The sequence below is a fragment of the Ips typographus genome, linkage group LG9 (genome assembly GCF_016097725.1).
Source record: "Ips typographus isolate SLU linkage group LG9, UJ_Ityp_2.0, whole genome shotgun sequence".
Lineage (NCBI taxonomy): Eukaryota > Metazoa > Arthropoda > Insecta > Coleoptera > Curculionidae > Ips > Ips typographus.
In genome coordinates, this window is record NC_138430.1 from 687,412 (window position 1) to 759,500 (window position 72,089).

The 72,089-nt window shown below is 35.8% G+C and overlaps 2 long non-coding RNA genes across 2 annotated transcripts; both read right to left on the reverse strand.

Moving 5' to 3' along the window:
• Window positions 1–4,919: 4,919 nt before the first annotated feature.
• LOC145733598 (uncharacterized) lies at window positions 4,920–31,898 on the reverse strand. Its single transcript, XR_014179236.1, has 3 exons — window positions 31,606–31,898; window positions 31,285–31,472; window positions 4,920–14,288 (listed from the first exon to the last, which is right to left on the reverse strand). It is a non-coding gene; the product is annotated as an uncharacterized LOC145733598 (long non-coding RNA).
• A 32,207-nt stretch (window positions 31,899–64,105) lies between these two features.
• LOC145733523 (uncharacterized) lies at window positions 64,106–65,048 on the reverse strand. The gene is made up of 3 exons (XR_014179224.1): window positions 64,424–65,048; window positions 64,255–64,363; window positions 64,106–64,189 (listed from the first exon to the last, which is right to left on the reverse strand). It is a non-coding gene; the product is annotated as an uncharacterized LOC145733523 (long non-coding RNA).
• Window positions 65,049–72,089: the final 7,041 nt, after the last annotated feature.

Here is a 72,089-nt window from a genome sequence, read left to right on the forward strand (position 1 = left end):
TTTGATAATCAAAATTTTCTTACTATAATCGACACATTTTCGAAACTAGGTCAAGCATTGCCAGTTCAAGGTAAAACAGCCATATAAATCCATTATCAACTTTCACAAATAAATCCCTTAAGGATCAAAAGAGAAAAACGAGGACTAATTAATAGACTAGGCTCAATTGTCAAAGCTCTTACAGGTAACCTTGACCAACAAGATGCCGAGAGGTATGATAAGCAAATAAGTCAAGTATTAGAGAATGAAAACAATCTAAAAATAATAGTACAAGAACAGATAACTATTTTGCAAAGCTCTAATTACTTAATAAAAGAAGTAGCTGAAAATTGAACTCATAACCAGCTAATTTTAGAATCACGGCTTTTTCAAGTTGAAAGTGCTGTAAAACGTTTAGATGCAAAAGGTTTGGAAGATAGACACTACCTTTAATTCAGATGTGTTAACACAAATAATCACTTCATATCAAGAAATTATATGACATATTCGAAAAACTCCGTTGCAATAACCTTCTCAAAATTAAATACATTTCATAATTCGATCTTACATCCCGAAGATCTGTTAGAGGAAATTCAAACAATATCAGAGGAAATTGGAAATATTGGAAAATTGCCATTCTTACCAAATAAAGAAAACGTTCGTAAAGAATTTTGGAAATTAAAAGCTATTCAAAACAAGATCAAATTGTCTTTATAATTGAAGTTCCAATTGTTGAAAAGAATAATTACATCCTTTATCGGCTGTATCCTCTACCGACACCTAGTCAAAACTCCTATAAAGTAATTTTTCCGTTCTCAAAATACCTAATCCTTAATGAAGAAAAGCATGCTGTTTTCGACGACTCCTGCGAGAACGTGAAGGAACAAGAATACCTCTAAATCAGCTCCGTACCAAATGATGACCAGAGCCCTTGTGAAGTACAGATGCTGAAATTCAATGAAAACTTTTCAAGATGCCAACAGACGCCTGTTGACGTGGAATACATCAAGATGGAAAAATTGGAGCAACAGAAGTGGATGCTTATTATCCCAAATCAAGTAGTGGTACACCAACTCTGTGGATCAACAAAGGAAAATGTCCCTCTAAAAGAATCCTACCTTGTAGAAGTAAGCACCGATTGTGAAGTTATTGTTAACAACTTTCATCTAAAAACCTATAAGAACTCTAAAATCGATTTCAAGAGAATTGAACTTCCTGTGCTAAACACTTCAATTGAAAACTACGAGTACAAACCTCTCAAGTTCGGTGAAACGAAGTTAAGCGAGTTTATTGCTCTAAATTTTAATGAAGTGCAACAAATACAAGACATTCTCAATAGTGAAAGTGAAAAAACAAAATACATTACACCAAATCAAGATTTTAATATATGGACCATTCCATTATATATTATTGTAGTACTAACTTGCATCTATTTAAGTTACAAGAAGATCTACCCTCTGCTAAGAAGGATGCCTCCAGCCTCAATGTCCGAAACCTCACGTGATCCAGAAGTCTCAGATATTGTCACAAGTAGATTCTCGTTAATTAATTTAATACTAACTACTACCAATACGTTAATTACTTAGTCAGCAAATAATCGGCCACTGACCGAAACAAGTCGTTGACCACTCAAATTGAAGAGTAAGCAATTGAACCTTTTAGAACGGAAGCTAGCTAAGGTGTTGCAATCGCCAGTCAGCAATAAGTCATCAATTGTTCGGACAATGATCCAAGTGCTTAGACAAGCAATTAAGAAATTGAACTGACTAAGGGATCGCAATACCTTACAATAAATAGATGAGAAATTTGGAAAGAAGTTAGTTAGAAATTATCCGCGAAACTAGACGATTCGGTCGCGAAAGTTAAGGGAACTCTACCCTGACACGTACCCTGTACACGTTACCCTCGTCCAAAATGGTTTGTGAATTAATTATCATGTAAGTACAAACTCTATAATTTGAATTAAACCAACTTATGTCTGACAATGCTTTTTATAAATTCAGTTTTCATTTAATCTTTCTTTATTAGTTTCTCTACGAATAAACGTTGTTGTTTTTGTTATCCAATCTTTGAGTTTAACTTGACTACGACCCCACCCTACACGTCCCCGCGTTACGACTAAAAATTAGATCGTGACAACTTGGTGGAGGCGCCGGGTATATCATAATTAGTATGTACAACTTTAAAGAAGAAAGTTTGAACTATGAATGAATATACGAGGTTTGTAAACGATATCGTGGATGCTAAAAAAAAAGATTGGACACCCTGTACGATGACGTTTGTTCTAAAAAATTTTTCGAAAAGACTAGTGAAGCAAACGAAATAATTGACCTTTTGAAATACTTCTCAAAAATAAGAATTACTGTCAAGGTATTAGAAACTACGCTGATAGGGAAAACTGTAAACAAGTACAGAAAATTAGGGGGTGCAATAAGTTTCTGGGCCACCAAGATAGTACACAAATGGAAACTCCAGTTAATTATTGAGGAAGAGATGGAAGAGTTTTTCAGTGTAATTAAAACTCCCGAATATTGAAAAGGTGTCTAGTGATTAAATAAATTTTTACATATTTTTTCTTTTTCTTCTGTCAGACTAAGTTCGGCTGTGTGCAAATGTGTTTTTTATGTGGGAACTAATGATTGCCTAAGATACCAGGGTGAATATTTGTATGCGTATATTATTTCTAAATGAGCAGTGGGGATAAAAGAACGACACGTAGTGCGGCAAAAAATAAATTGGATTTAAGATTGCAAATCGGGACATCGCCCACCCCATCGCATTCGCTATTTGACCCTCCCCTAAGCAGCACCACCGTAGAAGACCTCTGTCGTAGTCCAAAAAGACAACGTTTTACATTCGAGATTCACCAACCACGAAACAGTCAAAAGCCTGCCGGCATAGCCCCAAGACCTAATAGTTTGTCCGACTCGGACGTCGATCAACCACCCAACCCACTAGACCAAACGGTCATACCAAATCCTACACAGTCTATACAGTCTTTCCCGCCAAATAATCGAGTAACTACAGTAGAAATGGCAAATGTTACTTTGTCTAACGCTTTATCAGAAACAAAAAATCCTGCCAAACCAAAGTTTGTCCCGCCCCCAACCTTTAACCCAAGTTTGGACTCGGCAATAACCTTCTTAAATAATTATGAAAAAATAGCGAATTGTAATGGTTGGGACGATAGTTTCAAGATAGCATATTTAGGGAGCTTCCTCGAGGGTCCAAGTGGTCGATGGTATCAAGGCTACACCGTGGACGACACAAATCGGAATAAGACCTGGTCAAACATAAAAGAGGATTTTATTAAAGAATTTCGAGGAGAAAGCCCTCTACGAAATATAAAATTTAGGTTCAATAAAAGAAAGCAAGGGGACAGCGAAGATATCAAACACTATTACTACGATCTATTGAATTTAGCAAATGAAATCGACCCGAATATGAACTTTGAAACATTCAAAGACCAATTTGAACAAGGATTGCATCCTTCGTTTGCCGAGACCTACTACCTGTTTGGCAACGAAGCGTCAAATTTAGACAAACTAAAAACTCTCGTCTTAAGATTGAGCGACGTTAGAGAAAGAGTACTGGTGGACAGAATGATCTCACAAACGGAAGTGCTTACGCTCTCTCAGACAACTAGTTTTGCAAACAGGCGTTACGAAGACGAACGTCAAATGGCGAATAACATAAGTCCAAATAGAAATTACCGGACAAATTATCAAGCTCAGTATAGAGGCTACCGTGGAAACAGAGGATACAATGGGTACAGAGGAAACGGTGGATACAGAGGAAACGCCAGACCGTCGAACCAGACCGTCGAATGGTAACTACAGGTCCCAGCCCAGGAGGAACGAAAACATAAGATACGACGAAAGAAGAGAACAGAACCCCAGGGGGAGAGGATTCACACACCGGGGACGCCCAACAGGACCGCAAAATCCACCTAACACTAGGTACAGCGACGGGAGACCGAGATGCAACACGTGTAATCGAGTAGGACACTATACATGCTACAATGAGAGAAGAAGCGGAAACGCGCACCCAAACGAAAGTGGGCGACTCCAATAAGTGGGCCAACAGAGTTCGCCCTCCAAACATCAGGCCCGAAAATACTGAAAATAAAAGGACTAGTGGACGACAAATACTGTGACAACTCTCCGTTCTACAAATAGAAGACGATGAAGAAGTAGTCACCTTGGAAGATCATAAAATCGGGCATATCAAAGACGAAAACAAAAAAAAACATCTTAAGGGAAACACTACTGGAATTTTCAGACGTGTTTTCTAAAACACCAAAGTACGGGAAAGTATGGGAAAAACGAATTTAGTCGAGCATAAAATAGTGTCACGAATGAAATAAATCTAATTTATTTCACTTGAACGGAAACATTAAAAAATGTGGAATTTATATTACTTGAGCGGAAACATTAAAATTGTGGAATGCGGTCAGAGTGCAACTGCACTTATGATGCAATTGCTGAGTTGCAAAATATGTGGAATATTTCCAAGTACCGAGGGTCGAAAGGTCGTCACGAGTTGTCGGCTAGAGGAGACCAGGTCTGGGAGTTTTGATTGGTGGAACCAGTGTCTGGAATGCTATAAAAAGGAAGTTGTACCCTAGAGAGGGGTTCAGTTCAGTTCATTCCAGTCAGTCCAGTTTTGCTGTGCACCACGTCGGAGAAGGCATACCTAGCCAGAAGACTCCGCTCACGCCACAGAATGTAGTCGTCCTGAATTCTGCAACCCGCACCGGGTTCATAAATTAATTAAATAGTAAACCATCTCTTAAACTATAATAAATCGCGAGTGCCAAACCCTCCAGAAAGCTGCCCTCGTAATTGTTTAACTAATGTAAGTATATATTTATTATTGTAATATTTTGTGCATGTAAAAGGTATTGTTTAAAGTGCTACTTTGGGAATTATGTTTGAAGGTTTTATTATAATAATAATAATATCGTTTATTTAGCTAGTCAAGCTATATACAAAAACGACAAAAGCAGTCACAACTATTACACCAACTGACTTCGCAAGCCAATAATAACAATATGTCCTTATACAATCAAGTCAATGTCAATACTAAAGTTAGTTGCTTTGCCACACAGGTAAGATGGTAATAATTTGTTTTTAATTTTATAAATAAACACAAATGTGTTAAATACGGTTTTTTGTTTTACCGTTAAGAAATCTAACACATTTAACATGATTTTAATCGGCGTGTACCGGTTGCTTTTAAGAATTATACGCATTGCTCTATTTTGTATGGTCTGTAAATCATTTAAAATATATGCCGGCAAATTGTAAAAAAGTGTACTACAGAACTCTAAGTGTGGCGCCGCTATGCTGTTATACAATAATAACTTAGTGCTTACAGATAAATTTATCCCAACCCTTGCTATAAAATTAACCTTTTTTGAAAATTTTCTTGTTATGTACAGTGCATGTTCGTAAAATGTCAAATTGGCGTCAAAGATCACTCCTAAATACTTAATTTGCTTATCATACGATATTTGTTGATTTCTTAAACTAATATTGTCACACCCGTGTTAGTAGTTACGGTGCACACCCAGTAACCACCATAGTCAGCAAGGTTAACGTAATGAGGTTAGCTGACGAGTATAAAAGATGCACCGTAGCTCGGCTAAGGCACCGAACTCTGGGGTCTTCCCCAGAGGGAGGTCACTGACTGGTCTCCGGGTCGGTCGGCGAGCAACAGTCTCTAACTTGAAGTGGTGGGACGGCTCGCTACCCTCTTAGGATCCCAGGCTGATAAGAGAAGGGTTCTCTCGCAACTTGAAGTGACCGTTAGAACCCTTAACCCTGTCAGTTGTTCACTTGGTCTTTTGGTCACATCGTACAAGAACACCTTTGCGTGCCCCTTTACGGTGTAGCTGAAGGGCTAAAACCAAACTCACCCTCCCCGAACTCTCATGCGCCCAACAACGATTACGGCCGTGTTGGCCCTTCTATTCTGGGGGTAAGAATAACCACTCTTAAGTGTTTGGTATATTTTTATAATAAACGAGGCTTGCCAGTGACCTAAGTTGTTTCTCTACCATCCCTCACTACGCACCCCTAAACGTGACAATATGTACATTACTTATGTCTAGTTTAGACAGTAAATGTTGTTTTCCAAAAACACAAAATTTAGTTTTATTTACATTTACACTTAGACTATTACTACAAAGCCATTTGCTTAAACTGTTAATGTCATAATTTATATAATCTTGCAACTGACTTATGTTTGGTCCACAGATGTAAATCATGGTATCATCTGCAAATAGTTCGATTTTCGTGTACTTTACTGTCTTAACAATATCATTTATATATAAAAGAAAGAGAAATGGACCGAGAACAGTACCTTGTGGTACACCATTATTTATTACAATGCAATCAGATGTGCTATTTTTAAATTTTACAGTTTGTGTTCTATTATGTAGGTAAGATTGAAACCATTTTAATACAGTGCCTTTGAAACCCATTTTATTCATTTTCTTAATCAAAGTATCTCTATTTATCGTTTCAAATGCCCTTTTGAAATCCAAAAACACTGCTAGTACATAATTATTTTTGTCAATGCTCTTACGGAATTCGTCACAAATATTTATAATTACTGTCTCACATGAATGTCCCTGGCGAAAGCCTGATTGATTACTTACAAGTATGTTATTTTCACTAAAAAAGTTTTGGACTTGTTCTTTTACTACCATTTCTAATAGTTTTTCGTACACTGGTACTTTATTTATAGGTCTAAAATCAGAGCATAAATTCGAGTTTGTCACTTTGGGAATCGGCACAATTGTTGAGCATTTCCATAACTCCGGAAACACCCCACTTGAAAGTGATGCATTTATCACATCTAAAATCCTATTTGCAGCTACGTCCATGACATCCTTAAATACTTTGGTTGATATTCCATTTTCATCTCCTCCGACTTGTTTCATAAGTTTAATATGCTTTTTTAGGTCTGCCATAGAAATTTGTTTAAACACATCAATAGATGATTTATTTCCAGAAACAATCTCGGTTACATCTTCTAAATGTGCATTTGGTGGGATTCCATTAATTATATCTGCAACACTGTTCACAAAGTATTTGTTAAATTGATTTGCTATACATGACTCATCTACAATTGCACCTCCCTCAAATTTTATTAAGTCTGGCAAAGACGGATTTTTTTCTGGAAGTAGAGTCTTCAAATGTTTCCAAAGTTCATACGCATTATGTTTATTGTTATCTATCTTGTTTATATAGAATTTGTTTTTTTCAATATTAATTTGTTTGATAATTTTATATCTGATGAATTTATATTCATTCCAAGTATTGTTGCTTTTGCTTAAGATTGCTCTTTTATACAAAACGTCTCTATCTCTCATCATACTTTTAATATCATTAGTAATCCACTTTTTTTCTTCGTACTGCCTTTTTGTAACAATTTTTTGTATTGGACACATTTCATTCATGACATATGATAAATTGTCAATAAAAGAGTTAGCCAGCACATTGACATCCGTTATGTCATTATTCCAGTTATTGCCTATAATGAAGTTTTGTAAGAAAGTTGGGTTGTATTTGTTCATGACTCTTTTGTATATTGTTACATAATTATCATCTTTTATTTTCTCTTTTAAAGATGTTGTAAGTATATTATGATCGCTGATTTTCGGTGTTAGATGCACCGAATGCGGTAGATATTTATTGTTTGTAATAATATAATCAATTAGTGTAGCGCTGTTTATAGTTATTCTGGTAGGTGAGCTGACCAACTGCGTGAAACCTTTTAAATACACCTTTTCCATAAGTTTGGTACCATAGAAATTAGGCTTGACTAAATCGAATTTAAAATCTCCCATTATTACAATTATTCCATCATATTCACTTACCCTTTCCAGGTAGTCTGAAAAATATTCCACAAACTGAGCGTTTTCCTTTTGTGGTGAATGGTACAACACACTGAGGAGATACTTTGATTCAGTCGCAATAACTTCAATGGACAACAGCCACACCGAATCTTGCACGCACTCATTATTGCGCATTTTGTATTTAATGCCATTACATTTATATACCACCATTACATACACCACCCGTTCTTTTGTTTGTTGATTTACATAGTTCGATTCGGTACCCTTCAATTTTCAGTTCTGATTCACTTATATCATCAGTTACGTGTGTTTCTGACATGAGAATAACTTTCGGTTTCCAATTCCTTATCAGCAATAGAATTTCGTCCTTATTATTTAAGAAACCTTGGCAATTTAGGTATACAATATCGGAATTTGCATAATTCTCCAAAGAATTTAATTGCTATTGTATAAACTTCCTACGTTGCAATTGTTCACTCTGTCTATAAACTTCGCACTTAGTCACATCCCACACAGTGTGATCCGTGCTTAAACTTAACCCATATATTTGATTTGAGTCTTCGCAGTTTTTACATTTTTTAAAGTTATTTACACACACATTTGAGTTATGATCACTACCGCATTTACCACAAGCTTGCTTATCTTTAGTCTTTGCTCAAGTGACCGTACTTACAACAATTTAGACAACGTATCACCCCGTAATCAATGAAAACTCTGCATCGATTCCATCCTAAGTTTACTTTCTCTTTAGAAATAATTTTGTCATATGTGGCTGAGTCAACCTCAAAAACTAAATTAAATCTTTTACTAAATACGTTGGTTCTTCTGAGTAAGTTCATTTTAAAGTCGCTTCTATCAGCGCTTAGGTCATTTTGTCTAATAATTTTTTCTATGATAAGCTCATCACCAACAGCATATTCATTTTCATTTACACCAACAACTTTCAATCGGTGATTCAATATTTTTGGTCGATCAACTTGATATTGATCACCGAGCTTATTTTGAATTTCAGTCTGCACATTAGAAATTTCCTTTTCATTTCCGCAATTTAATATGATTCCACCTCCTTTTGTACTCCGACCCATTGACACGCCAACTCCTATTTGTACTGGATTTACTTTTCGTCTTAAATCTTCCTTGATTTCTTTCGGTTCGCTTTGATCACTTTTTTTCTTTACAACCAATACTTATTCCGATTCACTAAGTTGATAAACCAATCATTTTGTCAATTAGTTTTAACTGTTATTTAGTTATTAAATTATATTTTTCTACCAAGTGGTTTGATTCTACCTCTGAAACAAGATCTCGGTAAAAGCGTTTATTAAAGTAATAAACGCACGTCTCGTTTAAGTTGTTGGGCCAAATAGGCTTTACAATTTAAACGTGACAATAGACGTGGGGGATGCGAAGCCAATAAAAAGCAGAGCTTACAGGGTGTCACAAAAAGAAAAGAATATAATCGACCAACAAATCGTCGAAATGGAAAAATACGACATCATAAGACCCAGTCAATCACCATGGGCCAGTCCGGTCGTCTTGGTAAAGAAAAAGTCGGGCGAATCTAGGTTTTGCGTGGATTATAGAAAACTTAACGACGTAACAAGAAAATCAGCATACAGTACCAAATATCGACGACATCTTAACATACCTAGGCAATTCAAAGTATTTTTCAACATTGGACATGTACTCTGGGTTTTGGCAAGTACCGATAAGCGAGGATTCTAAACAATACACTGCATTTCAAACACAAGGGCACGGACTACGGGAATTTAACTATATGAGTTTTGGACTCTGTAACGCGCCGGCGACATTTCAGGCACTAGCGGATAGGGTGTTTAGAGACATGAAATGGAAAGAAATACTTATATACATGGATGACATAATTATATTTTCAAAAACAACAGAAGAACATCTGTTTAAGCTAAGAAAAGTATTTCAACGCTTGAGGGACGCAGGACTAACCCTAAAACCCAATAGGACTGCTACAACCGATCCCTGTGGGAACCCCTTTTGAAAGAGTAGGAATCGAGTTGTTAGGACCATTTCGAAAAAGTAGGAACGGCAATACTATGATTTTAGTCGCAACAGATTACGCAACTAGATGGGCTGAAACAAAAGCATTACCAAACGGAAAAGCCGGGCCCGTAGCAAAATTTATACTCGAAAATATAGTAACAAGGCACGGGGCACCAAAATATTTACTTAGCGACAGGGGAAAGGTGTTTCAGTCGGAATTAGTCAACGAATTATTAAAGAAAATGGGTACAACTAAACAATTCACAACAGCATACCACCCGAGTACGAATGGTCTCACGGAGCGATAAAATAAGACACTGGCGGACATGTTATCAATCTACAGGGTAATTCAAATTCGACCCTCACCATTGGGATCTCGGAAACTATAAGAGATACGAGAAAGTTTAAATTGGGGCAAAGTTGCGCAATGTAAAGCTCAACCAAATGCAGTTTTAAAAATTTCGATTTTCCGAGTACTTCCGAAGATATCCGAAAAAAACTGAAAATTTGAGTTTTTGTTTTTATTTATTTCTAATCTTATTTGAAGAGATATTCCAAAACTAAAAGCACCTTTTCATTGCAACTTTTTCTCAGCTATTCGATGATGGATTCAAATTTGCTACACGACGTTTCGTTTTTTGGCAGCCATCATCAACTTTCTTTTTTCTTATGGGCGCCATATTGGATTTTTAGCCCACCAAATAGTACGTTTTATTCTGATTTTAGTGATGTATAATAACTTATGATTTGCTTCATAAATAACCAAATAATTCAATAAAAACTATTTTTATTTTAGTTATTGGCTTTGAGTTAATGGGCCTTTTTATAAAATGTCATTATTTGACAGTACTTGTCAAACACGATAATTCGGACGATCATTAAAGCTTTTAGAGATTTTACCTTAGTTAGCTTTGAGTTAATGAGACGTTTTATGAAGATTACTTGATAGTAATTATCACACGCAATTGGCCTGAACATACTTAGTCACAAAGGTGTACACGTGACTTAAACCGGTTTATTCACTCGAAAAGCTTAGGCCACTCGCTACGCTTGTGGACCTAGTTGTTCTTCGTGAATAAAAAATAGTTTAAGTCACTTGCTGTATAAATAACTATTAAATCACTCTGAATGACATTCGCCTATTTACAGATGTAAACAAACAAACATCAATGTTACATCTACACGGGGCGCGGTGCAAATTTAATAGAACTGTAATTTTAGTATTTTTTTTTAATATAAGAAGTCGAAATTTAATAAAATACTGTATAAGACACGTGACTTAAACCGGTTTATTCACTCGAATAAATATGAATGAATAAAAAATGGTTTGTCACTTACTGTATAAATAACTATAAACTTGCACTTAACATTATAAAAAATTGAAATTTGGCAAAAAATGAAGTTCCTAAAATGATGATCTTTCTCTTGGAAACGTAAATAAGCCTTTTAAGTTAGAGATAATGCTAACAAATCTTTTTTTCTGATTAACCTAAATAGTTCAGCAATGCTTGTATAATAATAACATTTTCTGCGGGGGTTTCTTTTCTAGATACATTTTTAACTATGATTGACGCTCTAATGATCGTCCGAATTATCGTGTTTGACAAGTACTGTCAAATAATGACATTTTTTAAAACGGCCCATTAACTCAAAGCCAATAACTAAAGTAAAAATAGTTTTTATTGAATTATTTTATTTATGAAGCAAATCATAAGTTATTATACATCACTAAAATCAGAATAAAACGTACTATTTGGTGGGCTAAAAATCCAATATGGCGCCCATAAGAAAAAAGAAAGTTGATGATGACTGACAGAAAACGAAACGTCGTGTGGCAAATTTGAATCCATCATCAAATAGCTAGGAAAAAGTGGCAATAAAAAGATGCTTTTAGTTTTGGGATATCTCTTCAAATAAGGTTAGAAATAAATAAAAACAAAAAATCAAATTTTCAGTTTTTTTCGGATATCTTCGGAAGTACTCGGAAAATCAAAATTTTTAAAACAGCGTTTGGTTGAGCTTTACTTTGAATGACGTGACATTTGGCATATTGACGAGTGACTTTAGAGACGTTTGAGGTTTAGAGGGGGGGGATGATGATGGTGGTTTTAAGAAATACCTTTTGATAAAACGCTTTTATGTTTTAAGATAAACTTTTTATGTTTCCAAAATTATGAACCAAGTTATAATCTATTTTAGTAGTTTAAGTTCATCTTTCAATATATACATAATTAAAGTTAACAGTGGTGTGTATATTTTGGTGGATAACCCTCTACAATCGCAACAATGTTGTACAAAATGCTGGAAACTCATGTTTCGATCCTGTCTACATAGCGAATCAAATATGTTTTGCAACAAAAATCGTGTTCCGGCATAACATGATTTATTTTTGTTTTATTCCCCGTGAAGACAGGAAACATGAGTTTCCAGTATGTTGTACAACATTGTTGCGATACAAATGTACACAGTGGACTCGTACCTTTATATTCACTTGTGAACTAAATTTTTTTTAAACCACTCTCGCTTATTTACATATGTAAACAAACGAACATTTAATAGTCGAAATAGTAGTCAAAATTTAATAAAATATTGTATAAAACACGTGATTTAAACCTATTTATTCACTCGAAGAACTTGGGCAACTCGGACCTAATTTTCTTTGCTCTTTTCGTGAATAAACAATAGTTTAAGTCACTGTATAAATAATTAATATCAGTTGAGTAATTATTGTTCACTTTGTTTAATCGGAAGATTTTCTTACAAATACTTATTTGTAAAATGTGAGGCATTTATTCCGTTCAAAGAATGTTATAAAGGGTGTTCAATAATTGTTATGGTCAGGTCACCTATGGATGGCAATTGTCAAAATATATCCCTTAGATAAGGTTGTAAACAATTATTATATGACAGTGACAGTTGATTTCAAACATATACGAACTTATCTCCGCCCTATGTTCATGCTAGAAAGAGAGAACCACAGCCAACTATACGACCATAACAATTATTGAACACCCGTTATTTACTACCGAGTCGTATTTGTTATAGCTATATGTAATACTTAATCCAAGTTAATTAAACAGTTACATGATTTGAAGTTTTATTTCAATATACTTTTCCCATTCTTAATTAAGTATAAATGGCGGATTACACCGACGTAATTAAGGGCACCGTAGGGTCCACCTAAGCTAGGTTTTAATTTGACTGTGACATTTTGCACATGATCTCACAGTCGAATTATAACCTAGCCTACGGTGCCCTTAAACATATGTCGGTGCAATCGGCCCTATATCGGTTACTTAACGTCAAGTAACAACATTATAGACGTAAATTAACGACATTGTGTCGTGTGAATGTCACGTTAAGGGACGTTTATAAAAGACGTCGATTCCCTGTGACATTCTGCTGTCCACGGGACGTCAAGTTACGTCATTAAAGACGTCATTTAGGTTAGAAAATGACGTACATTTACGTAAAAAGACGTTATTTTGCTGGCTGGGCAGGTGCAAGTTGCCAGGCTGTTCTTCAAAAACACATGTTTATCGTGTAAAATGTGAAGTACATTTGTGCTGCTTTAAGGGTAGTAACTGTTTATGTTTCATAACAAATAAGAGTTTTGATGATAAATAAAATGTCCTCAACGTATATGTATATGAATTTTCCACTTAGATATATTGTCCGTCGACGACATGACGTCACGGCCGTAGGAAACTAATTAGGCTAATTTACGAAAAATCATAAAAAAAATAATATTTTTACCTCAAAACGACAAATTTTTTCAAAATGTTTGCAGAAGGGTCATCCCTGAAAGGGTTAATATACCGTATTAGTGGTGACCCGACGTCCAATCGACTCAAATTTGTATTCCCCAAAATAGTACAAATACGAGTAGAAATGCCGTCGCCCCAACGTCGGTACCTGACCTTGCGTCGGGTAATAGAACGTTGGCTAGACGAGACGTCCAAATGCCGTTTGGGCATTATGGACAGTTCTTAGAAAACACACGTGATTAGCATTAATTCTTCGATATAAATAGAAGCTGAGCAGACACAAAAAGTTAAATTTGCTGTAGGATGTTAATCAGTTGGAAAATAAATTGTACGTTAGATAGATATGAATGACTGATTGCTGGTCCTTGTTCACTCCCAATGTCAACTTCTGCACAGTTACTCAGTTCGCCATGCATAGATTGACATTTAAAGGAATGACAATATATCTAATACTTCAGCATTTAGTTGGAAATTAAAGGAAAATTATTCGGCCAGATATTGTGGATAGAACAATGCTGCATATGGCATAACAGCAAATCGAAATCGCAAATAAAACTACACCCGCGCCCCAATCTTTAGTTTATTATTAAAATAAAAAAAAATTCCAAGATTGACCTGGATGACTTTTTTTTTTGCTTCTCGCTTCACCTGGAGAATATCTGAAACAAAAAAAGTAATATTACCACGAGAATATAAGAAATGTCAATGTGTTTTAAGTTTGAACTCGGTTTTAACCAATGTTAGCTGAAGCTTGATTTTATATTGTGGCATAAAATCAGTATAAAAATTCATTATACATTGAATGGTAATCTAGCACACAACTTAACGTAGAATGTCAGAAATTCACTGACTTAAAAAAAAAAAGATTTTATGCAAAACACGTATTTGTCAGCGTACGAGAAAACCCACCAGTTAAAAACAGCGCACGGGAAATGGGCACTTTCCAGCGTCCTCACGGAAAAGGTACATTTTTTTAAACAAATCCACCAAAAAATATATAGTTTTCAGACTAGAAAGAATAATGAAAAAAACCTTTCCTACTCAGGTGCGGTAAATGCACTTTTACACACTTATTTGAGTGCGGTAAAGAGTACTTTTCCGCACCGGATGCGGTAAAGTTACTTTTCCACATTGCAAAATTAATTTACAATAAATGTAAAATTTTAAAGGTAATATGTGTAGATAATACCCACTTGCACCAACCTTTTTATGAGATGCTCAAGCAAATAAAAAAATTGAAAAAGTCATTAAACAGATAACAAACGAAAGAAAGTCCACAATATTCAGACAGGCTTTAGTTTAAAATTCTCTAATTACTCCCTAGGTAGTGAAAGTGATATTTTCATCTCTCAAATGAGGGAGAAAACTTTTATTTTCTATAGAGGTCGTAGAAAATAGTTATTTGCGCATAGTTAAAAGCAGCAGTTAAATATTATGTTAATACCAGGTTGAAGAAGGTGTTTGAAGAAGAAAGTTTGTCAATTTGTCAAGAAAGTGACAAACTGTCTTTAGACAGCAAGACTTTTACGGGTGGCACTTTTCCTCCCTTTTAAATTAAACATCCTGTTTCTATTCTTTTTTTTATTATTATTCGCAAGAAGGCTAGTAATTATTCTTAATACTTCCCTATACCTATTTTGCACCGGTTCCTAGATGTTCCATAAAAATGGTGGCTTTGTCAGCAAAACGGTAGTCTAAACATTAATTAAATTCTCAAGTCCTGAAAGGCTTGCCGATGTGACCTTTTGTCCTCAGTTAGACAATACTACATATGGTTGAAACCCCAGACACAGAAAATGAAAAAAACCTACCGGACCTACAGACAGATATAAAAACTGCCAAAAGTTCGTTTTCTTTTAAAATGATTCATCGGTGTTTTATGGTTTGTAATAAAATAATATTAAACTTAGAACAAATCCATGTAAACATTTCCTTTACCTAACTTCAACCGTTTCTGACTTATTAACAGTGTTTCCTTAAAGGGTGCATACAATCGTGTCATACCAATCTGAATACGGACACCTGCTTGGCCTTAATGACTAGTTGTCGTTTCTATAACGACATGTTCTGACAGATATTTGTCAAATACAAAACTGGTTGAAACTTTAGCACAAGCAGGGGTCCGTATTCAGATTAGTATGTATTACGATTTTATACGCACTTTAAGGAAAAACTGTTATTAAGTCTGAACGGGATTGTGGCCAAATGCCACGGGTATTTTCTCTTATTTGCACAGAAATGACTAATGGACTGTATTTTCTATCAAACGAAATTTTATTACTACTTGTCTTATCTTCTTAACCCTAGTCTAACAAGAAAACATGCCCTCAACATGACATTTTTTCTCGCAGTTTTTAAAACCGAATCATAATTAGGTTAGGTCCACTTCTCTTCGCTTCTGCTCATCAGAATAAAATGTTTGGCCGCTAACCCGGTATTTCTTACATGAACGACCATACCGCCGGCCTTGAAAGTTCCTACTTTCAAAGCATGCCATAATTATCAATTTATCGCTCGAATACATGCTATAAACTAGGATAACATGTGACGATACAGTATTAAACTAAACGTAACATTTACAAAATCTTAAAAGAATAAACTTAATTTTGAAGGAACTTCAATAACGAACCGAACACAAGCTTCTTAAACACGAAGATTTTATGCACGGCGCACTCACTTACACTGACGTCTCGATTGGCAATAAACATAGCTTCTGCGTAGCACGTCGGGTAATTCCAGATGAGGTTCTAACGCTGACTACTCGTACCAATCCGTCCTGACCAGGATGGAGCTCCACAACTCGGCCCAGTCTCCAATTTAAGGGTGGAGTACCTTCATCTCGTAGAACGACCATGGAACCAGGCTTTAAGTTTTCGGATGTGTGCTGCCATTTGGCCCGCTGTTGAAGCTGGGATAAATATTCGGTCGACCAGCGAACCCAAAACTGTTGCTGCATCTTTTGAAGGAGATGATACTGATTCAAGCGATTTGAAAGCTGCTCTGACACGTCTCGTTGTGGAAATGTGTTTAAGGCGTCCCCAATGAGGAAATGGCCAGGGGTTAAAGGAAGTAAATCGTGAGGATCAGAGGACAATGGTGTCAAGGGACGAGAGTTTAAAATCGCCTCTATCTGAGTAAACAGTGTACTCATCTCTTCAAAAGTTAAATTAACATTTCCTACTACACGTCTTATGTGATGCTTTGCTGACTTAATAGCGGACTCCCATAAACCACCATGATGTGGGCTTCTGGGAGGAATGTGCTTCCACTCAATATAGGATTCCAAACAAAATTTGTTAAAATCTTTATTTTTATTTAAACTAGCAACAAATTCGGCAATTTTCATGAGTTCATTTTGAGCTCCGACAAAGTTGGTGGCATTGTCGGAGTATAACCGTTTACATAAACCGCGACGTGAAATGAATCGTTTCAAGCAATTAAGGAATGAAGAAGTGCTTAGATCATTTGCAAGCTCAATATGCACTGCCTTGGTTGTAAAACAAATAAAGAGGCACATATACCCTTTTACTAGTGATCGATTTCGCAGCTTTCCATCTTTTAAATTGAAAGGCCCTGCAAAATCTACCCCGGAAATCAAAAAAGGTCTTTGAGCAATAACACGATCCATTGGCAGATTGCCCATTTTTTGATAGCAAAGATGAGGTTTAACCCTAAAGCAGGTAACACATTTGCTCAAGATACTCTTAACGGCACTTCTACCATTGATAGGCCAGTACTGCCTGCGCAAAGCCGCTAGCACTGCTTGAGGACCAGCATGAAGTCTTTTATGATGTTGGTCCATTATGATTAAATTAGTTAAAGGATGCTTCTGTGGTAAAATTATTGGAAAGCGAGCACTATATGGTTCGTTAGAATGCTTGATGCGGCCTCCTACCCGCAATATATTATCATTATCCAAAAAAGGATCTAACGACCTGATTGAACTTCGATTAGGGATGTTATTTGAATTTTTCAGAGCAAGAATTTCGGCTGAAAAAACATCGTTTTGCATTAATTTAATTAATCTAATTAAAGCTGTGTCATATTCCTGAACTGAAACTGTTTCAAAACATCGGTTAGCTCGATTGACTCGCAGATTGTGCACAAACCTTAAGCACCAACTAAACACGTAAACTAATTTATGCAACGAAGAGTATTTATCAAAAATAGAAGTCTCAGGTTTATGGCTAATCAAGCTAACTTTATTAACATTTCTCTCTTCAGGAATAGAGTCTACCTTTAGTCTAGTTTCAGTCGGCCAATCCTGATCATCACTACGGAGCCATGCGGGACCTGTCCACCATAAATGGTGCTCGCGCAAAAACTCTGGCTCAACTCCCCTAGAAATTAGGTCAGCAGGATTGTCCTCTGACGCTACATGACTCCACCTACATTTTGTAGTCAAGGTCTGAATTTCAGACACCCTATTAGCTACAAATAACTTCCATCTACTTGGCTCATCAGAAAGCCACGACCAAACGATAGTGGAGTCACACCATAAAAAAACTTTATTTACGTTAATGTCCAAAGTAGATAGTATTTTTGAAGATAAACGAGCCAGCAAAAGAGCCCCACACAGTTCCAATCTAGGAATACTAATACTCTTGAGGGGTGCTACGCGAGATTTGGCACATATGAGCTGTACCTTTACATCTCCAGAGCTATCTACAGATCGTAAGTAAAGGCAAGCTCCATAAGCATTTTCACTGGCGTCGCAAAACCCGTGTAAATCAAACGATGTAGCCTTCGATATGGTAATCTGACGAGGAATCACAACTGAATTCAAGGACTCTATATTACTATAAAACCTAGTCCAAGTGGAAAATAAGTCTATAGGAAGGGACTCATCCCATCCAAGTTTTAATTGCCAAAGCTTCTGAAGTAAAATCTTTGCCTTTATTGTTACCGGGCCTACAAGACCTAGCGGATCAAAAATTTGAGACACTACTGACAAAATAAATCGTTTAGTAACTGAGGAATGAGGTTCTGACCTCAAATTTATAACATATTGTAATCTATCGGATCTAGCCTGCCAGTAAACACCTAAAGTCTTTTTCGTATCACCATCTGTAAATAAATAACCTGAGCTGTCTAAATTTCCTAATGACAAAGATTTCAGTACACTATCTTGATTTGATGACCACTTCCTAAGTGGAAAACCGTATTTGTTCAACTCAATTGCCAAAGCACTTCCGACTTCAACGGCCTCAGATGCTGTCTCGACACTCAAAATTAGGTCGTCTACATAAAAACACTTTGATATAACTTTACTCAATTTTGGCATTGTAACATTTAAATCTTGCGCTATTTGCTCAAGACATCTAGTGGCCAAAAATGACGCGGAAGATGTGCCGTAAGTAACGGTGTTGAGCCTATAATGATCTAGCTCCGAATTCTCATTCGGCCGCCAAAGTATTCTTTGCAAGTCGCGTTGTTGGGGAATAATATTAATTTGGCGATACATTTTGGCTATATCTGCCGTAATCACCACATCATATTGTCGAAACCGCACTAATATGCTAAATAAGTCATCCTGTACGCAGGGTCCTACTTTAAGCACGTCGTTTAAGGATAAACCACTAGATGTTTTCGCACTACCATCGAAAACAACACGCATTTTTGTTGTTGTACTACTCGAGTTAAATACACAATGATGTGGTAAATAAAAAACATTGTCGGCCTTTAAATTTGATGGTTCTATTTTAGACATGTGACCTAGCTCTATGTACTCATTCATAAATGAGATGTACATTTCCCTCATTTTGGAATTCTTTGAAAGTCTTTTTTCAAGAGAACAAAATCTGTTAGTTGCGTTTTCAAGGGAATCTCCCAAATTACCTACATTGCCTTTAATAGGTAAGGATACACAAAACCTACCTGACACTTCGCGTGATAATGTGCTAGTAAACCATGTTTCGCACTCAATTTCTTCCTTGGATAAATGTTTTTTGGTGTCTAATTCTTCAATTGTCCAAAATTTTTCTAACTGATTTTGTACAGTTTCATTTAAAACATGACAAGATGCTACTATTGACAAAGGTTCATGACTATTTTCAAAAATGTTACCAGAAACAATCCACCCCAGTACACTTTTTTGCAAGATAGGCTTGTTTTTTCCCAATTTAATTTGCCCCACACACAACAAATCAAAAAACAGACCGGCACCTATCAACAAATCAACTTGTGATGACACATTAAAATTGGGATCAGCCAACTGTAAATTTGAGGGAATTTCCAACTCAGATGTACTAAAGGTTCTAATTGGAAGCCTTGCAGTGATATTATCCAAAATAAGAAATGATAAATTGGCTTGAAAATCGTTATGACAAGATTTAACAACAGAATTTAAGCGATAATTGATGGTAGCTCTCATTTGTGTTATTCCAGCAATTGGAATGTTGACTGCCTGTTGATGTAACTTAAGCCTCTTAGCTAATTCAGATGAAATAAAGTTCAACTGCGAACCACTATCTAGTAATGCTCGACACTTAACAAATAAACCATTGTTATTCTTAATGTAAATGATAGCAGTTGACAATAAAATTTGGCTCAAATTTTCTGAAGTTTTAAGTGAAGTTGCCACTACTGAACTGGCACCAGGACACTCTATCTCTTCAGAGCAGGAGTGAGCACCTTCTACAACATTTTCTGTACTATAATTTCCTTGATTAGAGCTGCCCCTACCCTGGGTCACATTTTGAGCTACATCAAGATCTCTATGTAACAATGAATTGTGGCGCTTACCACATTTCCTGCAACCACTTGACCTACAATCTTTTGACATATGACTAGATCTCAAACAATTAAAACAAAGTTTTTTGTCTCTTACTTCAACTGATCTTTCTGGAATAGAAAGTGCCAACAATTTATTACACTTGTAAACAAAATGCGAGCCCTGACAAATTTCACATTTAATATTACCTCGAATATTACTATCAGAAACATAGTTACAAATCCTACTATTACCTGTTTCATGTTTAAAACTCAATTTTGTTACTTGACATTCCTTTGCATTACCTTCAACTGTTTCAAGAATCAAACATCTGCTACTAAGAAACTGGGTAAAATCATTCAATGTTGGTTGGCCATTAAAGGCTGAAATGGTTTTTTCCTCCCATACTCTTTTAGATTCATTGTCTATTTTTCTACTTATCAAAAAAATGAGAATTCGATCCCAATAGTCTACTGGTTCTCCTAAAGCTCTAAGAGCTCTAACATGTTTTTCAAGAGCATCATTAATGCTTCTTAGCTGACTAACAGATTCCTTACTCATTGAAGGCATGTCCACAAGTGATTTGATATGCTTATGGATTGTTAATGGTTTGTTTTCAAACCTCTCCTTTAAAATTTCCAATGCAACTGAGTAGTTACTTCGAGAAATCTCTAAACCTTCTAAAACTTTATATGCTTTCCCTTCTAAACAGCTTAGTAAATAATAGAACTTTTGTATTTCATCTAAATTTACATTGTTATGTACCAGTGTTTGAAACGTTTCTGAAAATTGACACCATTTTTCAAAATCACCATTAAATTTTGGCAGGTCTAAGCTAGGAAGTCTAGCACCAACTATAAAGGAACCATTATTGACAGCTTCAGGTGGACCCAAAGCAGTGTTATTTGGCATTGATTGACTATTAAAACTTGCTATCAAACCTTTAGCTGAAGACAACAATGTGTAGAATTGCCTTTCAAATATACATTGCTCATCTACACTAACCTTGGTTTCCTCGGTACTCATAACCTGAATTTCTAATTGCACTTCTTCAAACCTTTCTAACCACTTTTCAAATTTTGCAGTACGAACCTGTAATTCATTTATTTGATTGCCATTTAATGTGTTCATATTTGAAAGGAACTCAGAAAATCGCTCTAGTTGTTGCTGTAACTGGTTTTTTTGCAATACTAGTCTATCTAACTCAACATTAGTTGTGGCTACACCAGCGGAACTATCAGTTTTAGCTGGTTTTCTACTCATCTTGAACTAAGAACACTACTAATCGAAACAATGTGTATATGCTTGGATCCCTATTATTAAACCAGCAAACCTAATTAAAAAAGGTGAGTTTAACATAAAGTTAAACTGCTTGGCTAACAAACCACAGCTGACTAAAACCAGGTCTACTCAGAAAGCTACGATATGGCAAATAGGACATAAAACTAAAGGAATGGGGACTTACCATTTGCATCTGCCACTATTCACTTTCTTCACTAAATTTAGACTAAATTTTGTTGTCTACTTGGCGAAGACTACTTCCATTCGGCTCGATGGAACATGAACGGGATTGTGGCCAAATGCCACGGGTATTTTCTCTTATTTGCACAGAAATGACTAATGGACTGTATTTTCTATCAAACGAAATTTTATTACTACTTGTCTTATCTTCTTAACCCTAGTCTAACAAGAAAACATGCCCTCAACATGACATTTTTTCTCGCAGTTTTTAAAACCGAATCATAATTAGGTTAGGTCCACTTCTCTTCGCTTCTGCTCATCAGAATAAAATGTTTGGCCGCTAACCCGGTATTTCTTACATGAACGACCAAAGTCACAAACGGTTGAAGTTAGGTAAAGGAAGAGTACACATAGATTTGTTCTAAATTTAATGTTCTTTTTTTCACCCTATAAATTTTTGACATTTTTCGTCTCTGGGCTTTTCAACCATGTGGTATTGTCTAACTGAGGACAAAAGATCACACCAGCAAACCTTTCAGGACTTAAAAATTTAATAAATGTTTAGACTACCATTTTGCTGCCAAATCCACCACTCTTATGAAATATCTAAGAAACGGTGCAAGATAGGGAATAGAATAGGATAGCGAAGTATTAACATTAATTACTAGGCTTCTTGCGAGGAATTCAAAAATTAGATTAGAAACAGTGTATTCCATTTGAAAATTAAAAGTTGGTGTTCTTTCCGACTGATATGGCAACACTTCAAAGTCCAAAATATTTTACATAGAGAGTTTGGATAGGCTACAAATTTAAACGAAAAATATTAAGTCGTTCTCTAGATACTTCTAATATACCATCAGCGTGAATCACCCTGTATCTTACATATTATATTAAAAATAGACATTTTTTAAAATTATATTTGATTATGAATTCCATTTAAAAGAAGAAAGTTATGTCAATTCTTGAGAAAACTGAACGCAGTAGCTAAAAACTAAACACGAAACTGAAATCACATCGAAAAAGTGCCTTAAAAATGTTTGTGTGTTACTCCGATATTTTAATAAACAAAAAAGTTGGGTAAAGTTTTTAAAATGGGCGAAATTCGAAAAACGGCCTCTAGCGCCTCAATCTGACAAGATATCGAAATACGGTTTTTGCCATAACACCGTATCTAGCTGAAAAATGGGGTTTTCCTGTCAAAACACTCTAAATCCTAACACCCTGTACAGGTGATTCAATGATAAAGTTCATTATCTCGTTTGATTTGAGAAATAGAAAAATAATGTTAAATACAAAAGTTTTAGAGAATATTGATATTTATAGTTTAAAATTACTTTTGAATATACAGGTTCTTAAAGACATGACAGAAAGCATTAGTTTTTTTAAATATAATTTTTTTAACATTTTTTCCGTCGACTATGTATTGACAGCCTTTTTTGATGGACGATAACGAATCAATATTGAGTTCCATTAATGCATGATTTTTCAATTGTTTTACTTTAATGCATGATCAGCTCAGATTATCAGGCAATCAAATACGCTCATAGTATAGTTCTATCCTTTTTTATTTGTATGAAACAAAGAGAAATAAACACACATTCTTTAGTTGACATCCACCATTACTGACAAAAAAAAACTTTGTAGAATTTTATAATCCTTTTATAACCTTTATTATAAACTACAGATGACGGAAAAATGTTGTACCCAACTTTTATATTAATAAGCGATTAATAATCTCAATTTTAGTAACGCGTTCACTGCGTTAAACCATTTCGATTATTAATCGCTTTCATTAATACACTCGTTCGTTAAATAACTATTAAATTCTTCATAACAATTTAAAACTTTTTTGTTAATAATGTCAGATTATTTAATTTTTCTATACAAATATTACTTTTTACTATGATGTAAAATTGACTGTATTGCCATTGTTTCTAAAAGTAGAATACTCATATTTGGTATGAACGTTCTACAGGAACGACAAAAATGATTTATGCAAATAAATCGTATAATAATTGCATTAGATGCTACAGGACGTGCAATTTTTTAAAATATATTTTCATTAATTCAGTTTCGACTTTTATAAATGGAACACCCTGTACATTATTTATTTTGTCTGATAGGTTTTACGTATGCCATGTACCTAATTTGAGTAGATTGCAATTTATTTATGGTTTTTAATTTTTACCTTCGATTGAAGTTTAAGTTTAGTTTAATTTAAGTTTATAACTAGCTTACGACAAACTAAAAATGCAGGTGTTGTCAACCGTTGGTAGAGTTACAGCATATTCCAGACATCAAAATAAAACGATTTAGCTAAATTGTCCTATACCGAAAGTTAATATTAAGAAAGATACAGGGTGTGAAAGTTGAAATTTTGTTCTTGTTTTTTTATCATATTATCTAGGTATTTTGATATAAATTACTAAAAATGTGTATAAGGGTATTTTGACAGCCGGTAAATATGATGGTTTCATATATTTGCAGTAGCTGATAGGGGGCGCTACCTGCAGCTTTTTTATCTGCTTAAAAGGACTAATACTTTTTTTCTACGCCACTGAAACAGACACACGACTTCAAAATATGATTCTAATATGTTTTCTACGTGAAAAAGGTATACTTGTTTTAAGGCTTAAAAGTTGACCGTTTTTGAGATATCCACTATTTTGATATTGCATGTAGCAACTTTCAAATTGGTAAATATTTATTTTATGAAAGTAAGTTTTTATTTTGCCTTTGTAGAATACTTGTTGTCCAAAAGAAACCTTTTTTTAATGTTAATACTTTAATTTCCAGTGGTTTGTGGTGTAAGTTGTTTCACCAAATTCACTGAAAATACGTAAGGATTTTTCATTTATTTTTATCAGTCTTTTTGTTGTGTGATTTAGCTAAAAGATATACCAATTAGTTTTTTTAAGGCGTGTATAAATTACGTAAATGTACTTTACCCTTTAACCATTTAACCGTATTAGCAATGCAATATTAAAACATTAAATATCTCGAAAACGGTCAACATTTAAGATCTAAAACTAGTAATTTTTTTTAAATAGAAAACATATTAGAATAATATTTTGAAGTCATATGTCCGTTTCGATGCGTAAAAAAAAGTTTAAGTACTTTTAAGCAGCTGAAATAGTTGCAGATAGGCGCCTCCTATCAGCTACTGCAAAATAGTAGTAGTAATGATGTAGCTCTATGTCCCATTACTTATGGTCCACCCTATACAGGGTTATTCACCTTATTTGGACACGGAAGATTGTGACTAAACTATTCACTTTCAAAAAAGTTATAGACCTATTGAAGGTATCCTTTAAAAATATTTTCAAGATGTACCGGTTGTCCCAAATGCCGAAAAAGTATCAAAGTCATGTTTTTTCAAATGTAACACCTGGTATATTACTTTATTTTCAAAATCTACGTTGAAAATAAAAATTAATTTTATTGATGTTTGATAGGTCTAAACTTTACAGTTTCTCAGATATTCCTTAATTTGTAAAAATGTAGAACAAATATTAACATTTAAACATTCAACCTTCCTTTGAGATTAATTGACCAAAATTGGTTTGGGCGATGATAACAGATTAAGTTTTATGATCCAAAAGTGATAAATTGTCTAGCTCATATAGAGGGTCTCAAAAAATTATTTAATCAAAAACTAAATTTTTGAAGTAGTATAAACTTGTCAAAATCAAATGGAACCACAATTACAGTATATGCAAACTTAATTACCTATCGAAAATTATTAAGGTTTCATACCTCTAATTGTTAACGTTTTCTTGGATAAATCGACATTTCCTAAAGTAGAGCTGACTGACTGATTTTTAATATCGTTCAAAGATCACTTGGTATCTTTTCGAATTACATATCTATCATTCTAATCTAAGTAAAGCTTAGAATAAAATAGTGGCTTAATACTTTGTAAATTTGCTATACAAGTAATTCATAAAAATAATTAAATAAATCATTCAAACAAAAATAATTCATAAAAATGTTTAAAACGGCGACAATTCGACTACAAACTACTAGAACTAAACTAAACATCCAACTACTCCGTTTTTGAGTCCTTCAGCAACATTATTAAGTATCTTAATGGATATACTCCTAAAAATTTCGCTAATTCGCTAATCTGTGGTCATTTCTCAAGGGTATCAAAAATGACTCAAAATCGGTGCGAGTTCGAGAAATGAATGATGAATTGACTTTCCAAGAAAACGCGAACATTTAGCCATAGGAGACCTCAATAATTTTCGATAGATAATTAAATTTTGCATCTACTTTAACCATAAAATAGGTGGTGTTCAATTTGATTTTGACAAGTTGTTAAAGTTTAAAGGTTGCAATTATTGGGAGAAAAATGTTGAGACATCCTGTATGAGCTAGACAATTTCTCACCCATGGATCCTAAAACTTGATCTCTTAGTAGGTCCCAACATTAAAATTTGTTCTAAGCTTTTACAAAATAACGAATATCTAAGAAACTGTAAAGTTTAGACGTACCAAACCTCAATGTCATTCATTACCTTTTATTTTCAACGTAGATTCTGAAAATCAAATAAAATACTAGGTATTCCATTTGAAAAAATATAACTTTGATACTTTTTCTGCATTTGGGACAACCGGTACATCTTGCTTTACAAAATATTTTTAAAAGATACCTAAAATAGGTCTATATCCATTCCAGAATCAAAAGTTTGTTGAAGGTGAATACTTTAGTCACAATTTTCCGTGTCGAATAACGTGAATAACCCTGTATAATTGATAAGAAAAACAAATGTTTTAATTTTGTATGTCATTAACAACAATTTAAAATGTTTATGGTTCAATTGAATTGTTAAAGACAATTTTCAGATTATAGTTTAGTTAAGATAACAAAAAATGCAGGTAAAAGTTAAAACATATAAATAAATCGCAGACATTTAAATTAGGTAGGTATATGACATACTTCACAAAAGTTGAATTGTAAAAGATATCAGAAAAATAAGTAATACACAGGCTGTTCCATTTAAAAAAGTCGAAATTACTTAAGCTGAATTAGTCAACACGGTGTTTCATGGTAAATGCGTTATACAGGATGTTTCACGATAAATGCGTCATATTTTAGGGTGTGATTAAAGGTCAAAAAATAACTCTAGTTTGCTAAACCATGGTCCAAAGATGTTTCGTTATGTAGATACAGGGTGTTAAAGTTTGGGTAAAAAAATCTAAATTTACTTATTTCATCAAAACAATAAGAGATATTTTCGTAAAACTTTTTAGGTGTCAACGATAAAGTTCGTTTTGCCATTAAAAAATATATTTTTTATGTTTGCCAGTGGCGTCCAATCAAACAAGTTATTGACCATTTTTGCAAAAAAAATATGTACGCCACTGTTTTTACAAAAAATGCAAATCAGTTCTGAATTCCTTATTCAATTTAACACAGGAAAGGTCTCTAGTAACTTTTTGGTACGTCATCTCGTTTTCGAATAAAAAATCCTGCAAAAGTACCCTTACAATTAATACTAAATCTTCGAATTTCGCCTCTATTCAATTTTAAAATTTTGATTTATTCAGTTTTTTAATGAAAAAATAGGAAGATACTGCTTGTTCCTATCGAATAAATTTTTTTTTTAAAAAGTAAATTAATAAAAATTTAGATATTGATTAATAAAATAAACAGTCGACGATTTAGTATTGATTTTATGGGTACATTTTTATGATTTTCAATTTTTTATTGGGAAACAGAAAGGTGTACCGAAAAGTTACTAGATAGCTTTTCTGTTCTAAATTGAATGGGGAATTCGAAATTGGTTTGCGTTTAATGGAAAAAGAGTGGTGTATACATATTTTTTTTGCAAAAACATTCAGGAACGTGTTTGATTGAATGCTACTGGCAAAATTGAAAATTATGTTTTTTATTGCAAAACGTGCCTTATCGTGGACAGTTGACACCTACAAAGTTGTATAAAAATATCTGAAACCGGTTTGAAGAAATAGATAAATTTAGTTTTTTTTATTCAAACTTTAACACTCTGTATATCCATAATGGAACATCTTTGGCCCATGGTTTATTTAGCAAACTACTGTATTTTTTTACTTCTAATCAAACCATAAAATATGACGCATTTATCGTGAAACACCCTGTATTTTAGGGTTCGATTAAACGTCAAAAGAAAACTTAGTTTTCTATATAAAACATGATCCAAAAATGTTTCGTTATGGAGGTACAGGGTCTTAAAGTTTTGATATTTCTAAATTTATAAAAATACTCTAAAATCTAAATTTATTTATAATTCTCAAATCGGCTGCAGCTATTTTCATAAAACTTTATATTTGATAAAACAAAAATCTTCACCAACTCGTTCAATTGGATACCACTGGCAAAATTGAAAAATGTCTTTTTTTTATTGCAAAGCGTGCTCTGTTGTTGACACCTACAAAGTTTTATGAACATAGGTATCTGCAGCCCTTTTGAAGAAATAAATAATTTTAGATCTTTTTATGCAAACTTTGACACCATGTATCTCCATAGCAAAACATCTTTGGATCGTGGTTTATAAAGCAAAGTAGTGTTATTTTGTTATATTTAATCAAACCATAAAATATGACGCATTTATCGTGAAACACTGTAAAAAAATTGAACGCCCTGTAGCATCTAACGCAAATTTATTTGCGTAAATCTAATTTCTGGTCCCTGTGCAAACAATGGTAATTGGTAATACAACCAATTTTATATCAAAGTAAAAACTAATATCTTAAAGAATTAAATATTAGTAAAACCTTGAGGAAAACTATCAGGTTGAAGTATAGACAACATAAAACTTTTCGAATTCTACCTAGTATCTACAAATGTATTAAAATATATAAGGTTCTATTTAAAAAAAAAACTAATGCCTGGTTTATACCCCCAAATTAAAAAAAATAATTAAAGTTAATTTAATTTAAAATAAATGTAAATTTATACGGTTTATGCCTGGTTTATACCTTCAAATAAAAAAATTAATTTTAATTTAAATTACATGTAAAATTGAATGAAAATTATTGTGGTTTGTAATTTTCAAGAAATGCTAAATTAAATGACATAGATTTGTTTTTGACTTTGACGTATTGTAGACATATTTTAACCTAAAAAGGGTGAAAGAGTTTAGCTATAAAATAATCATTTGTAAAGTTAAAAATATTAAACAAGGAATGAAGTTTTCTTTGGCAGTGGTTACCGCAATAATCGGAATTGGTGTATCTTTGATAAAACGATGAAAAAGAAATTGGAGATATGGAGTAAAACCGATAAACAGAGAATGAGAAAAAACACAAATAAAGTTTCACATTTTATCACAACGAAAAGTGATAAAGGGTTCACAAATTAGCCTCAATTTCACCCAATGGTGAAAGTTCGTTGACTTTTAAGTTAACATTAGTTTTAGTTTTGTGTAAATTTTAAGTACAGCATGTCATATACAAATGTGTAGCTTTAACTTTGATAAAATTAAATTGACTATAACGAAAATATAGTTTAATTGTTAATTTGGAGGTATAAACAGGGGACAATGTCTGGTTTATACCTCCAAATTAACAATTAAAGTAAATGTTCATTAAAGGCAATTTTATCACCCAGTTTATACCTCCAAATTAACGAATTAAACTAAAAAGTTATGTTTTAACTAAAATTTAAAAAGTTAAAGCCACATGTTTGCCAACTTTAAGCTAAGGGTAAAATTCGGGCAAATTCTTGAAACCTTCGTCACTTTTCGTTGTGATAAAATTTGAAACTTGATATGTTTTTTCCTTCATTCCCTGTTTATCGGTCTTACTCCATATCTCCAATTTCATTTCCATCGTTTTGTCAAGGATACATCGATTCCAACTAGTGTGGTAACCACAGCCAAAGAAAACTTCATCCAGTAGTTATTATTTTAAATTTTACAAATGATTATTTTATAGCTGAACTTTTTCATGAATCTTTCACCCTCTTTAGGTTAGAATATGTCAAAGCCAAAAACACATCTATGTCATTTAATTTAGCATATCTTGAAAAGTATAAACCATAATAATTTTCATTCAATTTTACATGCAATTAAAATTTAATTTAATTTTTTAATTTGGAGGTATAAACCGGGCATTAACCACATGAATTTTCATTTAATTTTACATGTAGGTAATTTAAGTTTAATTTAATTTTTTAATTTGGAGGTATAAACCGGGCATTACATGTAATTAAAACCAAATTAAATTTTTTAATTTAAAAGTATAAACCGGGCAAAATACTTTTCAAGTTATGTTAAATTAGATAGCATAGATGTGTTTATAACTTTGGACATATTCTAACCTAAAGAAGGTGAAAGATTCATGATTTCATTCATAAAAAAGTTCACCTATAAAATAATCATTTGTAAAATTAAAACTAATTAACAATTGATTAAGATTTCTTTGGCTGTGACATAGTTTGTGATTACTGCTCTAGTTGGAATTGGTGTATCCTTGATAAAACAACGGAAAAGAAATTGAAGATATGGAGTAAGACCAAAACAAAAAACGAGAAAAAATATAAATAAAGTTTCACATTTTATAACAACACAAAGTGACAAAGGGTTCACAAATTAGCCTGAAATTCACCTAATGTTGGAAGTTGGTCTACTTTTAAGTTAGGTAAAATTAATTTTATTTTAGTGTAATTTTTAAGTATAGCATGTCATATACAAATGCGTAGCTTTAACTTTGAGAAAACTTTTGATTGACTTTAGTGAAAAGTCAGTTTAATTTTAATTAGCAGGTATACATAGACATAATTATTAACTTAATTTTTGTTCATAACAACACATAGTAAACAAAGTAGTCCAGGTTACTTGTTTACTCTGGGCTGTTATGGACAAGAATTAAATTTATGATTAATACTTCAACTAGAAACTTGGGTAAACCCTGCCTCATATACTACATATAATACATATTAACTCAAGGTTGAACAATGCAGTCTACAAAGTTTTAGTGTACAATGATGATTTATTGTGTTAAAGGTAAAATGATAATGAAAACTGCATTGCTTTTTATTTTTGTTAATGTTACTATCATTAAGCTGGATTCATAGTTCTAGTTCCGCAAGAAAAAGTTATCAGTAAGCTGCAGTAAAAATAAATAATATACTTGTAACACTCTAATTCATAGTTTGACAAATAAGTGCAAGCCACATTAACCGCAAGCAGTAAGCAGCAAGAAATGAATCATTTTCATTTCTTACCTTGCTCCTTACTTCTTCCATTGTAACCTACTGGTCTTTACCCCCATCATAGATTTTTGGAATATCATTTGACAAATACTTTCTTTTGCTTTTGCCAAAAAATGACAACCCACAACATAATAAATAAAATTTTGATGGTTTATAAGACTTTGGGGTTATGTTATTTCCTTCTCACTAAAGTCGAACCATGAATTGACATGGCTACTACTGCTTGCTGCTTACTTCTTGCGGAATTAGAACTACAAATCTAGCTTTAAAACAGTTAACTCACCTTAAAACTTGCTTTTTAATCCACTGTTGTACCTAATGTAGATAGTTTAATATATTGCACACAATTTTTCTTCTTCAACTTGACTTGATTGCAGTCCCTGCAAAATGTAGTCACTTTCTTCATAAAAATTGTGCTTTTTCATCCACATGGAAAAGTAGTGATGTATGCAGCATATACCAGTTGCAGATCTGTAAGACTAGCCAAATTAGTTACTAGAACCACCCTTAAAAAATGTTAGTACAAAAATGTGTAGTAATAATGCATCAGCAATAGCATGGTTTATTACATAGGTTAGGTATGAAATTGTTATTGTAATCTTACCTGGGCCAGCAGCTGTTGTATCCATTATGTCAATCAAAAAATATACATTTACTTGATTTTAGTGTATAATCTTCACCAATTAAATTGTTAGATTTTGTCATAAAAATATAATTAATTTTAGCAGCATGCTAAAACAAATAAACAAAAGCAAAGTGACAAGTGGCAAGTGGGAATTTTACTTGACAACACAACAGATCCAAGAGGGCGGTCCTATCAGCAAAACCTGTTTTCTCGAAACGCTACCTCGCGTGACGTCACAGTGGGTGCTCGGGTGCACAGTATTAATATAATAATAGTATTTATTTAGCGATAATGCTACATGAAAAACAAAACAATACAATGCACACATGTCCCAAAAATTAACCAACAAGCAAATCACTAGCAAATTACATATACATTTTTTCTCGAATGTGTTTTCCCAGCTCTATTTTAAATAGTTGTACCGGGTGACCCAATAAGACTGTTCCTCGACCATATCTCGAGAACCGTTCGTCGTATGATTTTGGGGTAAACATTTTTTTAGGTAAATCGGCCATGAAGAATCGTTGGAAAATATTTTCGAGTTCTAAAAATGACCACCAGAGGCCGTAACTGCCATCTTAAATTTTTAAATTGCATTTTCTATAAATTTTGCACAATAAACTAGAATTCTTTTTTCCACATTTTTAAAGCGAACCAATTTATCTATCATTTTTGTAAAAAACAAATTTCCGTTATTTCAAAAACAAAGATGGCGTGTTCAATTGTTTTTGCAATAACCTGCTTTAACTCTTAACGGTTTGACCAATTTTAACAAATTCGGTATTGTTGAAAAGAGCATTTCTTGGGCAATAAGAATCAACCAAAATACAGTTAATTTAGTTGAATAATTCTCCGCCAGGGGGCTAGTTTTGACACCATGACTCAAATTCCAAAAAAGATAAAAAAAACAAATGGAATGATATGACTTTTTTATGAAAAAGTAGCCAAATAACATCCAAAAAGGCCAGGGAAAACCGTTTTTTAAATTCTCGTTCCTAACCTGAAATATTGAAAAAATGAGATTAATTAATTAAATTTTTTGCTCTGGACATATTTTTCCTTTCACTGTACATATGTTAGCTTCCCGCTTTATTTGCACATACCCTATTATAATATTAATAATAATACTTTATTCATGTTAAGCACCAGATGGTTTACACACGTCAAGGATACAAAGTAGCAATCACTAACATAGATAAGTAATTGCAAATATAATGCTAAAAAAATCCCTAAAATAAGTACTAAAATATAGTTTAAAACAAAGCTTGATCAGTAATATTTAGATTTGTTAAAATGGACAATTAGACAATTACATCCATAAAACAAAAGACTTGACATTGAATTTAGAACTAATATACTACAATCACATACACGTATCACTATACTAAGCTATTACTATTCAAAAAGTCATCAAGACTATAGAAGGGGTTCCGAAGCAAATAATCCCGAAGTCGGTTCTCGAACCGGGCCACAGGAAGCAGCCTATAACTGTGTGGAAGTTTATTATAAAATTTTTGTGCCCAGTAATTTGGACCTATTCTTGTTCTCTCTAACCTATGAAAAGGTATCACTAGGTCACCTCCGAAACGAGTCTCCCAGCGGTGCACATCGATATGCATTGTGGAATGGTTGAAGTTATTTTTCAGATGCATTAAATTTTGAAATATATAAACACAAGGGAACGTCATTATACCGAGAGCTGTGAATTTCTCCCTACAGTCATCCCTGTAGCCCAAACCCGAGACCACCCTGATTGCCCTACGCTGAAGAGCGAAAACACGTCGCCTACCTGCGGAGTGACCCCAGATTACTGCAGCATAGGACATGACAGAATGAAAGAGGGCGAAGTAAGCAGTGCACACAATCTGAACGTTTACCACACCCGATAGTCTTCGAAGTGCAAAAACCGCGCTCCGGAGACGGGAAGCTAGTTCTTCTATATGATAGTCTAGTAGGACTAGATTGTTTTTCTCAAACCAGACCCGCGCTCGAGCATGAGCCGCTTGAAAGGCTTCAGCAGCCGCATTAAGGTCGACATTCCGGACGGAAAAGGTGGTATCGTCAGCGAATAGTATATATTTCTCATCATGGGCTATTGAAGTTAGGTTATTAATGTACAGTAAGAAGAGAAGAGGCCCCAGAACTGAGCCCTGTGGGACACCCGTCCTTATAGTTAATTGCAGAATCACCATAATTTTGCCTCCCAGCACTAAAACCAATATTGTTATTATTATGTTATTTTACAAAGTGCACCTTTCTACACATAACTGAATTATTTATTTTATTGAAGACAGCTGCCATTGACAAAATGTTACCACCACAGAACATAAAACAGATTCAGTCCTTTTTGCAAAGCTGTTCGTGGTATCGCCGATTTATAGACCAGATTGCTGAAATAACCCGACCTTTGACTAATCTTTTAAAGAAAAATGTGACCTGGACATGGGGACCACAGCAACAACATGCCTTCCTAACTTTGAAGAAAAAGCTGACTACTGCCCCCATTCTACAACAAAATGACGGCTCGAAACCGTACATGTTGCGAACCGATGCATCAGCATACGCCATAGGTGCCGTCCTGCTACAAGCTGAAGGATTAGAGGAACGCCCGGTGGAATATGCCAGTAGATTACTAACGACGGCTGAGCGTAACTATTCGACGACAGAGCGTGAGGCATTAGCTGTAGTTTGGAGCTTGAACAAGTTCCGAGGATACTTGGATCACTCATTAGTATTTGTAGTCACGGATCACCAACCACTGAGATGGCTACTCAGCATTAAGACGCCAACTGGACGTCTAGCACGTTGGGCTTTAATGATCCAAAGTTACAACTTAAAAATTGAATATGGTCCTGGAAACCTCAATGCCATTGCAGACATGTTATCAAGACCGCCTTGTAAACATTCTAATGACGACTGTTGTAGTATTTGCTACCTTACTATTGACATACCAAAACGTACTCCGAATGAAGTGAGAGCAGAGCAATTGAAAGATCCAGATCTCAAGAAAATCATAGAAAGTTTTGAGGATGTACACAGTAATGAATACGCCCGCTGGACCTCAAGGGGATATATCATGACTAATGGCGTTCTTTACAAGTACGAAGATCCAAATCTTGAAGATGCTCAACTGGTTGTACCAATTCACGAAAGGAATAGAGTGTTGGCTGAACATCATGACGCCCCTACCGCCGCTCATTACGGAGCTGAACGAACTATTCACAGAATATCAAGACTTTATTATTTTCCCGATGAGACAATTCATCCAGAATTATGTCAAAAATTGCCCTGATTGTCAAAAATATAAGGCAACCAATCAAAAACCAGCTGGATTAGTTCAGACGCCAGCTTACAATCAAAGATTTGAGGTTCTAGCAATTGATTTATTTGGGCCATTACCTGAAACACCAAAAGGTGAACAATGGATATTTATACTGGAAAATACTTCTACCAAATGGGTCGAGCTCTTCCCACTTATCAAAGCAACCGCCCAAGAATGCTCTACAAAACTAATTGACGAAGTGTTCCTTAGATTCGGATTTCCTCGCCGAATCATATCAGACAATGGTGCTCAATTTGTCTCACATGTCATGCAACTAGTGTGCCAAGCAATGAACATTAAACAGAGTTTAACACCATTATACCATCCACAAGCTAATATGGTCGAACGGAAGAACCGCGACATGAAGCAGAGACTTGCAACTTTGTTAGGCAAAGACCACACAACTTGGGCTGAACATCTTCCGAGTATACGATTTGCCATGAATAGTGCTAATTGTCAATCGACTGGATTTAGTGCTGCTTACTTAAACTTTGCCAGAGGGTCCTGATGAAGTTGTTAATGACTTACGACCAGTAGTCTAATCCGACAATTTCCTTCCAAAAATAACCCCTTACTTGAAGCAAGTTTACATGACATTGATAGAAGCGCAAACAACTAATGAGAAAAAACAAGATTATCAAAAGCAGTATGCTGATCTAAAACGAGCAGAGACACCTGATTACGCTATAGGTGACAAAGTACTGGTTAATTCACACACCCGAAGCAGTCAAGACAAGCATGTAACCGCCAAGCTGGATTCTAAAAGAGATGGACCTTATACAATCATCCGCCGTGTATCACCGGTATCTTATGAAATCGCCAGCTCCGACCAACTTGATGAACCACTGGGAGTATATCATTGCAGCGCCTTACCAGTAGTGTACTATTTTTTTTCGAAAATGTTTTAATAATATTATACGCGCGCCACTGATAAACGCAAAAAAATTGTTGTTTCTGGGAAAATTTCCTTTCCACGTAGCTATTGATACCTACAAAATTTTGTTTAATTACTTCAAGTGGTTTGGCCAAAATCATTAAATTTTTCTTTTTTCAGTAAAACTTTGACACCCTGTATCTTCGTTTTATGTTCATATTTCGAAAAAGCGCCAAAGGAAAAAAAAAACTTATTTTTTGAAGCCCTATTCGTAGGTGAAAGGAAAGCCCCAACTTTGGAATCACCCTGTATATTTTAGTTGCGGTCTTTGTACTTATTCCTTTGTTTGTATGTAAGTGTTATGAAGTGTTTTGTTCTTTTTGATGTTTTTTTTTTTACGTTTTGTGTATGTTTAGTGAATTAGACAAGACCACAGCATGGTCGTAATCTCCATGCTTACAATGCTAAATTAAACTACTATCATTTTTATTTAGCTCCAATATATGCACAGAGTCTCTTTAAGGTTATTTTGCCAAAAAGTAAATATTTACTAAAAAACAAATTGCACTATTCATATCGTAACACTGAAGGAACCAAAATAAAGGACCAGTATAACCTGTGCGACAAAATGGAGTTGCAGACCTTGGGCGTAAACAGCTCATGTGAGGTCCGGCTGGAAGCCAAGTCCCATCATCTGTCTACCTGTCATCGTGTTCAACTAGAACTAAACCAACCGATAGTGAATCGACTAGACTATTCCAGTCAATGGCTAATAGTATTTCCACATATGGAGTCACTACAATTGACTTGTTTCAACCAAGAAGACCATTTGAAATTAATCGTGACGTATGTTGCTAAAATTCCAATGGAGTGTCAAATAGCATTAGGAGGGAAAACGATAAACAACCTTCATTCTACCAATAGCCAGAATCAAATAGTGCTTTTTCCTGACCTCGCCGGTGACATAAAATGAATGCCATTAATAGTTGAACTTAAGTGCTAATCTCGATGATATTCGACTCGATGACTTATTGATAATGAACCCAGATTTGTGATTCCCGATAACATAAAAGTCCCAAGTATTTGGACTGTATTCATTTACGTATCACTAATAACAGCGCTGGTGTACTTTATCTTGAAAAAGATAAATCTCAGAAGAAAGCACGAGGTTTTAGGAGGCAATCAACCCCAAAAAACCTGATGTAAGATAACAAATACTGAGTAGATAACGAGGGATTGATCGTAATAAGCGGCAGTCAAAAAGAAGAGGATCGCGCAGCACGCAAACTCGCATATAGTCGGTACGCGTTACTGTGTGCGATTAGTTATGGCGGAGTTATTAAAGTTGTTGTTATTGTTGTAATTCGAGTTTCACTGAATCTACCCTACGCACTGGAACTAAAGAACCCTTCTATTGTACAACTGTAGGTCCAATAAAATAACACACGAGTTTATCACATAGCGATCCTGTCAGTCGTAGGCTAGAAAGTGGAAAGTACAAATAAAAAGAAATGTACATAAAAAATGGGCGGAAGTCAAAGCCGAGAAGAAATCGTCGTGGCTCAGGCAGGGAACAGTGGCGGCATTTCACAATCCGCGTCCCAGAAGCAACCTACGAGCGAAATTAGAAGAAATAGATAAAGACAAAGCTTACAGGATTAAAGAATACTTTAAGAGTATAGAAGCATACGTTAGTAGGATAGGATTAGCACTTAGAGAGAGTTTTGTGAAAGTAAAGGGTCCAGTAAACAGTGCAGATATGGGCGACCATTTTGACCTACGAGCCGCAGGCTCACTAATTACTAAACAGATAATCGATGCAGTCGAATTTTATAATGACACTTTAAACTTTAGCAAGCCGGGAAAGCAATGCTTATTAAATACGTGTTGAAAGCCCAGTTCAATCAAAATGCAAAAATGCGTATCGAAAAATCCTATACAGATGTAGAAACATTACTGTCAGACATGAAAAAATTGTGGATAACGAAAAAGTCAACTACTGTATTATTTTCAAAATTAAATAACGAAAAACAGGGAAATCGAGAATTAAAAGAATTTTCATCGACAATCGAGCACCGAGTTAATATTATCGCAATCGGGACATGAGGATACGCTAGTCGAAAGCCGTAATAAAGTAAATAAAAAAATTGCAATTAACACCTTTGCAAATGTCTTAAGAAATTCTGAACTGAGGACTATCATCAAATTGGTTTATTATCGTCTCCTTACTTTAGAACAACGGTTTGGGTAGTCGTAGGATAAGGAGGGTAACAGAAACACCCAATTAACTGTGGTGCACCCACTATCATCAAAGCAAGAAATCACAAGACACTAAGAGAGGCAATTGCCGCCGCGGAGGAAAAGGCAGCACAGTTTCCCATATCTAGTGCCACTTCGTCCACGCAGTCAGTATTCTATTTCAATTCGAAAAAGCCAATTCAGTCACACAATCAAAATTTTTTAATTTTTCAATTAAGTAAATCGGAACAAATTGATTTTTCAAAAAAGATAACAATTAAGGGAGTATCCGGGACAGTCCAACTCCATTGGGGTTATCAAACGTTAATATGCGTATTAACAAGAAAAGGAAACAAAAAATTCGTTTAAAAGAACAAGCAAGTCCAGTTTAGGTTAAGCCATATCGGATACCGCATGCACAAAGAAACGAATTACATAAACAGGTGGATATTTACGTGTTTATGTGTCCTACATAAATCCTACTTTTGCAGCTTCATCTCATCAATTTTTATTTATCTTTTGCAAATAGTACAATATCGTCAGCAAATCTTAAACTGCTTAAATATGTTCAATCTTTTGTTTTTCCATTTTGCTAAAAATATCCTTATTATTACTAATATGAAAAGTTTTGGAGATATTACGTACCTCTTGCCGAGCTCCCCTGTTAGCGTTTATTTTGTTAGATGATTCAAGGAGTCTTATCGATATGTGATGAGTGTTTACAGCACCTGTTTTGAAGGCGGGAAGGACTAGTTCCTGTCTAGTTTCTGGTTGCTAGGGCTAACAAACCGGGAAGTAACATATTGGATTCAAGGGAATTTGTTAGAATATTTTAATTTTATTTAATAATTAGGATGATTTTGTTGAAGTCGAAGAAAAAATAGTGTAGGCATCACGAACAGCCAAATTTAGCTTTTTGTAAATAATAAAACAACCAACTTTTGACATCTAATGTGAACGATTTATGCAAAAACACGTCATTTGACAGATTTTGTGCTGCTTTTTTTGTTTGTTTCTTCTTTTTGTGCTTATTTTAGTTTTTTGTGCTTATTTACTGCTATTTTTGTATGGTTTAACTAGTTTTTAACAAGTTTTCAAGTTTTTAAAAACAAACTAAACTAATAACTGCTTTGACAAAAAAACGCAGGAGTTTTGACGTAATCTTATTGGTTCTGTAACGTCATACAGTAGGCCATTGGGGTAATATTGACTTTTGCTGAGGAACGACAAAAACATGCTGCAAAAGTATCAATTTACAAATTTAAACTGACCAAAAAATTTCCAAATGTTTCTAAGTCTAAAAAAATGTAAAAACATTCCGAAACACTATAGGAGCTCTAAGATTCCTTGCAAAAGCTTACAAAACAGCCTAGAAGCTTCCAAAAGCTTTTAGAACACTCTACAAGGTTTCAAATGCCTGAAAGGCAGTCCAGAACCTTCAAAGCTCTTTAAACTGTCCAAACACATTCCAAATGCTCCTAAATTAGTCTTAAAAGGTTTTAAAACACTGGAGAAACTCCAAAATGCTTCTCAAGCAGTCTAAAGCATTCCAAATAATCTTCAACTAGTCTAGAAGCTCTAAAAAAAAAGCTTCCGCAGGCTTCAAGAGCAGTTTAAAAGCTTAAGATAGACAGAGCTAAAAAGATTTCAAAACATTACAGAAACTCCAAACTGCTTCCAAAGCAGTCGAAAGTTTTTTAAAACAGTCTACAAGCTTCCAAAAGCATTTAGAACAGTCATCGAAAAGATTCCAAATGCTTTTCCACTAGTCTAGAGGCTACCAGAAGATATCAAAACAGTCCAGAAGCCTTCCAAATGCTCCTCAAGTAATTCAAAAGATTTTCGAAAATTTTCAAAACAGTAATAATCTTCCGTATGCTTCTGAAGCAGTTTGAAAACTTCAAAAAATTTCTGGAAGTTGAACTCAAAAAAAGTAAAACATTTTTTATCTTTGACAGAGTTTTGTGCTTTTTTAAAGCTTTTTTACAGATTTTTATGCATTTTTGAGGAAAATGATTTTGCTTTTTAAGCTATTTTTTTCACGATTTTAGTGCTTTTTAATCCGGACTCTATCGATCAGTAAAGCTTACTTACTGTTCTTGATACTTAATATACTAATGTTATATTCTGTATCTTTCTCGATCATCTCCTTGTGTGTAGATGTTCTGTCGTACTATAATGGGTTTACAACCCAACCTGTTTCTTTGATTAGTAAGTTTCGAGTTTTTGCTGTAATCTGTGATTATTCTGGTGAATAGTGTTACACTTTACTGGGTTCTTTTTGATAAGTGAGACTTTGAATAAACTGAACAAACTTTACTTACAAATAACAAACAATTTACAACACTAAAAATCACTTTTAAACCACTAAAGTCACTTTTACCACTTTTCACTATTTCGTTTTTTGCTTTATTTCACCACGACTATTTCACAACTGACTGTCCGTCGGCTCCGTCGGTTTATATATGTGTGGGTGATCGATTCTCGAACATTGCTGTATGCACAGAATGTTCTCGCTATACGTCCAGTAAGCGTTTATTGTATCGCGAATATTCCATCCGATGCGCCGATCCCAGTTTAATGATACTGGAACATGTCCAAAAGTAGTTGTTTTGTAGATTTGCATTTTAAATGTGGTGGAATGGGTAACTCCTTTATTTTAAGGCCTACAGAGTTAAGACTTCGTATTAGGGGGGTAAGTTTGGGACACCCCTGGGATGCAGTGTTTGCCAAGTTGTGCACTTTTTCCCCAAATTTCAGGAAATCTAAATCTGGTAATGAGGCCTTTGTAACACTGTCCCCCTCTTTAAAAGCTATTCGTCCCCGTAAGATGGCGGATTCTTTCCTCTGTATGGACTTAGTCTCTCCACATGAACTACTTTTGGTTTAGATCTTGCTGAAAGTTGAATTCGGTATACTAGATCGTTTATTTTCTTCACTATCCTGTATGGCCCTTCTCAGGGTCGTTGTAATTTTGGGCTCAATCCTTTCTTTCTTCTGTGTTGATACAACCATACAGCATCCCCTTCCTTATAATTGCCAACAGCTGGTCTGTGGTCCAGTCTCATCTTCATACGGTCGCTGTTCAGTTTTAACATATTACTGACAAGTTCATGAACGATTCGTAACCTTTCCTCTAGGTTGGCCACATAGTCAGGAAGTTGAACAGCTGGCTGGTCTGGATCATCTTCTGGTTTGCCAAACGTGAGATCTTCGGGTAGCCTCATTTCTCGTCCAGTTAAAAGCATAGATAATGTACAGCCTGTACACTCATGCTGTGAACTCCGGTAAGCTAAGAGGAATAGCGGTATCAGCTTGTCCCAATTCCGTTGATTATCGTTCACAAACATGAAAAGGTACTGATTGATGGTCCTGTTATTTCTCTCGACCATTCCATCGGACTGAGGGTGCAGTGGTGTCGTTCGAGTTTTTCTTATTCCCAGAACAGTCATTAATTGAAATACAAAAGTTATCCGGGCTTATAAGCCGTGGTCCAATGGAATTTCTTCCTGACGTTTCGTCCACATCTGTGGCGGACATTATCAAAGGCGATGACGTAACGGTCGAAGTGCTCTTCCGTACCTCTCGACGTCATCGTCAGAACTAATTTACATTAGTTTTGTTTTCATTTTCATTAGTTTTGAAGTGAGTTCATGGATGCCGTTGTTGGCTGGTTAAAATAGCTAGTTATCCTCACATAATCAGCTCACTTTATCATTCAGCTGCATTGTTTAGTAAGTACCTATATCTTTTCAGTGGTTATCATTTACTTTCACTGTACTTTGGATCAGGAGGCTATCAGATCATCTGAAGGTTTCCCACTTTAGTTCCTGCTCTAAACCTGAACCCCTGAACTGGCCGTGAACCCCTGAACTAGCCGAGTTTTTGCACACGTATCTAAGAGCTAGTTGACGGAGCCAAAGTTTGTCTGATAAATTTAAATTTCCCGATCTTCTTAGTTTTTTTGCTTTTAGTACTTTTTAAAAAAATTATCGCATGCTCTAATCAACTTTCACGTGCAGCAATTTGGTGCCCAACGTGGGCCTAGTTTTTGAAAAATTAAGCAGCTTTTCCAACTTCCTGGTGACCTGTGCATTGAAATTTACCTTGTTACTAACCAATTAACTTTGCTTTATTGTTTTATTGATTGATTTTGTTTAAAATTTGATTTGCATTCACCGATTTATTGATTTTGTTTTATTGAACATTGGTGATTTATTGATCTGTTATCTTGTTATTTGAATTTTTTTCACCGTATTTTGTTCTGTTAAAGTGTGTGTTATTTGTTTCTTTTTGTTTATTTTGTCTTCTGTCTCACACAAAAAGGTTTGTTGAGAAAATGGAATTTCGCATTATTTTCAATTAAGTTGAAAATAACATTAACCTAGCCGTCCCAACACAAGACCACTGACTTAGGCCCGGTCTTGATACCTAAAAACGCTGACGTTTCGTTGGAAAATCTACCACCGTTTTCAGAGAATCTAAAAAAGAACACAACGGCAGAATAGAAAACCACAACTTAATAAATATTGTTACGATTTTCCCGTGGGTTCACACAAAGTCAGTTTAACTCAACAATTAATAAATTTATTAACACTTCAAAAAAACACTCCGTACAATAATTAACACAGCTACTAAAAACACTACTACAATTCCACAATTATTCCACTATTTAAACTTAACCGCGTTCCCAAATTCACTACTCCCGCGGTTTACACCGCGTCTTTTATATTCGCAAACCACGTTCTAGAATGACCGCGAAACGCTTCGCGATTTGCGTCGAATTTTAACGATTGTTCCAGGTCCGGCGCTTCCTAACTGTGGCCTACTTTAATACGCGCCCGGCCAGATATTACGGCGCATCGGTTTCATCCCGAAGCGAGCGCTTGTTAAGAAGTATCGAGCATAGTAGGCCCAGACCGTAACAATATTAAACCTAATAATGTTCAATTTGGAACTCCGAGAAGGGTTTTGTCAATTGAAATTGACATAAATTTTGACTTTTGTCATTCCAATAGGAAGGGTTATCTATTGTTGTAGTGAAAGGTGGGTTTTACAATGAAAACAAAATTACAAGAAATTTCAGTTTCGTTTGATATGACCAAGTGTTATCTCCTTTTCTAGAATATTTAACCAAGTTTTGTCAATATTAATAGAGGATGTCGCAACACAGGAGTCATGGTTTAACTTAATATATGCACTTTCTTTTATTTTACGTCTTTTTGAAAAATTTTCTTTGACTATGATACTACATTCATTCAACTTTTTCAAAATGACGTAAAATAAAAGAAAGTGCATATATTAGGTTAAAGCATGACTCCTGTGTTTGCGACATCCTCTATTAATATTGACCAAACGAAACTGAAATTTCTTGTAATTTTGTTTTCATTATAAAACCCACCTTTCACTACAACAATAGATAACCTTTCCTATTAGAATGACAAAAGTCTAAATTTATGTCAATTTTCATTGACAAAACCCTTCTCGAAGTTCCAAATTGAACATTATCAGATTTAATATTTATTAAGTTGTTGTTTTCTGTGTTATGCCGTTGTGTTCTTTTTTAGATTCTTTGAAGACGGTGGTACATTTTCCACCAAAACGTCAGCGTTTTTAGGTATCAAGTCCGAGCCTAAGTTAGTGGTCTTGTGTTGGGACGACTAGGTTAATGTTATTTTCAACTTAGTTGAAAAGTGCGAAATTTCATTTTCCCAACAAACCTTTTTTGTGTGAGACAGAGACCCAATACACAAAGAAAAAATGAGTAACTCGTCTCAACAAACATATAGAACTTATTTTTTTCTGCTCGAAATTATTCGAGATGGAGTATAATATGACAATCTTACACTTGACTAAAGACATGCTTCGTTATAAACTTGCAGTTTGAGGTATGCCTACCTCAGATTCAAATACCGTTGACCAATTACGCGCTGCTTTCGGTCCTCTTTTGAAATTAGAAAAGAAAGTCAAGGGTTTGAAGAACCCAGCTTACCCTTTCGATGCCGAAGAAGAGCTTGACGCGATAACTGAAATTTTTGCTCAGGCTTTAAAACTCATTAAGGAAATATCAGGGGCTGAAGCCAAAAATATTTTTGAACTGGCACAATCGCGTTTAATGCATTAATATCAACGTTTAGATCGTATTCCTTTGGGAGGATAATCTGCTGATCTGATTGAGAAACGTGCTCAAGTGACTGTTGAGGTTTTGTCAACTTTAGACCAAGTTGTTAGCTTCTGAGCCGAACTTAAGCTCCGCTGTTGAACAGAGTGATTCCGATAACTAGTCTGATTTGAGTGACCGGATTGATAGAACTGCCGCTCACAAATCTACACCTAATAAAACTTTTAATGGGGGCTCTAAAAATGGGGTCTTAAGTTTTCGGGGCATACGAATCAAATGTCAGTGCATAATTTTCTTGAACGAGCTACCGAGTTACGTTTAGCTCGCGGTCTTTCAGAAGCGGAACTTTTCGATTCGGCTATTGACTTATTTTCCGAAAAAGCTTTGAATTGGTTTAGGGTAAATCGCGATCGGTTTAATAACTGGCAATCATTATCTGAACTTTTAACTCGACATTTTGAACCTTTAGACTACCGTGCCAGGTCGTTTAAAGAGATTTTAGACCAAACGCAAGATAGGTGAAACTATCGTGGACTATTTTTCCAACATGAACGCATTGTTTAGGTGCCATGGTAGACTCTCGGTTGACGTTCAGTTGGATATCATTACACGTAATTTGTCCCCATTCTATACTACTCAGCTCCCTGTCGTGTCAACATTGGAGAGTGAGTGCTTGAAATTAGAGGCAAAGAAGTACCGCGTTGATCATTATGTACCGCCATCACGCAGGCGCCGGGATGTTGTCAAGCGTGACTTTGCTTAATATTTATGATAGCTATTCAGAATACAGTGCAATATATGATTAAAATCATTAAATGAGACTTTCGACTGAAGGTCATTCTTAATAAAGTTAATATTATTTTTGAAAACAAATATATGATGTCTGTGGAATTGTATTCTGTCTCTTATTAAAGATTTGCTCGTTCTCTCTAGAATACGTATTATTCTGTTATTGTAACGTTAAAACCCTTAGCCACTAGCATGGCACGATACGAACTACACCATCATCACTGACCTTTTTCTCAAACACACACTTAGACTGCACAAGTGTTGAGCCATCTTGAGGATAATTGACCTCCTCCCAGGCATTGTTGGACTTGAAGCTCTCCAATTCATCCTGAATAGCTTGCCCACACTGACTTGCCTCTGGTCCTGACAAAGCTTCGTCCTTCATAGTGTTTGGATCAGGCAGTGATACATCATTTGCAGTAGTCTACATCACATAGTCATCAAAATGCTTTGGTTTTGGCCTAGGAGACGATTTTCTACTTACTTCTAGCTCATTTTTCATTTCTCACAGGTGAGAATTCCACACTTTATCAAAAAATTTTTAAAATTTGTTCAAAGGGTAATCTGCTTTGCTTACCTTCATTGCACACATTACAATTGCTTTTTCTGGACTGAATTTCTCCAATACATTCATCCCCTCTACAGCTCCATCCCTCATTTTGCAAAGATCTTTTTGGTTCAAGCGTCCCATCTGTCTATGCCAAATAGAACCACTGACAGCACTTGACAACGCAAACTGGTACATATCCATTGTTTCAATGTTTACTTTGTACATATTATTGCACAATTTTGCTGTACCAACCAATTTATGATTTGAATTAAATATATTGCAACCATGACCAATAAAATAAACTTGGTTTCCATTTTTAATTAATAAACCTACAGATAAAAGGTTTGTTGCTATATCAGGTACATAAAACACATCCCATACAAGAATCTGATATGTTGATTTACCAACCTTAGTTGTGATTTTTACGTTGCCTTTGCACAAAACTGTAACTGCATTTTGATTTGCCACCAAAATTTCTTTAAGCACTGGGCAGTCAGTTACGTCCTGCAACCAATCCTTGCACCTGGTAATGTGCACACTTGCACCCGAATTCAAATACCAATCACGCTCGCCAAAGGTATGTGCACCCATGAATACTGCACTGAAGCCATTTCCATGATTTCCATGGCGATTGTTGTTTTTCCACATGGGGCAGTTATTTTTGAAATGACCAACTTGTTTACATTTGTAACATTTCACAGAACGTCGTCCGTCACCCTTCTTCACCCCTTCGGGTAGGCCTGCAAGCAGCAGTCAACCCACTCGTTATCGTTGTTGAATCCGGTGCCTCGTAACTTTTGGAAAGTTTCTATCACACGGTTCACGTAGGCGGCCATATTGTCCATGTTCTCCAAACGGCTGATATCAGAGATCTCAATAATCCGATTCTCTTCAATTTTTCCCACAATTCATCCGCACTTTTTGTGTCTTTAATGTGGATGAACAAAGATGTATCTATAGTTAAGATCAATTTAGCTCTGGCTTGAGTTTTCTTCTCTGCACTAATCTCCTGTCCGTTTATGCACTTTTGCAAGCCCTCTAGCAAAAGAAAATTGTCGGCTGCAAACGCCCATTGCGTAATTCTCGCGACCTTTTAGTGTGGGTATACTGGCAATATAATACCATTTGCAGCCATTTCGCACTCACGAAATTCACGACACTAACCTTTTTTTTACTTTTCGACGAACACGACCACGTGCAACCAATCTGGGTCTGAGCGGCCTGGGCCCATAACCTATTATTCGGGATTGAAATAAAACGCTCTCTCCTCGGAATAATCAGCAAAACAACTGACTTTTATTTGGGCAAGTGCTCATAGAGCAGTTAAAACTAAAACTTGTTTGACATTTACCATAGAGGGCGGTAACAACAAAGTAATAATGTTTTATTGATATCGACATACATTTCAACCGTCGGTACCCAGAAGAAAAATGGCAACCTGAACGACAAGCGTCAGTATAAAGGCCACGATGCCAATAAAAGCGCATGCACTTAGAGATTGCAGTGCACCAAAATGTAAAATTTCTAGCGCCACACGAGAATAAACCAGTAAAAGACTAATGTTTACCAAAATAAACTTTTAAACTGTTTCTGTTGAGTACTGTTGTAAATTGTTGAGGGTTTTTGTCGTGTTATCTTCGTCATTAGTTTTAATCAAAAAATTAGACTCTTGATTGGTGATGATGTCTTTGCTGTTTGGTTTGATTTCTTCCCATTTTACCGCTAGTTGCACTCTCGTCAGTGACGCCGGGGCAGTCACAAAAAACGTGAATGAGAATGTTGGTTGTTGTGGGTAGTTAGTTGTTGCTTTTGTCGAAGTTGATGTGATTGAACTTGAAGCTGTTCTTTCAAATGCAGCCTTTTTTGATGCGTGAGTTGGTGTAGTGGGGGTTGGTGTGGTTTGGTTGGAGTTAGGTTTCCTTCCCATTTTTTTCGATTTGGATTTTTTGTCACTCTCAAAAATGTAGCATTGCTGCTGTGACACATTTCATCTTCTATAATATTTATGTGGATATTACTATAATCAGTGTAGTGCTGTTTTGCTTTGAAAAGTATTAAGTTTGGTTTCTTTTTATCAACAGTAAATTTATTTCTCTTGGGAGCAGGAGTCTCCCCATCAGCGGGCTGTGTTGCAGCCCTGTCCCCCGTTTTGGCAGGTTCCTGGTCTTGAGCCGGGGGCGTCGCAGGCCTCGACGGCTCAGGGGACACCCACGGGTTGCTGTGACGAGTGAGTGGTCGGGAACCGGATTCACCCTTTCCACCGTTCATACGGGAGCCCCAGGCAGCCCAAGACAAGAAGGGCGGCAATGCGCAACCCGCGCACCCACTGTCGGGAGTTGGGGTGAATCGTGGTATTGAATTGTCTATAGAATAAAGAAAAACACGAGGTTACATACCCTACGGGTAACGAGCCAAAGAGCACAAATCAATTTACCGCCCATGATTAGCAAAGCAGAAAAAAAAAGGAAAATAATTTTTTTTTTCGACGGAGAACTTCACTCAGACTCACAAAGAAAGTGACTGGAGACGAAAAAGTAAAAGACCGTTTCGTCCATAAAATGACAAAACTGCTGTGAATGCAGTGCCGCATAAGTAAAATAAATAAACGATAATAAGGCACCGTCTATCCCTAACTGACATGAAGATTGTAACACTTTATATCCAAAGTATTAATTTTGTTGAAATGAAAATATTACATTTGTTGGGTACAAATTTCACATGCCCAGTTGTACCTAAATTTGAAGTTACTGAGCTCAGGGATTTTTATTCCCTTATCCGCGTCTGAATTTAATGGCCAATTGAAAAATTCACGAACGGATATTAGTCTAATTTTCCGCAGTTACACCAAAAGTGTGTAAAATGATTATCTAAGCGCGCGTGTTACAAGTTATTTGACTACAATAGAAAAAATGATATAATTAAAATGGCATACTTAGACAAAAATACGAGGGACGTTAAATATATCGGGAAATGCCATATGTGCCGAACAAGTAAATACTTGAATAAATATAAATGTCAGGGGTATGTGATATTGGGGGATAGACAGATTAAAATAACGAGTTTTCGTTTTATTTTAGTGTTGGATATTTGTGAATACCAGCATAATGTATTCGGTCAAAATAAATGCATCAAATGAATAATATGCGACCGCAGGCGTCCCGTAAAAGTGCTGACATGAAATTAAGAGTATATAAATAACTCCATCGCTGTGATTTGCATTTTAATTAGCGAAGTACCGTAATAGTACCGCAAGTGCGTTTCCTTGAAAAAAATACCGATCGAAAGTTTATAAGAAATGGAGTGGATTGTGATGTTTCTGTATTATGCCCGATGTGTTTCGGACATAAATGTCAAATTACATTTATATGACATGGCTTTATACCATTTATGGGAATTACACCAAGAAATACAGCGACCAGGAATAGTGTATTTGGGAGTCACAAAGGCGTTGCACTTTGGACCCAAATAATTCACATGGAATACCAGATGATTCTTATTGATTCAATGATGAGACATGGAAGAAACCCTACGGAAAGATGTGGTTGTGCAATTTGCGCACATCCGAGGGTGCCATTCTATCAACCAAGACAATTTTGGGAAATTTGGGGAAATCTGTTTGTGGATGGTTGCGCATGCAATGTTTGTGCATACAGAAGGATTTCACAATTCAGGTGGCGTGAACCATATCAACCTCCCCAACCCCAGTTAATAAAGGCGTAATACGTATAAAGGCGTCAATACGTCACTGTTTATTAATATGATAATGATGACACAAGCGTTACCCTGACCTACCTCAAAACCGCTGCCAAGACAAAATAAACCGAGTATAGGTTGTTTACACTACTTAAGTAGAGTGCATTTCAAACCATATGGTCGTTAGACAACCGTAAATTTTGTTTTGTGTTTACGTTTTGATAATTTACTTTCTTATTTTTGTTTACAGATAATCTAGGGAAGAAGCAATCAGAACGTTATCGTCAATTTAGTTTTTTTTTTTTGGATAAATAAAATATTTCTCCGCACGGATTTGAAATAAAGTTAGAATGTTCAATATGTTCCAGTTTTTAGAGCAACTTAATTGATATGGAAATTGGGGCATTAGTTAAACATATGCAGAAGTTATTGCAATCGGTTTGAAGTATACCAGTGAATAAAATTCACTCGGTTAAAGGTTATGGATTTAATTGAGATATAAAAGAAATATGCGTGTAATATTATATATTATTATATGTTGTTATTAAGCCTTAAGTAACGCATATTAACCTTTGTTCTTGTTTTCATTACATGTAAAAAAAAACCGCTTGAGGGAGCCATAAGAAGCCAATGTACTAAGTGGCGCTGTGCAAAGCCTGTAATGAACGACCATTGAAGATGACATTTAACCTTATCACCAGAGTCAACAACATGATGAAAATAAAGCCTAAGCAGAAGAGACTATGAAAAGGACATTGCTAGACTTCAGCTACTGGACTATTTGGTGACCAGTGAAAGACGATGTGTTAAGTCATAGACAGGGCAATTTATGATTGTGGCAAACATTTTTGTGCGAACAATGGCGCAATGTAAGTCGCAAAATCAGAACTTATATTAGAGTAAAATGGTGCGTATTTAAGGGCTACCCAAGGTTTCAAATGTGTTATGTTAATTTAAGGGTTACTTTAATGATTAGGATTACTATAAGTTTAAGGTACGACGAAGCGATGACGGAAAATGGAGAAAGTAAGCTTTTTAGAAAATATATGATAAAAAATTAAAATTAAAATCAAAATTTTCGCTTACTCCATTTTTCTAATAATATTGTAATAAGATGAATTTTATATAAGGCTAGCGATAACTTAGATTAGTAATTAGAATTGTCAAATGTAGGGGTTACCTCCCTTAGTTTAAACTGGAGGACCAGTTTCATGGAGGAGGGGCAAATGTCACGAAGGAAATAAATCAAATTTGTGGAATGTTTCCAAGTACCGGAGGTCGAAAGGTCGTCACGAGTTGTCGGCTAGAGGAGACCAGGCCTGATTGGTGGAACCAGTGTCTGGAATGCTACAAAAAGGAAGTTGTACCCTAGAGAGGGGTTCAGTTCATTCCAGTCAGTCCAGTTTTGCTGTGCACCACGTCAGTGACCGAACCGCAAATGTCTATTAGACATGTCCGTAACTCTCACGTAAAGTTATTCGTGAACGCGTTCCAAGTGACAAGCCTCTTCCAAGATTCTGTCTTCAATAGAAATGTAAGTATGTTTATTGTACTTCTATGTTGTGTATTGATTTACGCCTGGTTTATTATGATCTTATTGGGAGTTAGCAACGTTTTCGTTGGGTTAGGAAGCCGGTTATTTTATTAGTAAGTTAGGAGTTGTTAGGTTAAGGTACTTATTTAATAGAACTTGATGGTAGAGTTAACTGTGTTTTATTTTCACGCTGAAACGAGATCCCAGGCAAATAAGTTGAATTAAATTCAACACGTCACGCTAGTCGTGACAATATGGTGGCGGTTTTCTGTTCAACGAAAATTCAACTTCAAATCAATTAAAAAACCACTCCCAAAAATCAACGAGAAATGTTAAAACATTGGTGAGAACGTTATTGAAACGTAGAATCAATGTGTGTTTTTGTTGGGAACAAGCAGTTTAGTTTTGGGGATACGTAAGGGACATCAATGGAACGAAATAGAAGTAAATTGAATATAAATAAATTTTAAAAAATGATTATATTTTTCACTGTATAATGTACTATGTATGTATATTTTACTAATTAAACTCTAATTAGAGCCATGACTCCACCAGTTCTTTTAATATTTGTAACACATTGTTCAATCTGATAACCGGCAATAAACCATTCACATAATTCAATTTCTGTACAAACATGGGTCTCGGACAAAAGCAACAGTTTAGACTTGGAACCATTCACAAAAACATGCAATTTATCTTTATTATTTAAAAAACCTTGGCAGTTCAAATATATGACACTGGAATTTAAAGATATTTCAGAATCTAATTGCTATTTTACAAATTTGTCGCGTTGAATTTTTTCAACTCTTTTTAGAGAATCACAGTTGTCCCATGTTACGTGGTCTACTTTTAGTGACATACCAAATTTTTGGTTTGACATAACACAATTTATACATTTATTAAGTTGACTTTTACAATTTTCTATTTTATGTTCCTCACTACACTTAGGACAAACTACATGATCAGTACATTCTTTTGCCATATGACCAAACTTGCAAAATTTAAAACATCGAATTACGCCATATTCGTTATATACAGGGCAACGACACCATCCTATGTTTAACTTTTCTTTGTTTATGAGATAATCATACATTAAATCGTCTACTAAAATTACATTAAATCTTTGGTTTATAACTCTTGTTCTGCGCAAAATTTGTATATTAAAATTTGTATCCTTTAGATTCAGAGCATTCTGTTTCACTATTTTTGAAATAATAATTTCGACACTATTATTAAATTCACTTTCATTCACTCCAATCACTTTTAAACGATGGTTTAACGTTTTGGGTCTTTCTACACTATATTCTTCACCAAGTTTATTCTTCATTTCAGATTGTATATCGATAACTGATTTTTCACTATTACAGTTTATAATAAGACTCCCCTTTTTAGTTGCTCGACCCATGGAAACACCAACCCCCATCTCAGCAGGATTTACTTTATTACGGAGATAGAAGCAACTTTGAGTTTTAGAAAGACATTTATTAGTACAAACACCATAATCTTTATGATCTATTCTCTACCATGCCGTCCAACTCACTAAGTCATCCTAATCTTAACTTCTCAACCGTCGCTATGTGGTTGCCAAGAATCTCCCTAACACAATAAAAACAACAAGTATTCTATATCGTTAAAATATTTTATCTGGCGACAGCTGTATAAATGCAGATGCTCGGTACGTATGTCCCCATTATAATGAGGGAATACTCTTAGCTTTATCAACAGTTTAATTGGATTAATTCGTAGAATATTTCGGAAATGTGAATAATGCATAACAGTGGCCAATCTAAGTGAACGTAATTAATGTTCACGGCTTTGGAAAGAACGGGTTTTAAGAGATTTTTGCAGTAGGATGTATTCATAAATAGACTTTGCAATTTTCCAAAAGCGTGCGGCTCCGACAAAGTGACAGGTTCATCGTCTTCAACCTTTTTAATGGGATGAAGTACCAAGCTGGTTAAATTGGGTCAACAGTTTTCAATTCCCTTAATACTTAAGGATCTACTGAAATTGGCTTAGAGTTCTCCAAACGACATTATGACATACGAAGTTTCAATTTTCTTAAAAACAACTTAAATGGATAAGTCCACTAAAATCTAGATGGGTGTCTGGTCATTGATATTCAAAAATAACCTCTCGAGTTGGGGAAAAAATTTAATCATTACTTTAACACAGTTACAAATTTAAATTTAAAATTTTTCTTATTTCTTATAAATGTAAAAAAAAAATTAAAACAAATTATTGTAAATTATCTGCGGCATCTAAAAAGAACTTCTCATCTTGTAAAATGGAAGTAGTAGTCCATATTCTTTCAGTGGAGTTGTACAAGTACAAAAGGAAGGGAATGACACGCAGTCGTCTCCACAATACTTTATTTCAACCTTCAAAAGGTAAGGCCTGCTCTACTAGTTTTGGACATATAAATGGCCATCTTCAGGAGCTACAAGAATAACTTACTCTACTTATGCGTAACAGGTGTTTAAAAAACGGGAAAAAACCTACCTCAACTCGACAATCAACGCGCGGGCTGTCTTTTTAGAAAGGGGGAGACAGTGAGACCCATGTAAAGATTTTGTGAATTTAAAGTTGTTAAAGGTGGGAATAAAGCTATAAAATTTTAACACATGTAGTATAAATTAAAGGGTTTTAAAAAAATTGAATAATTACCTGATTATAGAGAAAAAAGAAAAACTGACCCTACATATTTAAAAGACAAAGACTTAAAATTAGACCCATTTTAAGGGCTGGGTTAGACCCTATGGGGAGAAAAAGATAAATTCAGATACAATCCACCATCCACGGCAGAGGCGATCGAACAGGAAACAAAATGGAGATTTTTAAAAAACTTTGAAAAAACCGCAGTGATAAGCCGTTAATACAAAGGCAGGGGGAACGTTTAAGAGGGGATTACAATAAAATCAATAACCTAGGTGACAACAGGTGAGTAGTTCTGCAACCCACAAATCAATCAAAGATTAACAATGAAAAGGTTAAGGCCGCAACCAAACATACAACAAGATGTAAAGTTAAAATTAGACGGAAACATAAACGCAATGAGCAAAATGAGGGTAGCCAAGGGCTCAAATAAGGTTCTAAACCCCGCAGAAAGTGCAAACACCGACCAACACGCTAGAGAAGGAGGGGATGTTGAAAGATGGGGTGCTGGGAGTGTTTACAAGGGATTAGGAAGCATTAAAAGGTGAGGGACTTAAAAAAGGAAGTTGATGGATGGTTAAGCTGATCATTCAGGCAGGTGTGCCCACCATCATCAGAGGCCTTGTTGATCTCAAGCACCTCAAGGTGGTTGAGGAGGCTGCCCTTAGCACACACGTGCAGAATCCTGAAACCCTGTTCAGTATTGAAGGTGTGGCCATTCAGACGAAGATGCCGAGAAAAATTGGATTTCATATAGATAGTGTTTAGGTTGGGGTTGTTAGTGAACTTCAAGAACTCCCGAGTGTGCTCGTGAATACGAGTGGAGAACCTCCTGCCCGTCTGACCAACATAGAGAGCATTACATCCGGGAGTGCAACAGGACAGTTGGTAAACGCCTGATTTATGCAGTTGAGGAGTAGGATCTTTGGAGTTAAAAAGAAAATGTCTGGAGGTGTGGGAAACTTTGAAGCAAATATTTATGTTGTTAGACCTGAAAATATTTTTTATCTGAAGTGAGAGAGGGCCTAAAAAGGGGATTGAAACAAATTTTTTAAAATGGTTAAAATAAATTTTATTGATTAAAGTATTGGGAAATTTATTATTGGTTGCAACTGTTTTTATCCAAGAAAGTTCTAAATTAAAATTTGTTTCAGACATTGGAATGTTAAATAGGCGGTTAAAGAAACAGTTTAGGGACGCAACCTTTTGATTGAGAGGATGATTGGATTGGAAGGGGATAATGCAGTCCGTACTGGTGGGTTTGTGATAAATGGAAAACTCAATGTGATTATGAGACCTGTAAAGCAAGATATCAAGGAAAGGTAGTTTATGGGATGACTCTAATTCCATGGTGAATGAGATTGAATGGTGTAAATTGTTAAGAAATATGAATAGTTGTTGAAGGTCATTAGGGGACCCGTCAAAAATACAAAAAATGTCATCCACATATCTTTTGAAAAAGAGTATTTTATTGAAGGAGGGGTAGGATTCTAGGGAATGTTCAATGTTGGACATAAAAATTTCTGCTAGTAGAGGGGAAAGACATGAACCCATAGCCAGGCCCCCGGACTGTGAATAAAAAGTGTTGTTGAACTGGAAAAAGTTTTGATCCAGTACCAGAGCCACCAAGGCTAGTAAGTCTTCCACCTAGAAAGGGTCCGGACTTTCGGAAGCAGACAACAGATCTCGGACAAAATTTAAACAATCAAGGGGTGGGATGCTAGGAAAGAGGTTGGAAACATCAAAGGAGACCAGTATCAGGAATGGTTAGGTCTTTAAGTTGTAAGCAAAGTTCAAATGAATTTTTTATTGAGTATTTACTTTTAATTCCGGTTGTTTTAAGGATAATATCATTTAACCAGCCAGAAAGGTGGTGGCAGGGAGAACCGCAAAAGGAAACTACTGGTCTGATGGGGATATTGGGTTTGTGGATTTTGGGAAGACCATAGAGTTTGGGAACGGATGAGTTGATAGGTATGATTTTGTATTTGTTAAAGCCCAGTGGTGTTAGTGTAGTCTGGACTCTATTAATAATTGACTTAAATCTCACCAGGAATTTGTCCAGAGGGGATGTGTTTAGAATTTCAAATGAGTCCGAACTTAGGAAGTCCAAGACCTTGTCCACATACTGAGTTCTGTCAAGAACTACCACGCAATTGCCCTTGTCGGCTTTTGTTACCACCAAGTCGTTGTCTTTGACTTTTTTCTTCAGTGTGGACAAGTTCCTGTTCTCCGCTTTGCACCAGGCAGGATGCACTGAAGAGAGATTTCCGGCGTGAAACCTATTGAGATGGACGGTGCAAGCAGATCGAACTGCACCTTGTAAACCTTCAGGAAGACATCTAGAAATTACATTTTCCAAATGGGCAGAAAAAACTTGTAAATCATTGACTTTAGGTTGAAAGGTGAAATTGTATTTAAGTCCTAAATTCAAAATACTTAAATCGTTTTGGGAAAGAACACAGTTTGACAGGTTTAGAGTTCGAGGGTGGAAAGAAAAAGCTGAACTTTGAGGAGGCTTTACCCCAAAATTACCGATAAAAATGTTGTTATCAAAGGTCGCCTCATCTGTCGGACTATGTGGAAGTTTACGGGAAGCTAGGTTTGTGGTAGAAGGAGATGTAGAGGTTGCATTAGGGGTTATGTTGGAGGTGGGCTGATTGGTGTAGCTAAGTGTTGGCACTGGTAGGGGGTTCAGCCTTGATAGTTTACGCTGTAAAACTTCGAACTTATTGTCCCCCATGTCACACACAAATTGTAACAAAGAATGGTGCAGTGAATCAAATTCAGCAGGGTGCAGAATGCTGGTTAGTTTGAAATATAGGCACTTAAGCTTTAGGTCAGTATTACTAAGTCTAAAATATAACCTCTTGACTTCATCCTTGATCCAGACCCTTGTGGCTAATTGGATCGCCTTCCTTGATGATGTAGACTTGGAGTTGCATCACTGCACCATTCATTGTTACAATTTGTGTGTGGCATGGGGGACAATAAGTTCGAGGTTTTACAGCGTAAACTATCAAGGCTGAACCCCCTACCAGTGCCAACACTTAGCTACACCAATCAGCCCACCTCCAACATAACCCCTAATGCAACCTTTACATCTCCTTCTACCACAAACCTAGCTTCCCGTAACCTTCCACATAGTCCGACAGATGAGGCCACCTTTGATAACAACATTTTTATCGGTAATTTTGGCGTAAAGCCTCCTCAAAGCTCAGCTTTTTTTTTCCCCCTTGAACTCTAAACCTGTCAAACTGTGTTCTATCCCAAAACGATTTAAGTATTTTGAATTTAGGACTTAAATACAATTTCACCTTTCAACCTAAAGTCAATGATTTACAAGTTTTTTTCTGCCCATTTGGAAAATGTAATTTCTAGATGTCTTCCTGAAGGTTCACAAGGTGCAGTTCGATCTGCTTGCACCGTCCATCTCAATAGGTTTCACGCCGGAAATCTCTCTTCAGTGCATCCTGCCTGGTGCAAAGCGGAGAACAGGAACTTGTCCACACTGAAGAAAAAAGTCAAAGACAACGACTTGGTGGTAACAAAAGCCGACAAGGGCAATTGCGTGGTAGTTTTTGACAGAACTCAGTATGTGGACAAGGTCTTGGACTTCCTAAGTTCGGACTCATTTGAAATTCTAAACACATCCCCTCTGGACAAATTCCTGGTGAGATTTAAGTCAATTATTAATAGAGTCCAGACTACACTCACACCACTGAGCTTTAACAAATACAAAATCATACCTATCAACCCATCCGTTCCCAAACTCTATGGTCTTCCCAAAATCCACAAACCCAATATCCCCATCAGACCAGTAGTTTCCTTTTGCGGTTCTCCCTGCCACCACCTTTCTGGCTGGTTAAATGATATTATCCTTAAAACAACCGGATTTAAAAGTAAATACTCAATAAAAAATTCATTTGAACTTTGCTCACAACTTAAAGACCTAACCATTCCTGATACTGGTCTCCTTTGATGTTTCCAACCTCTTTCCTAGCATCCCACCCCTTGATTGTTTAAATGTTGTCCGAGATCTGTTGTCTGCTTCCGAAAGTCCGGACCCTTTCCAGGTGGAAGACTTACTAGCCTTGGTGGCTCTGGTACTGGATCAAAACTTTTTCCAGTTCAACAACACTTTTTATTCACAGTCCGGGGGCCTGGCTATGGGTTCATGTCTTTCCCCTCTACTAGCAGAAATTTTTATGTCCAACATTGAACATTCCCTAGAATCCTACCCCTCCTTCAATAAAATACTCTTTTTCAAAAGATATGTGGATGACATTTTTTGTATTTTTGACGGGTCCCCTAATGACCTTCAACAACTATTCATATTTCTTAACAATTTACACCATTCAATCTCATTCACCATGGAATTAGAGTCATCCCATAAACTACCTTTCCTTGATATCTTGCTTTACAGGTCTTATAATCACATTGAGTTCTCCATTTATCACAAACCCACCAGTACGGACTGCATTATCCCCTTCCAATCCAATCATCCTCTCAATCAGAAGGTTGCGTCCCTAAACTGTTTCTTTAACCGCCTATTTAACATTCCAATGTCTGAAACAAATTTTAATTTAGAACTTTCTTGGATAAAAACAGTTGCAACCATTAATAAATTTCCCAATACTTTAATCAATAAAATTTATTTTAACCATTTTAAAAAATTTGTTTCAATCCCCTTTTTAGGCCCTCTCTCACTTCAGATGAAAAATATTTTCAGGTCTAACAACATAAATATTTGCTTCAAAGTTTCCCACACCTCCAGACATTTTCTTTTTAACTCCAAAGATCCTACTCCTCAACTGCATAAATCAGGCGTTTACCAACTGTCCTGTTGCACTCCCGGATGTAATGCTCTCTATGTTGGTCAGACGGGCAGGAGGTTCTCCACTCGTATTCACGAGCACACTCGGGAGTTCTTGAAGTTCACTAACAACCCCAACCTAAAGACTATCTATATGAAATCCAATTTTTCTCGGCATCTTCGTCTGAATGGCCACACCTTCAATACTGAACAGGATTTCAGGATTCTGCACGTGTGTGCTAAGGGCAGCCTCCTCAACCACCTTGAGGTGCTTGAGATCAACAAGGCCTCTATTGATGGTGGGCACACCTGCCTGAATGATCAGCTTAACCATCCATCAACTTCCTTTTTTAAGTCCCTCACCTTTTAATGCTTCCTAATCCCTTGTAAACACTCCCAGCACCCCATCTTTCAACATCCCCTCCTTCACTAGCGTGTTGGTCGGTGTTTGCACTTTCTGCGGGGTTTAGAACCTTATTTGAGCCCTTGGCTACCCTCATTTTGCTCATTGCGTTGTCCACCCGCCACATGTTTGCTGGTTGGTGCATTGTTTATGTTTCCGTCTAATTTTAACTTTACATCTTGTTGTATGAATGGTTGCGGCCTTAACCTTTTTATTGTTAATCTTTGATTGATTTGTGGGTTGCAGAATTACTCACCTGTTGTCACCTAGGTTATTAATTTTATTGTAATCCCCTTTTAAACGTTCCCCCTGCCTTTGTATTAACGGCTTATCACTGCGGTTTTTTCAAAGTTTTTTAAAAATCTCCATTTTGTTTCCTGTTCGATCGCCTCTGCCGTGGATGGTGGATTGTATCTGAATTTATCTTTTTCTCCCCATAGGGTCTAACCCAGCCCTTAAAATGGGTCTAATTTTAAGTCTTTGTCTTTTAAATATGTAGGGTCAGTTTTTCTTTTTTCTCTATAATCAGGTAATTATTCAATTTTTTTAAAACCCTTTAATTTATACTACATGTGTTAAAATTTTATAGCTTTATTCCCACCTTTAACAACTTTAAATTCACAAAATCTTTACATGGGTCTCACTGTCTCCCCCTTTCTAAAAAGACAGCCCGCGCGTTGATTGTCGAGTTGAGGTAGGTTTTTTCCCGTTTGTTAAACACCTGTTACGCATAAGTAGAGTAAGTTATTCTTGTAGCTCCTGAAGATGGCCATTTATATGTCCGAAAGTAGTAGAGCAGGCCTTACCTTTTAAAGGTCGAAATAAAGAATTGTGGAGACGACTGCGTGTCATTCCCTTCCTTTTGTTCTCATCTTGTGTTTCATCAGAGCAGTGTCCATTTTAACAAAAATTCTGTATGAGTTTTGGTTCGGTATGCGGAATACTACTGGCCAGATAAGAGTTTGGTGACGCCTTTGCTACCAAAGTTTTCATCTGAGATCTGTTTTAATTTGTCATCAGCCAAGTTAGTGCACGTTCGTAATATTAATTACCAAGTGCAGAGGTGTCATTTGAACGGTTTGCTGCTGCACCACAAGGTTGATGGTTTTGACAAGTAAGATGGAGTAGACGTCGACTTGTCTAGTTCAACAAACATGATTGCCTGTAGTTCTTCTTCGGCATATTTCAGTAAAATGTTTTTGACTTCAAATTTGGTTATCTTACAATTTATTTTATGAGTTTCACTTAAATTTACGGCAGTTTTTGATGATAATAAAAACTTGGCTGCAATCAATCTTGGCTGGTTTTTGTAGATCTTCTAGCGCAGCTGAATATGCTCCCTTCGCTATGGTTTACAATATCTAAAATAAATCATGAATTATTCTGTACCGAAATGGACTACTTGAATGATGTTTACCTGTATAACTACAAAATCAGCAGATGATTTTAATTCAGGACGAACAAAAACATCCTTGAGACATTTTATCAATTGAGATACAAATGATCTACTCACTACTGCAATAGAATAAAATAATATACACTAATATTTACTGATCTCCAGTTGTATAGGAAAATACATTTGCTGTTTATTCTGCGGACGCGTTGTCACTTCAATTTAATGTATTAACATGTCTGACTCTACTTGGGTTTTGGTCTAGGCGAGTAAAACTCATACCAATAACTAAATTCATGCAGATATCACTTAACAACCACAGTAATAAAGAAAAACAATAAACTTGAATACATTGTATAGAAGCTTGCAGCTATAATGACTTTAAGTCCGCTGTAATTCAAACAATAAACTGAAATGGTCCAGTTCGGATGCAGATAAACTGGGATAAACTTTTTTAGCAGAAAATCAAACATAATGGTAATGATTTTACCAATAATGAGGCTGCGGAAGTAATACTGGCTCAATCAATTAAAACTAACTGAGTACTAAAAGAAAACTTAAAAACTCACTACTCCAAGGATTTATTGTCAAAGTCATTGCATTGCATGGTTATGTTACCATATTATGGGGAGTGCACTGTTCACATATCCACTTAGTAAAAGTAAAATGTTTCTTCACAATAACATAATACACTGCACCCATCCAATCCTATGGAGGCACATTGGCTGACTGATAAATTTTTCTCAGTTGTTCGTTGTTCATTTTTGTCCGTAAAAAATATTAATTTAAAAATGATCACGACAGAATCAATTAACTCGAATGTTTCGAAAATTAAGTTTCAGCTCGAAATATTAAATTAGTAGAATATTTTCGATGGTCTTTATTCAACATTAGAACTTCCTTAAGGGGTTCTGTTTAGTCAATCAGACAGCTTAGCACTTTGGGCCCCGATTAGAGAGGGTGACGGGGCTTAGTTTTGCCACCTCCTGGAGTTTGGATGTTGCTGTCTGCTTCCGCAAGCTGCGGCGAAGTGCGAGTGTGCCTTTACTTCTTACAGACTGGCCGTAAGCGTCCTGGTTTCCGCACGGTGCTATAATATAGTCCATTAGCCTCACAGGACAAGGGTGTTTCGATAAATAATTGATTATGTACAGGTCGTTGGACTCTTCCAAACAGTCTGGACCATTCCAACCTGCTTCAATAAAATGGGCAAATTTGGGGTCAGTGGTTTATCTAAGGTGAGCAGTAATGGATACAACGTAAGTAGCACTTCCTAGAAATGTCGTTCACTTATAAATTACTACAGAAAGCGAAGTAAGTGTGTGGGACAACCTTGGCTTGATTGCCCTATGGTAACCATATGCACAGTGTTAGGGTTGTTATTCTTAGTTTTGCCTTTAATTTGGGCGTAAGTAAGGAATTGGTCGTAAAACACCTCATATCTCCGGCACATTAGTCGAGATTTTTCAAATGTAATTAAAACAACAACATAACAAAATTTAGACTGATTGTAACCTTTCCATTTCTAAAAGTTAAAAAGTTGATTCTTTTTTGTTTGGTGCTATGTTCACATGTAATTTGCATCACTGTTCTTGATTTAATACATTTAATGATTTGTACCCGATCTAAGAACGGGGTTTAGACATTTTAATAGAACCTTAAATTTTAACTCCACAGTTGCAGTTGTAGTAAAAAGCAGAAAATAATAAAATATATATTATATTTACCATAATTTTATTGGTACATATAAATACGAATATAAATATAATACCCACAACGGCTACTACAACCTACAGATTACCCCACACCCAAAATATAAAAAGTAAAATATTGAGTTCTAAATAAACCCAACAAATCATTTGCAGTACCTGGACATACCAGTTCCACGATGTGTCCAGCTATTAATATCATGGAACAGGCTTCAATATGTCATGTGAGGTAATTTTTTTTTATCGCACATTTCAATTGTTTTCCTGGAGGTACAGTATGAATTCGACCATAAAAACTGTCAAAGAGTTTGGACATCCTATGAATAAATGTTGCAGTGGCTATTGTTAGCTGATCAATTGCACCTGTTAATTTTAAATGATGAATACAATAATACATAAAGAATCGACCGACCTATTAATACTTGCAAGAGAATATAAACATGATGCAACTATGTGGCTTATGAGTTGTGCTACTATTTAAACTTTTATTGAATACTGTATAATAGGTTGCAAATAGAGGGCAGTAATTTTATATGTGGTTGTAAAGACATATGAAGTACATTTATCCTTTTTTAAAAATTTGACACTCCTATGTTGCAATTACATCAACTTTTCCATCTCCTCTGCTGCTTTCAATACCTCAAATACACATTTTTGAAGTATCTCAGAGTTATATCAATTATGGGTCACGTAGTAAGCTACTGGTGTTTTCTAAACGAACTGGCATAAAAAGATGAGCTTTATTAGCTATTTTGTTGGAAGCGGTTGTCTCAAAATCTTCAAATCCAATTATTCGATCCTGCCCAGTATTGTATTGGACATTTTTTTATGTCTGTTGCATCAAGCACTAATTAAAAACACTTACAAGTAAGTACTGTACCGTACTGTATGTACGGCCCTACTGTTAATGTAATGATAGACACAAAAACTACACCTTTGAATAGGATGAGAAAACTTTCAAACTATGTGCTTGAACAAAATTGTATTCCTGTCGAAAATGGAACTGCCTAAAAAATCATACCAACAATTTTTGCTAGGTAGTCAGACAAATATTCTGAGGAGATTATAGCATTTTGGATGTTTTCCAATATTGCACGTGTCTCTCTTTCCTCGAAGACCTGATCTATTTCATCATAAAGTCTGCAGTAGTACTCCTCAGTGCTTCGACATTCGACATTGTGTCAAATCTGAAAGGGCTTTAATATTCTTACCACTCTTCCTGCAAAGCCTTTTAACGATGTCTAGATGCTATTCTCTTTTTTTCTATTAATTTTATTAACATACTCTTTTTTGGGGTTACTTTTTGTTAGTGAAATTGTTAATATTTTTAAATAACTTTAATTTTTTAAACCTAGGCCTATAATTTTATTTGACTGTAGAGTACTTGGCACCACTGAAGATACTGTATCTTGATGGTTTATAATGTGCTTATCTAAAGAAAATTATTTCATAATACTACATTTGTAAATAAAATACTAATTCAACAAAAAATCTGCTAGTGTCACGAAGAAAATAAATCAAATTTATTTCACTTGAACGGAAACATTAAAAAATGTGGAATTTATATTACTTGAGCGGAAACATTAAAATTGTGGAATGCGGTCAAAGTGCAACTGCACTTATGATGCAATAGCTAAACTATGCACCGGAGTGTGACCGGACGCTGGGTTGCGAAATATGCGGAATATTTCCAAGTACCGAGGGTCCAAAGGTCGTCACGAGTTGTCGGCTAGAGGAGACCAGTTCTGGGAGTTTTTGATTGGTGGAACCAGTGATTGGAATGCTATAAGAAGAAAGTTATACCCTAGAGAGGGGTTCAGTCCAGTCAGTTCAGTTTTGCTGTGCACCACGTCAGAGAAGGCAGTACCTAGCCAGAAGACTCCGCTCACGCTACAGAATGTAGTCGTCCCGAATTCTGCAACCCGCACCGGGTTCACAAATTAATTAAATAGTAAACTATATTTTAAACTATAATAAATCGCGAGTGCCAAACCCTCCAGAAAGCTGCCCTCATAATTTTTTAACAAATGCAAGTATGTATTTGTTATTGTAATATTTTGTGCATGTAAAAGGTATTGTTGTTGAAGGTTTTTTTCCGATTCACTAAGTTGATAAACCAACCATTTTGTCAATTAGTTTTAACTGTTATTTAGTTATTAAATTATATTTTTCTACCAAATGGTTTGATTCTACCTCTGAAACAAGATCTCGGTCAAGGCGTTTATTAAAGTAATAAACGCAGGTCTCGTTTAACTTGTTAAACAAAAGTGCTTTACAATTTAAACGTGACAATAGAATACTCATTATATTTGGGAAAGAAGTAGTAGTCCATATTCTTTCAGTGGAGTCGCAGGAGTACGAAAGGAAGAAAATGACAAACAGTCTTCTCCACAATACTTTATTATGACCTTAGATGGTAAGGTCTGCTCAACAAGTTTCGGTCACATAAATGACCATCTTCAGGAGCTACAAGAATAACCTACTTTACTTGGTGTACCAGAAGTTAAATGTTAAAAAACGAGAAAACGTACCTCAAATCAGTCGACCAATGTGACTACTGTCTTTTTACAAGGGGAGAGACAGAGAGACCCATGTTATGACGAAATAGTGAAATTAACAAAGTTAAATAGGTGAACAAAGCTGTAAAATTTAACACATGTAACTATGAATTAAAAAGATTATGTGAAATTTAATAGTTACCTCATTATGGAGAAAAAATAACTATAGCACATTAAATCAAAAAATTAATTAAAATTAAACATAAAACTTAAACTAGACCCATTTAGGGCTGGGTGAGACCCTAGGGGGGAAAAAAGAGCTTAACACTTGTGCACCATCCACAGAAGAGGCGATGAAACAGGAAAACAAAATGGAGGTGCAAAAATTTTTAAAAAAAATTTCACATTGATAAGCCGTTAATTCGAAGGCAGAAGGGGAACCGTTAAGAGGGGGGGTTACAATAAAATAAAATCAATAACTTAGCTGACAACAAGTAGATAGTTCTGCAACCCACAAAGCAATTGAGGATTAACAATAGAACGGTTAAAAACCCGCAACCATTCATACCGCAGGTAGTGAAGTTGAAAGTAAACAATGCACCAAACCAGCAAACAGGTGGACAACGTGTTAAGCCAGATGGGGGTGGCTAATAGGGGTTCAAACAGGGTGGTAAAACTCGAAGAAGTGCCGACACCGACACAAACCACGGTGAGGGAGGGGATGGTGAAAGAGGAGGTGTTAGGGTTGTGTAAAAGGGTATGTGATGAATTAAAAGGTTAAGGACCTAAAAAAGGAGGTTGATGTATGGTTAAGCTGATCATTCAGGCAGGTGCAGGGTTCAATGGCGAGTGCCTGAGGAGGAATCTAAAACCGAATTATGTCTCCCTACGCTGCAACTCCAAGTCTACATCATCAAAGAGGGCGATCCAGCTGGCCACACGGGTCTGGATTAGGGATGAGGTCAAGAGGTTATATTTTAGACTTAGTAATACTGACCTTAAACTTAAGTGTTTATTTTTCAAACTAACCAGTGTTCTGCACCCTGTTGAATTTGATTCACTGCACCATTCTTTATTGCAATTTGTGTGTGACATGGGGACTAACAAATTCGAGGTTTTACAACGTAAACTATCAAGACTGAACCCCTTAACAGTGCCGACTCTTAACTACGTCAATCAAGCCACTTCCAACATAACCCCCAATGCAACCCTTACACCGTCCTCTACCTCACATCTAGCCTCCAATAACCCCCCACTTATTCCGACAGATGGAGCCACTTTTGTCAATAACATCTTTATTGGTGATTTTGGTGTTAAACCCATTCATAACTCAGATTTTTCTTTCCACCCTCGAACTTTAAACCTGTCAAACTGTACCCTATCCCAAAACGATTTAAGTATTTTGAATTTAGGACTTAAATACAATTTCACTTTTTCACCTAGAGTTAATGATTTACAAGTTTTCTCTGCCCATTTGGAGAACGTAATTTCTAGAAGTCTCACTGAAGCTTCACAAGGTGCAGTTCGATCTGCTTGCGCCGTCCATCTTAATAGGTTTCACGCAGGAGGTCTCTCTTCAGCGGTTCCTGCAGTAAGCAAGACCGAAAACAGGAACTTGTCCTCACTTAAGAGAAAAGTCAAAGACAACGATTTGATAGTAACAAAAGCTGACAAAGGCAATTGCGTAGTGGTTCTTGACAGAACTCAGTATGTGGACAAGGTCCTGGATTTTCTGAGTTCGGACTCCTTTGAAATTTAACTCCTCCCCTCTGGACAAATTCCTGGTGAAATTTAAGTCAATTATTAATAGAGTCCAGACTACTTTAACACCTTTGGGATTTAATAAATACAAAATCATACCTATCAACCCTTCCGTTCCCAAACTCTATGGCCTTCCCAAAATCCACAAACCCAATATCCCCATCAGACCAGTGGTTTCCTTTTGCGGTTCTCCCTGCCACCATCTTTCTGCCTGGTTAAATGATATTATCCTTAAAACCACCGGATTTAAAAGTAAATACTCCATAAAAAATTCATTTGAACTTTGCTCCCAACTCAAAGACTTAATCATCCCAGACTCAGCAATCATGGTCTCCTTCGATGTTTCCAACCTCTTTCCCAGCATCCCACCACCTGATTGTTTAAACTTGGTCCAGGATTTGTTGTCAGCTTCGGAAGGTCTGGACCCATTCCAGGTAGAAGACTTATTAACCCTGGTGGCTCTGGTACTGGACCAAAACTTTTTCCAGTTCAACAACACCTTCTACTCACAGTCCGGGGGCCTGGCTATGGGTTCATGCCTTTCCCCTCTGCTAGCAGAGATTTTTATGTCCAACATCGAACATTCCCTAGAATCCTACCACTCCTTCAACAAAATACTCTTTTTCACAAGATATGTGGATGATATTTTTTGTATTTTTGATGGGTCTCTTGATGACCTCCAACAATTTTTCATTTTTCTTAATGATTTACACCATTCAATCTCATTCACCATGGAACTAGAGTCATCCCATAAACTACCTTTCCTTGATATTTTGCTTTACAGGTCTTGTAACCACATTGAGTTTTCCATCTATCACAAACCCACAAGCACTGACTGCATAATCCCCTTCCAATCCAATCATCCAATTAATCAAAAGGTTGCGTCATTAAATTGTTTCTTTAACCGTCTTTTTAACATACCAATGTCTGAAACAAACTTTAACTTAGAACTTTCTTGGATCAGAACAGTAGCAACTAATAATAATTTTCCAAACACATTAGTTAATAAAATTTATTTTAACCATTTTAAAAAATTTGTTAATAAGAACTTAATACATTCAGACAAACCTGAAAACCCAAAATTCTTTTCCATCCCTTTTTTGGGTCCACTGTCACTTCAAATTAAAAACATTTTCAGGTCAAATAATATAAATATTTGCTTCAAAGTCTCCAACACATCTAGACAATTCCTTTCCCACTCCAAAGATCCTACTCCCCAACTCCATAAATCAGGCGTTTACCAACTGTCCTGTTGTACCCCAGGATGTAATGCCCTCTATGTTGGTCAGACGGGCAGGAAGTTTGCCACTCGCATTCATGAGCACACTCGGGAGTACTTGAAGTTCACCAACAACCCCAACCTAAATACCACTTACATGAAGTCTAATTTCTCTCGACATCTTCGTCAGAATGATCATACCTTCAACACCGAACAGGGTTTCAAGATTCTTCATGTGTGTGGTAAGGGCAGCCTCCTTAACCACCTTGAGGTGCTTGAGATTAACAGGGCTTCTGGTTGTAGTGGGTGCACCTGCCTGAATGATCAGCTTAACCATACATCAACCTCCTTTTTTAGGTCCTTAACCTTTTAATTCATCACATACCCTTTTACACAACCCTAACACCTCCTCTTTCACCATCCCCTCCCTCACCGTGGTTTGTGTCGGTGTCGGCACTTCTTCGAGTTTTACCACCCTGTTTGAACCCCTATTAACCACCCCCATCTGGCTTAACACGTTGTCCACCTGTTTGCTGGTTTGGTGCATTGTTTACTTTCAACTTCACTACCTGCGGTATGAATGGTTGCGGGTTTTTAACCGTTCTATTGTTAATCCTCAATTGCTTTGTGGGTTGCAGAACTATCTACTTGTTGTCAGCTAAGTTATTGATTTTATTTTATTGTAACCCCCCTCTTAACGGTTCCCCTTCTGCTTTCGAATTAACGGCTTATCAATGTGAAATTTTTTTTTAAAAATTTTTGCACCTCCATTTTGTTTTCCTGTTTCATCGCCTCTTCTGTGGATGGTGCACAAGTGTTAAGCTCTTTTTTCCCCCCTAGGGTCTCCACCCAGCCCTAAATGGGTCTAGTTTAAGTTTTATGTTTAATTTTAATTAATTTTTTGATTTAATGTGCGATAGTTATTTTTTCTCCATAATGATCTAACTATTAAATTTCACATAATCTTTTTAATTCATAGTTACATGTGTTAAATTTTACAGCTTTGTTCACCTATTTAACTTTGTTAATTTCACTATTTCGTCATAACATGGGTCTCTCTGTCTCTCCCCTTGTAAAAAGACAGTAGTCACATTGGTCGACTGATTTGAGGTACGTTTTATCTCGTTTTTTAACATTTAACTTCTGGTACACCAAGTAAAGTAGGATATTCTTGTAGCTCCTGAAGATGGTCATTTATGTGACCGAAACTTGTTGAACAGACCTTACCATCTAAGGTCATAATAAAGTATTGTGGAGAAGACTGTTTGTCATTTTCTTCCTTTCGTACTCATTATATTTGTTTGTTAAAGAGATTCCTGGCAAACATGTAGCGACGGTTGAGAAGTTAAGGTTAGGGTGACTAAGTGAGTTGGACGCCATGGTAGAGAAAAGATCATAAAGATAAATGTCTTGTAGAGTTACTAAGTTTTACTAATTTTGATTTTTGGATTACGCGTGACCTTTACTGCAGGGTGTTTGGCCGCGGCCGTCGTAGCGTCGATGTTGTCGGGTCCGTCCGAAGCCGTTCGAAATGGTTCGGTGGGTGCAGGGAGTGGGTACCTCTGCTAACAGCCCCCACCGTTGGTTTTTGTATAAAAGGAGGCCCCGCACCGTAAAACGAGGGATTTTTGATCGCTTAAAGGTCAAAACAACTTGTCTAGCCGTTCCGTGCCGTTTGCCTTTTTTATCTCCGCGTATTAGTAAGTAAATAAATAGGCACATACCGTCCGTCCGGTATTTGTTCTATTTTGCTGTTTAAAACCGTACCGTTAACCGTAGTAATTTCTTAAACTGTAAGTTGGGATACTATCAGTATTTTCCCGGGGTTTTCCGTTTGGGGCACTATCAGTATCTTTCCGTAGTTCTGGCAAATCGACGCCGGCTACAGTAACTGTTTGAAAATAGTCATGTAATCTTTCTGATCCTGTTCCTGTTTGTTTGACTTCGGGGAAACGGGGTAGCAAGCAGGAACGGTGAATCCCGTAACTCGTTTACTTGACTCCGGGGAATCGGTATGGTAAGTGAGTTTGGGAACTGGAGGTAATAGCGGCTGTGTGACTGGCAACCTCACGAGACTTGAAACCTCTGTTGAATGATTCTGGGAAACTAGTGTGCAACGGGAGCTCTATTTGTCGGATTCCGGGGAAACGGTGCGACATGTAGAGATTAGGTCGAGTGAGGGGAACACCGCCGGTCACGTAAGTGGGCCATTTTGGGCTTTTTGGAGTAAACTCCGGCGTCGAGTAGCCAGTTTTACATAACCGTACTGTACCGCCGTACAAGCACCGCATTTTAAACAGACATAATCAACAGTAGTCAAGCTAAACAGTAGTGAAGGGTCCGTAGTTAGCTTTCTTAACCATTACACGCTTTCCCCGACCCAGCGAACAAGGTAGCTTTCGTTTCATTAGGTAACCGTTACCGTAAGTATTTGCTGTGAGTACAGAGAGCCGCAATACACTTGATTTAGTGAATACAGTTGTTATAATCTTGTTTATTTCCCGAACCCCCTGGAACTTTCTTCAGCTGTCTAAAAGCTACCCAGGCACTGTAAAGTGGACCTTCAACCACTATAAACAACGAAGGTGGCGCCCGAGGCAACAAAACCGAGGAAAACTGCAATAAAAGCGCTACAGTCTCTGTAAAGTTTAAGGTCACAGAAGTAATTCAGTTAGACATTGAAAGCTCCGTAGACGAAACTCTTAACTAAACATAGTGGTTCTGTAAAAGGATAATAAAGGCTATCCTCTAATGTGTGTTTTGATTGAAGTTAAAAATCTTAAGATGACCAAGAAGTGACCAAGAAGAAAAGTCGTCAGTAGAATTATAGAAATAGAATACAAACATAGAAACCACAGTGTCAACTTCCAGAAGTTTTAACTTCGCCCAGATATGAAAGATACGTAAGTATTGCAGGACACTTGGAAAAATCTGATGAAAAGAAAAACAATTTGCTGTTGTATCTTATGGGAGAATAATCGGAAAATATTTTTTATTATACTTCGTTAAAAACACTGTGTTTTCACATCTATTAGAAGTAACGGAAAACGAGTTTTTCAGAATTTTTTTCCGACCGACCGCATAAAAAACTTTGCCGTTTGCTGAATAAATGGCTTTAACATAGAAACAAACAGCACCAATATTACATTTAATAAAATTTAGAATCTCATTAATATTTAGCACAAACCTGTCTGATGTTTTATCATGGAATATTTAGATATATTTCTTCAATATTTTTAGAGGCCTTATGGACATTGCCTGACTGTACTAAATTCAATAAGTAAATCACAACCATAATTAAATAACTTTTGAAAATTAAATTAGTCATAAAAACAGTGATGTGTTAATCATTCCAAACAACGCATAGTTTTATTTAAAGAAGCATACTTTAAAATAAACTCAGGAAATATCCAGATATTTCTGATTACATCTTTGAACTGACCACAAGGGAACGCAAATTAATTACCAGAGAAATTCAGAACAAAATATGAAAAAGGATATATTTTTTTTACAGAATGGCGTCGTCTGTACAAAATCTAAACGTGACTCAAAATTCAATCAATCACCCTGTACAATATGTCCACACGCAAAAGAGAGGTTTGGATCAGCTTTATTAGAACTAGTGGTGGAGGTAAATGCAAACTTTTCCATAGAAAAACATAAATCTTTTGAAAATACAACTAATCTCATGAATCATGTTATAAGAAAACATAAATGTGAGCGAAAGCGGAGCAACTCCAGCAATCTAAATCTAAACGTAGATTTGAGGAAACACCTGTTTTGTATCAAAATAACGAGACCAAAATTATTATGGAATTAGAAAGTGATGAGGGAGCTTCATCAATCACTACATCGACTACTATTTCATTTGATTGAGTCAGAAAAGGATTGATGAATAATATTCAGAAATTAAACTTTTCGAAGGTAAGAAAGTGTATACCAGGTGTCCAAGAGCACCCTGGACATAGGAGATTAACATGGGAAAATGGTTTTGAATTTTTTGCGCCTGTACGGTTCAATTAATGGAAAAACGCTTTAGATAAAAGTTGTAGAGCACATTTTCGGCTATCACCTCGTAATTTTTTCAATACCGTAGATTTGACCATTAAGACAAAAAACGGATCTAAAATTCGGAAATTTTAAATCTCCCGCCAAGCGGTCGTTAAGGAAAGTTTATATCCGGCCGTGCTACCAACCTTTCAAAATCATAACAAATCGCTGTCAGTCATTCTGTAATCAAAACATTCAAAACACGTTTATTTAGTAATAATTTTGAGTTACTACCCACATACTGCGAAGAAAATACAAATAAATCGTGATAAAAACACTTTATCAGTAGCCACAGCCCAAAAATCTGGTAAGTTGCATTCATAACCTCATTCAATGTCTCTATTAAACTTATTTACTTTGTAGCAACATTCTTAAAGAAAACACTGGTTTTGCTTGCAAATATTTAATGAGGATGACCGAATCACCTATCTCAAGCCTCTTCATAACACTACCAAACGATTTAAAGTGATGAAAACAGTGGACAATGAAGATCTTTGAAGATAAGTTTCCTACTGTACAGGGACAACAACAAAGGGGCCAAATACTTCCTTCAAAAGTGGTGTGATTTAGTTTCAATGTGCTTAACCTCATGGACTATCATCAGCGAGGGTCTTCACCAGTGTTGCAACTAAAACTTAAAATGATTCAGTGTTGATATCTGACTTAAATCTCAAAATTTGATGTGCCTGTGAAATGTGAATAATCTTAAACTGGCTATAAAACCTCTGAGAAACCCCTTCTAAGAAGAGAATATGGACTTACACAGTCAAATTATCAGTCAGGTGACAAAACTTTTTGTATATGGGTAGGTAACTTTTTTTTTAACTTTTCAATTGAG